We start from the raw sequence: 72,089 nt of genomic DNA, 5'->3' as shown, positions 1-72,089 counted from the left end.
CTCACTTAACTAGCAATCCTTGCTGTACACATGCATGCATGCATACATACATACATATGAACCAATATAAATGTGTCGCCTTAACCAAAATATCTAAGCTTTGATACTCTAAAATTAACTGAATAATTATGCAAAAAAAATTGGTTTTCAATCCCTCAACTTGCAATCCTTACTGTCTCTGGCAATGAACAGAAACACAAATTTTTGTCCGACCACAAACATATATAACGTGCATATGAGTATCTAAAAGACGGTAATGGATACAAGAATTTTAGGACATTGATCCAGTAGAACGAAGAAGCTTATGATCGTCAAGTTATTAGTTTGACATTTAAGTATAATCCCATTACATTCATATATATATATATAAATATATATATTGGAACAAATTTAATGCAAACCTAAAATTGAATCACAGATTTAACACCTCTTTACCAAATAAAGATTGAACATTCAAACACTTCAGATCTGTGTTATGCATTATACAACAAAAGCTGCAATATTTTGTGAAAAAAAAAACCCAACTAAGGTATAGAATCTAGTCTTGAGAAGAAATACCAATCAGCAATCCATCATACTGAATTCAAATCGACAAATATTCACATAAAAAACAATGAGAAAAGGTGTTATCAATATTTTCTTAATTCAATACTTAACTTTGCCATGGCCAGTCCCAAATCTGGATGAATAAAAAGAAAGGTCTCCGTATTTAAACAATTGATAACCAACGGTTGAATTTTTGTCAGTACTAAATGAATACAAGCGAACCACAAATAGTTGGGACTATCAGTTTCTTGTTGTCAAGCAAGAAGTTTCATTTCCCACAGTAAAGACACACTGAAGATACTTTTATTTCTAGCTAAGGTTTAAAATAAAATATCACAACAAGAACCTTAAACAGTCCACAGATACAACCAACTTACCAAAAAACAAAACCTCAAAATACAACATAAGTCTCAAGAAGATCAACAACCATTGGCAATCTGTCACAAAGAATTCAAATCCACAAACTTCTGCCACATCTAATCCAATAACCCGCATAGTTAAAACATAATTTCAATCAAATGTTTGGATCGAAAGAATTCCGAGGAAAGGAATCCTTCAACAAAAGAGTTCAGACGAAACACACTCTAGATACTCATATCTCTAGCTCAAGTTTAAATTAAATATAACACCAAGAACCATTAAATATTCGACAAATACAACCAATTGACAATGAAAACAAAACCAGAACAGCAAAACAAATCCTTCATTATTTCATATGACCACTAAACCAGAGTTCCTTAAAACCAAGCAATCTTGGTTCAAGAGTAGACAAATCACTCTAATTTATTCATCATTGATCAAATTCTGCACATATATATATATATATATACTTCAATCGAGTTCCATTCTGAAAGGAAGAGGACGATGATAAAAGATAAATGTACCTCAATTCCATTGCATGTAGGAAGCCTAAGTCCATCCTCTCATTCAGACAGCTTCACTTTGATCTGTGAAACTGTGAATGAGAAAACCAGGCACACCATTCCCAGTACCCTAATCAGTGTGAGCAGATAGAGAGAGAACTCTGCTTCAGCATCAAAGCCTACCAATTTGTTCTTGAGAGAAGAAAATCTCAAGCAGTGCCGACCATGTCCCAGAGACTGCAAACACAATGCCAATGACTACAATGGCGATGTCCGATGTAATACCAATCCATCCCATCTGCTCACCGAACACCTTGAGATGGAATGCAGCAGGGAGCACAAATCCAAGCACACAGCACACACTGCTGCCGACGAGCGATAGGAAGTCAGCGAAGTTGGGGACGAAGAGCGCCACCAGGCATACAACAAGAACAAGAACCCAGCGTGCCCACAAGCAGTAGTTTTTACCGAATGCTCTCCTCTCCACAACCTCAAAGACGGGATTCATCATGATTGGGAAGGTGAAGAAGAGATTAATGCAAAGCCCGAGCTGAACGATCTCGGAGATGAGACCCCCGCCCAAGTTGGTAGTGATGATGTCTCTCGTCTGGTCACCGAACGCGAAGTAGCCGAAGGCTCCGAAGAGGGCATACATGATGGAGATCAACCCCATGGAAAGGCCGAGGGTACGGCCAAACTTGGGCTTATCGGCAGCCTCGGATTCGAGAGGGAGGACCATGCCGATCCCTTCGAAGGCATAAACGGCGACACCGAGGCCGTAGAGAACGACGGAGATGCCGCCATTGAAGGCGACGAGATCAGGACGATCGTGGAAGTAGGTGAGTAGATCTTCGACGATAACCACGCCCATGGCGCCGATATCGACGACGTCGGCAAAGATGCTGAGCGGGGCGAGCAGCGTTAGGGTTTTGATAGAATTGAGGCCGAGCTGGAAAGGAAGCATGGACAAGATGGAGACGACCTTGGGTTTGAGAACGCCGAGGATCGGCGAGAAGGGGTAGAGATGGGCGAGGGTGTTGGCGATGAAGATGAGGTAACCGACGCAAAACCCAGCTTGGCTGAGCACGATCATAGAATCAACAGCGAGGCGGCCGGCGGGGCCGGCAACGGCGAGGCCGAGATCACCAAATGAGGCGATTTTGGAGAAGCCACGGTCGAGATCAAGGCGGCGGCGGGTGTGGACGATGAGCATCATGCAGTGGTAGGTGAGAGCGCCAATGATGATGAGCATGAGAGCGCCGGCAAGGTATCCAGTGCGCATGAAGGTGTAAGGAAGGCCGAGGACGCCGGCGCCGACGATGGCGATGAAGACGTTGGCGAAGGTCTTGGGTTGGGAGGAGAGAGGAGGGAGGGAGGAAGGGTGAGGGGCGAGGAGAGGGCCGGTGGAGGGCTCGTCGGCGGGGAGGGAAGGGAGGCCATAGGAGGAGGAGCTCGCTTCCTTCTCGAATCCCATGATCGATGATGCGTTGATCGATCTGAAGCTCGCGCGAATTGGGAATTTCAAGAAGATGATGATGATGACGTGTGAAAGGGTGGTAATATTGTAATTATTATATAAAAGTAAGGGTTGGTGTTTAATTAGTAATGACTAATGACTAATGAGGAGGGATTCCGGATTTAGGTCAAATAATAAGATCCGAAACTTGGTTTGATGGTGGTGTGCATGGCATCCATTTAAACTTTAAGCATGAATGTTCTCATGTTTTGTTCTTACTATCATTATTATAATAAATACTTTTTAGCATTTTGTGATTTAGAATGATACCCACTTGCAGCACGTTTTGTTTTGTTTTGTTAATATATTATTATTATTATTATTGACAAAATGGACAATCAGCGAATTCATAAATCTCTAGGTGATGGTTAAATCACCGAAACTAGTGTATTAATATCACTGTGTGCCTGATTATTTATTGATATCTTAACTCACTTATGGTCTGATTATACTCTTTGCAAGGAATTTTGTATTAATAGATAAAAAAAACCGTATACTTTAATAGTAAATCAAAAGATCATATCATCTTTGTATAGAACCATGTGTTAATACACCAAAAAAAAAATTATTGGCATGGTATAATAGTTTATTTGTTTAATAGTAAATTATTTATTTTTGGTGAATTGATAAGGTATTAATTTTTATTTTAAACTAATATGAAAATATTTAAAAACAAAATTATGGCATTGGCAGAGTAGTTGGCTTGTTTGATAGATTGTTTTAATTTTTATATTTGAGTATCAATTAATAGTTGCGTGTGTGCCTAAATTTCATCAATATATTAAACATCAGAATCTTTAATGTGTGTGCGCGTCGATTTTTTTTTTTTTTTTAATTCTTTGGCCTAAAGTATTTATTTTATAAAATAATTTATTTTATAAAATAATTTTTTTCATAAATCAATAATTGCGCCAAAATAAAAGACACTATGGAGTGAATATCTATATATATATAAATCATAAAATAACTTAAGCACTTATCTTTTAAGCATATTTAAATAAAACATTTTTTTAATTAACTATTTAAATCTCATTTTATTATTTAACAGGACAACAAACACAAGAAAAAAATAGATATAAAAATTACATTATATAATCCAATGAATCCAAAGAAAAAGACAAGATAAACATAAAATACAATCTTGAAAACTAATTTTCTCAAAAAAATTTTTATTACATGCAAAATGCTTAATTTGATTTCAATTTGTAATTACTTATTATGTGTAAAAATAAAATAAAATTGACATTTAAAATTGGTAGAACATCACTTTCTCATGAACAAACATAGAAGGTGATGCATTTGTCCAAGCATAAAAGTTCATTATTATTCTCTCAACTAGGTCAAAATTTCCCTGATGGTACACTAATATGCTCATTTTATTATATTTTTTTTATGATATTTCAATTGAATTAAAAAATAAAATAATTATTTAAACAGATAAATTATAAAGTGATATTTTTAATGCACTTCATATGCCAAAGTAATATATTGTTTTTTTCTTATCAAAAGAATATTTGGGTCTAGTTCGTTTGTGATGCCATAGTTGATAGCTTATAAATCAGAAGTTATAGCCAAATCAAATTTGATAGCTTAACAAGAGACAACATGAATTTTTATTTTTATATATAGAAATGATTTTTGAATTGAATAAGATGATATGACTTGAAAGAAAGATAAAGACAGGGGCAGTGTTCATTGAATTTAGGCAAGGAAAAGGAAGACAAAAAGAGATTTGCTTTAAAATTTATGGCAGGATTGATATTTATACAACAAACAGGGTTTTTTTAAAAAAAAAAAAAAAGAAAAAGAAAAGTTGAACAAGGGGTCTTGCTTGCACTTCAACAGATAAGATTGAAGTTTTATAATTATGTTTGTATGGTTGTTATCTTATTCTTTTCATGGATGAAAAAACTCATAATAATAATTTTTTTAACATAAAAATAACAAAGACACACACAAATACACTAGTTATTATGACTTACATATGTCCTAAAGATAAAACATGCTAAAAACTATTAAGCTGTGCACTGATTTATTACCTTCTTCCTATTTTTTTATATATATATATATATATATATATATATATATATATATATATATATAAATAGTAAAAACCAACATTAGCTAATTTATTTGATGAATTATTATAGGTTAAATTATAAATAAGATCCCTTCTATTTTATGTTTTTCATTTTTTAATTCTTTTAATATAAAATTCATTTTTTTCTTTGTATTTACACATTTTTTATCTTTTACCTGACATATCCGCTATTTTAATCTTCATTTTTCCGAAAAAATCAAAAAAAAGATGAAAATTTACAAATATAATGGCTAAAAAAAGGTATCTTGTCATCTAAAGAACGAAAAATATATATATATATAAAATAAAGTTTATATTAGAGAAACTAAAAAACAAAAAAAAATAAAAAATAAAGGGATTATGATATAAATAAACAGAAGGATATTGGATACACAGAGAGCTCTCATGGGGCACCACAAAATGGTCATCCACAAAGAGGAAGTTATCTGGAGCCATCTAGACTAGACAGCACTTTATTAGCTTTTGTCTTTATATGCATTATCATAAGAACAAAACTCATGTTGTCCTTTAAAAATAAAATAAAATGATAAAAAGATTTACATGACTGTATAACCTGGACCACCACTGCCTTCTGGCACAGTCCACTCAATGTTTATGTTTTGGATCCTTTATGTCACATGCCTACAAAACCAACATCAAAGAAATAAGAATAATAATAATGAAAAAATAATTGGTTCAGTAAATGGCCCTTCACTGTGAATGAATGGTAAATAAGTTAAAAAGAATGGCAGCGCATGCACAATTTCATTGTTAAATTTAAAATAGTCCAGTTTACTGAAATTGTGAAGCAATTTGACATGCCTGAGTGGAGCATGTATTGAAAATTTTCAGGTATATTAAACATATAAATATGATACCTTGCAGTGAAGGCAATTTTGAGCATTTATCTGAAGCTTGGGACCATGCTTTTCATCAGATATATACCTGAATTAAAACAGATGATGTTGTTTAATATCATATAACTTGTAAGTAAATGATTTGTTGCATTAGATATACACAAATTGCAAAGCAATGTAAGCATAATGAATCAGATCACTCACTCGTACACTCGAGCAGGGCAATAGCGTGACTCCGGGCCGGCGTATAGAGGCAAGTTAACCAGTTCAGGTATCGCAGGATCCCTTAAACGGAGATGTGCTGGCTGATCATGTTCGTGATTTGTATTGCTCCTGTGTATAAGAATACAAAAGCTCAAATGAAGCTTATAAAATTACAGTAGATGTCCACAACTACATTCTAAGCAACCTTCGACGTAAGCTTATGACCGAATGTGCACTAGTGGAACATGGACTTTCACTAAATTTAGTCTAATGTTCATCATGAACCTACAAGTATTACCAATTTCAGCCCTTGCATGATCATAAAAATTTTGTTACAAGCATGTGTATGCAGTCATGAATGAAAAGATATGAGCATAGAGTTTGTGGTTTTAACGCGAACCTATACAGAGAGGTTGGCACATCAAAGGACACACTTCCATCAGGTTTTGGATACTGAATTGGATCATGAAGACTAGCAAACTGTAACAGCAGAAATTTTCCCTCAATTTTTGTAGGAGTCAACTGAAAAAATGTCCATCTTAAGATTAGGAAAAATGTAATCCATCGGGCGTCTATTTTCAACCCACCTCTGTAGCTTCATGATCAGGCTTTCCATGCTTCAATGTTATTGGCAGTCTTCCTCTAAAAATATACCTGGAACAAACAAAACCACCATAAGCCGGAGGTGAAAAATGATGCAATAATTAAACTCATGAGAGATCAATGTACTCTAAAGAAAAAGTCAAGCTCACCGTTCCAATGCAGAAATTGCCAAACCAGGAAGAAGACCAAATTTAAATGCCTACCAGAAAGAGACGAGAATTAAGTACAATTTGCATTGCAAAGAAAACTCATACAATAAAATTAAGTATGACTGGAAACTTGGAAAAAAGATGGGAAATAGAGTGCTTCACTAACCGGCCGATAATTACGAGCTTTATGTAGTTCCTCCCAAACCCAGGACTTCTTCAGACTATCCCAATATGATTCCATGGGGACTCCTTCAGCCAACTTCCTGAATGTAGCTTCTGCTGCCAGCATACCTGCAGGATCACAAGCTCTGCTCAGTCAAAAATTGCCATTTACACCCATGGGACATGATTTTCAAAAACAATACACATCTGTAACTTTGAAAGTGCACTAAATAGAACGAATTAAAATTCGAGTTGAAGCATAACCTGATTTCATGGCAGTATGTGAACCCTTGATTTTAGGCACATTAAGGTAACCAGCGGAGCATCCAATAACAGCACCTCCAGGAAAAACAGGAAATGGAATTGACTGTAATAGCCATGGTATTTGTATGAGTAAATGCGAATTGATATAGGGAAATGGTAACCATCAACCATGCAAAGAGAAGCCTGGTCTGTGCATCCATTGGCCAAAGGATTAGTCCATAACATTAGAACAGTTCTTCCTGTTCAGAAAATGCAAACATTTTCCAAGACAATATCCAATGAAGATGGTGCTTGAATTATGCTTACATAAAGATGTGCAATTATGCAGCTTGAGAAGGCCAGGTACATGGTCATCACTAGTTTATAGTGGAGCCGATCAAAAAGATCAGAAAGTAAACAAATTTCATTGGCTAAACTGAGGATCAGATTTAAAATTACCTGGAAGCCACCTTCATTCAGAGTGCGGGCACCATATTCAAGAACATTCCCACCTTCCAACAGTGGCTTGATAGAAGGATGATGCTTGAGTTTCTAAAAATATGGAAATACAATAACAATTAATCAGATAGTATACTAAATTGTAAAACTTCAAGGATATATAAATGGATGTGCATGCATATGGTGCAGTTATAAACCATTTTCCTTCATGTCTACACAAGAATTGGCCAAATAAATGAACTTTAATTAATAATTTAAAGCGATCACATATCACTGATAGTTGATTGATAAAATTGCCCATATCTAAAATTCAAAGCACTAGAAGTGATTGGATTCAAATAGAACTAACAGAAAGTATGGGAAATCAAACATCAACTATAAACTTCTCCTGCATCAAATAAGTATCATCTTAGTTTGCGTCATATAAAACATTCTGGTTTCAAGTATACAGTTCATCACAGATCACATATAACAGGTGCTAATATTCATTAATTAATCATGTATCAAGTTTGATGTGTTGGAATCGATGATTCCAGACAGAAAACTAAAAAAATTGAATAATGCAAGGGTATGTCAATGAAAAAAATCAATACAACAATGTCATCTACGGCATAGCAAGATCACCAAAGAACAAAATAGCTTACATAAAATAACAAGTTGCAGTTTAATTTGCAATAGCAGTAGACCTATCAGAAATTGGCATTATGAAGACCAGGCATGAAATACAAATTATAGTAAGAGATAAAATGTGTAGATTTTCAGTAATTCAATCAAATTTCAGCATACGGAGTAAGTTACCTGGAATTCATCGAAAAGGACTTAAATAAGGATTATGATAATCCAAAGCAACAACCAAACCAAGTGCTATCTGCAAACCAAACACAGAGTATTTACTGGCCATAGCTTCAAAATAATTGGGTACACCAAATTATAGAGCTTAGTCAAATGGGAACATAAGAAAAATATGGGGCTGTTCTGAATGTTGGAAATCTAAATTAATAACCCCATGTGGTCTTCATCAGAATATCAACTTTTCTGCAAAGCTTTAGTACAGTATCGACAAATGATGATGGCATATTGAGTGCAATCAAAAGAGGAAAAGGAAAGAAAAATACATAGCAACCAGTATAATTACCGATACAGGATAAGACAACTAACTTCTACAGTACCTCAACTCTTTACAAAGATAATCTCACTCTAATTTAAGGTTTTGATATCTTGTTGTTGGAACCCTTTACTGCTCAGTGTTAGCATTATATGGGACCACAAGAAGGCAGTCATGCCTCGAAATTCAGAAAACACACAGCATCTAAACTAACCATTAAATGCTAACTAAATCATTCCTGTTCTGTTATTCAACTAAAATTGCTGTAACTAAGCTCATTCTAAAATATCAAACTCGAAAAAGAAAAAATACGGGAAGTCCTCTTATATGAAAAGAAAAAATTAATTAATTAATCATCTACCAAATTTAATTAGGCCCTTCCACTGGCAGTATGTATCTACGCCTAAAATCTATTATAAACTTTGATGCCAAACCACATTTTGTTCCTCTAAAAAAAGATAATGATGGTAACAAACACAAACAGCCCAGCAGTGAAAATCAGCCATCACCAAACAAGGGAGGCAGAGAATAGAAATTGTCAAATACACAGTTTATGGTATATATATTGTAAACAACCATGCTCAAGACATGGGATCCTATGAGTACATCAATAATCATGCATCACAAAACCAAGAGATAGCAAGGGCATAAATAATCCCAAATACATTGTTCAAACAATTTATGCTGTGCAAAATAACCAATTGCAACTTATGCTAAGCCAAATAATAGAAGCAAATCCGAAACTACAACCGCATGACCAAGCACACAGCAAATATTATTTCAACAGTACCACAAAAATTCAAGTACAAGAGGAAGAGTGAAAAATTAGCAATTCACACATCTATTGAAAGCTTGTTATTTTCTTAAATATACAAAAGAAACAGAGAGGCAGATTACCTGCCTATCTTTCATGTGGTACAAAAAGGATCCTCCATAAGTACTGTTATCCAATGGCCACCCCACTGTATGAAGTACAGAACCTGGTTTATGTTTTCCTTCCTCAATTTCCCATACCTGAAGAAACATATTAAAAGTAGTTGAAAGTAGCAGAACTAATTAACTTATAAAGATTCAGGACAGGATAGTAGAAGTAGATCCACCGGTAAATTACACAGTAATATGGATGATTCAGAAAAACAAAACTTTTCACAGTTCTATATCTCCATTCTTCCCAGTAACTAATCAAACACGAGCAAATCACCAAAATTAACCAAAGCCAGACTCAAATATTTGCATTCAATATGCACACGTGACCTAATGGCCAAACTATTTAATGCATTCCATTCCCAAGACAAGTTACATTTTAATGAACGCACTTGACCTGTGGGAGACTTGCATAGGTACAAGATGAGAGTTAAAAAGATAATACAAAATGGCCATATCTCAGTGGGAATGGTTGGAACCAATGTGAAGATATAATATTGAGATAATCACCTCTTTAATACCTATAGCATAAGTTTGATGTTGGCCTTGCCCTTTATCCCGTAGTTTGTGATCTCTTATGATTTTCTATGAACAAGAAACAAAGATGATTAGGTGAGTTCAGCATGTGAAAGCAACCTGTAAAGGTCAGAAGACAAATTCCCCATAAAAATTTGGTAGAGCATCAACAGAGAAAGTATATTTATTTCAAACCTCTGATAATGAACCTCTACATCCTTCAGCCAGTAGAGTAACACGCCCTGCATTATTGATATCCCAATTTGTCTTCTCAACAAGGCAGATCATTAATTCAAAATACACATGTAAAATTCAATGTAAAATTGTACCAGAAGATGATATATATGTGAAGAAACTAAGAAATACTTATAGCTGCAAATTCAAATTACTCATTTAGTTATCTATTTGTAGAGGAGAGAGGGAAAGAAAGAGAATTCTTGCAACAAAACTTTCTACTCACTGGTCACAAATCACAATACCTAAATCATTCATAACATGGTATGGTTTTGACAATCAATTCATAGACAAGATACAACAAGGTTAAAGTGTGAACCACACCAGCCATATAATTAAATTGCAAAGAAGTAAAACTACATTTTACAAAAAAATTTACCATGCAAAAACATAGAATTTTCCCACCATCTCAAACTTGATTCACATAATGTAAAAAATTGAAATGCATAAAGCACATAGTAGATTGAACTGATAGGTCACGAAGATAGAAATATAGAAACTCCTTGCACACATACAACCTGAGGTAATCTTGTATAAAATCCTACTGAATTTGAGAAAAGAAGCAGAAACAGAGAGAATTAGAAAAAAGACAAGTTAAGAATACCTGCCTTTCACTTCTACACCAGGTTGAAATGTTTCTCGCTTTGAACCATCTTTGGCAACACCCATATCATTAGTCGCAACCCCAACAACCTTTTGATCTTTATCATATAAAATCTGACGGACAATCAAACTTAAAAAATAAAAAATAAAAAAAAACTATGGTCCAACTTTAAATCGCTCCAAGCCATAGATGCAGTACCTCACAAGCAGCAAAACCTGGATAAATTTCCACACCCATTTCTTCAGCTTTGGATGCCATCCAACGAACTAGCTGACTCAAGCTGCAGAGATGACCATCAGTGAAAGGAATACCTTTTAAGTTTTAAGTAATATAAATTATTCCTATCAAATATTTAAAACTACTAAATTTGAAAACATAGCAGCTTGCTGAAGCTATTCACACGTTACAAACTTAAAATAAGGTCATAGCTAAGCTGCCAAAAACAAGCTGATGATGAACAGAAGCAAGATCACACATCATACATGAGAGATATAAAACACCAGTCAGAATGCCAAAGGACTAGATCTCTTTGAACTGTTCACATAATTTTATAATACTTTCAAGATGTTGCCATTTGCAAGAAGATTTGGTTATTTTTGAATGAATATTGACAAAAATTTTGTGCCAAACCATAAAAGTGAAACAGGAGTATGGATTTAAATATAATTTGGAAGATGGTCCGTAAAATTATGAAAAAGTTAGGTGTTCTTAGTATGCAATCTTACAGTAGATTATTCATGCATATTTGAGAGGATGACTTATATAGGCCTTATATGTAGTGCTCTACACCTGGATTGATTTTGAATAGAAGATCAACAATATATCATGAACTATTACCCAAATGAAACTAATTATGGTCATCAGAAAATTATATGGTAAAACTAAATTTAAAAAATGAATTAATAAAAGCTACTCAGATTTTCTGCCTTCAACAATAATCAAATTTCTACAACAATCACATAAATGTGATAAATAAGAGGTGAAGCATGAGCTGTGATTTGAAAAATTTTATTTCAGTACAGGCAAAATACAACATGAAAACCATCATAAATAAAGGAAAAGAACAATTTAGGATCCAATTATTTATTAAAAGCATTATGAAAATCTCAATTGGTTGCATACCTTATGACATAATTTCCCTTATTATCAAATGGAGATGGAAGTGGCAATGCCCGATCCTTCATGAGCAGCAAAAATCTGTCAGATGAGACTCGGACTTCAACTGGGGCCTACAGCACAAATAGAGAGAACAGGAATAAATAAAACATTATCATAATGGATGCCAAAATTATGTTGAACCATTTCAAAATTTTCAATTCTAAAATTTGGAAGAACTCATTTGTAGCACATAAATCAAATAAATGATTGGTTTTTAATTTAAACCAAGTGGTATAAAATATTAAATTATGACATAAGTATTATTTACACACCTCTAAGAAAACAAGGAAAATAATCTGCAACATATAGTTGAGAAACATTTGTATCTTTAAGTTAAGCAACATGCATCCTGCAACATTTGAGGGCTACCTGGAACAATCATATTTTACTTCCCAGATGTGTTGTACTAACAAATACAGTTAGGAAAGCTTATACATAGACACTTAATGTCTTCATTCAATGAACAACGCAATGAACCTAAACTTAATATTATATAACCACCAAAAATATTCTGTAGTGTATCTTGCATCATACAAACTAACAGAAAAACTTAAGGCACCAATGGTCAAGAAATCACTATTCATATTCAGAAACCATGCATGATATACATTTTCTCAAAATTCACAAAAAGAAGGCAAGCTTCACAGACACGTAATGTCTCAAGCAGCACAAACTAAGAATTTTAAATGTTTTCTTATGAAATACAGTTTCAAAGAGCATACCCCTTCATCTTTCCAATTTGGGATAAGTTCATCCAATGCACGGGGCTCAAAAACATTTCCTGAAATGATATGTGCTCCTGAAAAAGCGAAGCATATAAAGTACAAAACAATTTAAATAAATATTGTGAAACATAAGCAATATTTAAATGAAAACCTAAGCACATAAAATCATTTCAAGTATCAGAAAACTCCATAAGTGGCTCATAAAAATTTTTTTCCTTTTGACATAGATGTATTCCCTCAATAAAGAGGTAGAGTGTGTTGCCTCCAAGTCAGTCATTTATTACTAATCATAGCTCATACTTGCTATCCACAGGATGAAAAAGGCACCCGGCATGTGGCAATTTGCGACCCGACCAATTTTACACTACACTTATGCAATCAGATTTACACATGTTTAGGACATTCAAACCATATATGCAACATGCCCTAGTACAATATGACGAAATTATTCGGACATTATACAAGATAAAACCAACAACACCACTAATCCAATGGTTGAATTGAGATCATCCATAAGGGACTGTACCCAGTCAATTGCCACTAGTTGATTTTTAGCTTTCTTATGATACATTCTATAACAATTCATTGGCACCAGAAAAACCCTCATCTGAGAGCTGATCATATTTGATCCAATGTACACATGTAACCTATTATATCAACAACCCAATGATTTATTTGTAACAAAACATGGTATAAAAGATCAAGCATTAACCGCAGTTAAAGATAAATAATCACATTGGCCATACAATCAACTGCAGCAAACCCCACTGCAACCAAATACCTCACTAAATTTAGTTTGACTCTTATTTCTTATACAACACCAATTGCTTTGCTAATAAATACTACAAGAAACTTGCTAAAGTAAATAGAAATCTTGTTGGTATCACCAATCTAAACGCTGAGCATTCTAGTGAAAAAATATTATCCAAAGTAACAAGCTTTCTTTTTTATTGAAAATTATTTTAGGAAAATAATAAAAAAAAATTCCCCTAAACGAGTTCACTATCAAATTCAAGAACCAAAAAAAAATTCACACACTTGATTTCACACTTTCAAAGTGAACCATCAACAACGTCTTACCAACTTCAGAGCCTTTCTCCAGGACGCAGACCGAAAGATCGGCACTCCTTTCACGGCACAACTGCTTTAATCTTATCGCAGCCGATAACCCCGCCGGTCCAGCACCGACGATGACAACATCGTACTGGAGAGACTCCCGGCCGCCTGATTCGCCACTAAAACCCCTCCATCCTTTGATCGGAGTGCACAGCGATGAAGAACGGCACAAGAGTGAGGACGAGGGATTAGGGATTGATGAGAAGAAGGAATTTCGGCAGGTTTTCGCTCTGGAGGCGACGGTGGAGAGAAATCTATGCATGGTGTACCAAGATTGCTTCTTGGGAGTTCTTGTGAGTTGGAACGAAAGCAAGAAGAAGAGCCCCGACGTTTTTAAAAAGTGGTAATAATAAAATAATAATAATAATATTAAATTAATAAAAATTCACTATATATATATATATATAGACCGGGGCTACTGACTACTGTGAGAAATTCATCTCGCCTAACTCCAGAATTAGGTTATTCTCTAGTTCTCTCTTATTATGATCTGATACATATTCCCAACCATAATATAAAAAAAATAATAACATACATGTCAAGATGATATGATAGGAGATGATCAAGAAATACCATGCTTCTGCAATGAGACAAGATCAACATAATAATGAGGTGAAGTCATTTCATCCGGTTCCAGAACAAGTTATTCTCTGATCTTTCTATCACAGTACCTCAACCACAGTATAAAAAAATAATAGTATATATGTCAGGATGTGATAGGGGAATATCAGGATATAACCTAGTTTTGAAAACCATATGAGATGATTGTGTCGTACACAAAAAAACACTGAGATTGTACTAGAAATTTGCTCCCATACCAAGAATAATAAAAATGTGCGTTGTGCGCCCTCACCTAAAAACATTTGAAATGGATTGTTACTCCACTCCCACATGGATCCTTTATAGCATTGTGTGGCCGATGACACACCGACCACACAAAAATATAATTATAATAACTATATATATACTTATTTTCTATATTTTCAAATGTTTAAATAATATTAAGCTAAAACACATTAAAAAAATTATAAAACAAATACATTAGAAAATTTACATAGAGGCGTGAGGTGATATTATTTGTTTTTGATTTATTGTTTAAAAAAATTATAAAAAAAATAAATTTTAGTAATATATAATTCAAGGATAAGATTCAAAAAGTCTACTCAAATCCAATCCATTCCGTCATATTTATATGCAAAATGTATTTGTTCTTTTCATGCAGAATTAAAATGAAATATGCCAAACATGCTTTTTTAAAGAAAAATAAAAAAGAAAACCATGGCAGCCAAATGATAACAATGGTCTCTAAATAATGAAATAATATAATATTTAAATTGATTTTCTATATTTCTAAATTCTAAATAACATGAAATTGTAAGACATAGAGAAAAGATTATAATCACATAAGTTATTATTATTATTATTATTATTATTATTATTATTATTATTGGCAAGCTTGAATATTAATTCAAACAGAGCGCAATTAAAAAATTGAGTTTTTAACTCAACAAATCCTAATTTGAATTGTTGGCTTTTATTTTTATTTCAAGGTGAATGGTATCAAGTTTTTTTTATTATTATTTTATTTTTTTGACAAATAACAACAAGCGCCCCCTTCGTAAAGAGTGTCAAAAAGATATGCTAACGCAGAGATATATTAGTTGCATTGACTTTTATAACCGGTTAAAAATTTATCATATGAGATGAACTAATAAGTTAAGCAATGTGGAGTTACTATGTACTCCCAAGATGATATATTAAAGACCATAACTCTACAATAATAAATCCTCAACTATATAACTCTGGAGAAGTGGAGAATACGACTCTTTTCATAAGAGACCCATACGGGGACCAATGAGTGAATGAACAAGGTATAATACATGAAGTGGTCCCTCTACTTTTCTCTCTCTTCCCTTTTGGTCCCTCCACTCAGAAATGCTCCCAAGTAGTCCTTATACTCTTGAAAATGGTTCTACTTAGTCTCTTCTACTGTAAAATAGGCCAATTATTGGTTGTATTTTTCAAGAGTAGAGAGACTAGATGAGAAGATATTAAGGGTAGAGGGACTAAATTGGGTCATTTTTAAGAGTAAAAAGATTAGTGGAGCGCATTTGTGAGTAGAGGGACCAAAAGGGAAGAGAGAGAAAAGTAGAAAGACGAATTCAGGTATTATACCAATGAACAACATACTCTACATTATCTAGTTCTAGTCCCACTAAACAGTAAATGACAAAACCGCACATGTCCACTTGTTGCCCTAGGTATCGAGTTTTAAGGTTTTGAAATAAATCAAGTCAAACCAAACTCAAATTAGCCCATTCTTATCAGGCTCGGCCCATTTATAGCTTAACATAGCCCAAACATAGCTTATACTATGCCATTCTTCTAAAATCAAGATAAACTTCTAAAAATTAGACCAAAAGAATATTTTTTATATACAGTATTATAAATGTTAAAATAAATGCGGGTCAACATAGTAGTACTTAAAATGAACTAAAGTTGACCAGTTTGCTTCCAAGAGACATGACAAACACACACAAAAATAAAAATTAAGTGAATTTGTACATCTTCACCAAACAAACATAGATTCCACATGAAATCATCTCATAAAAAAAAACTTATGTTCACTTAATTTTTCATTAATGTCGGTGAGTAATAAATTATTCTAATTTTTAATGATTTCATAATCATTTACTAACTTGAAACTTTAGGCTCTAATGATGTTAAGGAAACAAAGTTAGATGGTGTTATTTTAGTACGAAACTAGACTAATCATATCAATAAGGTTACTAATTAAATTAAAGATAATTAAATTACTATTTTTTTAGTTATTTAAAGAATTTATTTTTAAAAATAATTCAATAACAGTATGGAATTGTATTAATTAATTCATAAAATAAGACACTTTATGTATAATTTTGAAACCAAACATCTTATGAACATCTTATAATTAAAAAAAAAATCAAGAGAATATTTTTTAATAGCTCAAGGTTAAATGCTTTATGTTTTTTGTACTTTCGCATAATAGTTAAGTTTCATGTCTAGATTTAACATCACTTAATTTTATTAAACAAAAAATAAATAATAATAATTTTTATTAGTCTAATCTTGATATATGAATGTATTAAACCACTCCACCAACTTGAGCTCCATCCAAGAGCTTTCTTTCCCACCATACTTTATTTCTCAATGCCTAACACTTGATTAGCACCAATTATATATCATTCAACATAATCTTCAATGTTTTCAATCCTTTGACTATAAAATCAAGAATATATGCCCCATGTCTACCTAAAACTTATATAACAAATAAAATAAAAAATAATCATCTTATGAACCTTCATTGGAATTTCATGTTCACTTGATGTGCATGAACATAATAGAAACAAAAGTGGATCAATGTATTTGGAAGATTGATTAACTTGTTTGTTTAATATTAAGACAAGAAGCATGTTTCATTTGGTTGGGATGTCATCTTCTCTTAGACATGAACACTTGGCCAAAAACAAAAAAGATAAAGCTCTTTCTCCTACTCCATATCATTCATAAATTAAATTTAATTAATGTGTTTTAGTGATGTGTGAGAAGGAGACATGCCATCCAACCATAATTATATACATACACTTTCTCATTTCTTTTAATTCACATGTTTTACTAATGTCTTTGTTTGCATTGCCATTCATATTAAGTTATCATAATTCTCAGTGAAAGATACTTTGATCTAACATATAGTTCTTTGTTCTCTTACACACACACACACACACACACACACACATTCACTTTAGATATATAGTTTTCTTACTAAAACCATATGTGAACTTATAGTTAACATAACTCAAAAAATCCTTGTTCTGTTTAATATAACAACCCATAATTTCTAAAATTATCATGGAAATGGTCATGTACTCACTTATGAGTGATGAGTTGATGACTCATAACTCCTGCAATACATACATCAATCATACATGATGCTATTTAATTTAGAATAGGGTCAAGATCATGAGACATAAGAGTATTAACTTTAGTGGTTGAAAGGTCACTAAATCAAATGCTTAATTCCTTCACTCAAGAGTCACATAAAATTAGTTAGTTGATTGCTAATTAGGCCACGTTGTTTTATCTTTTATGCAAAGGTGATTTAATTATAATTTCTCTATTTATCTTCTAAAATATAGATTATGATTATTGAAGTAATATGGTCGCAATAGCTAAGCGATTAAAACACTTGACTCTCATGTAAGAGGTAAAAATTCGACTTCTTTTTTATTCAAAATGTATTTTAATTATTTATAATAACTAAAATTAAAAAATTATAAGTACTATATATATCTTAACTCTGTAATATCTCTCATGCAAGTAGCTAGTTTTAATTTCAAATTTCACATTTCTAAAATACTATTAGTAATATATACACACAGCATGCAACAGATTAAGATTAAGAGAGAGAGATTATATATCACTAACAACGGCAACATGTAATGCAGATTTTGTTTAACTAGTTATTTGTTTCTTTTCTAAGACAAAATTATTTTTATATTTGGATGCATTCTTTATATAATAAAATTTAAAAACATATTATAAATCCACTTTTATTTGGCCTAATTGTTTTCACTTCATTGCAAGAGAGAGTGTATACACCAATTTTATAATTTTATGAATTTTATAATAAAAAATTTGCTTAAAATGAAAAGGACCATAAAGTCCTTCTCAAATTGCAACATGCATATGCCTATTAATCTTTGGATGTTTTCAATACCCATAAATTCCTAGATTTCAAAATTATTTTTCAATTAATTTTTTAAATTAAATTAAATTTATCTAATATTATTATTTTACGTTTATATAACATTTCTTTCACCTTCCCCTGAGCAATATGATATTGCCTACTCTATCTGGGTCAAATTCTTCCACATGTTTTTGCCACATAACTCTTACGTCAAAGATAGGGTGACATCGTCTTTACAGCTTTTAGTGATCTCGCGTGATGCTCTAAATTTAAATAAACTTATTTTAAGATAAAGGTAAGAAGCTAACAGAATAGAGTTCTCTAGACTCACAACAGTTATTTCAGCCATTAGAATCTTGCATATGACATAGCGAGTTATGACAAATTTATTGGGATAAACAACTTTTTTGATCACAATAAATTTATATGAGAAGATAAAAATAGAAAAATAAAATAGAATAGTATTTTTTTTTTATTTTTATTTTTTTTTTGGGAATAAAGAGGTCTAAGGTCTGAGTAATAAAATAAATAAATTATTATTATTGCTATTGTTATTTAAAAAAATTGTGTGGACTTGGAAAGACTGTCAAACATAACAAGGACTCCAAGTCATTTTAAGAGAAAAAAAAAGTATGTGCTGTTGATTTTATTTAACTAGCTATTTATTTCTTTTCTAAGACAGATTACTTTTATATTTGGATGTATTATTTAATACATAATAAAACTTAAGTATATATTATAAGCCTACTTGCTTTCAATTCGTTGCAAGAGAGTTAAAAGTCTACATCAATTTTAAAATTTCATAATAAAAAATGTGCTTAAAAGGAAAAGAACCATAAAGTCCTTCTCGAATTGCAACATGCCTATTAATCTTTGGATGTTTTCAATACCCATAAGTTCATAGATTTCAAAATTATTTTCATTTAATTTTTTTATTTAATTAAATTGATGTAATATTATTAATTTACGTTTATATAACATTTTCTTCACATTTTCCTAAACAATATAATATTTGCATATTCTTTTAGTGCAAATTTTTTCATTTTTGCCACATAACTCTTAAGTCAAAAATAAGGTGACCTCGTATTTACAGCTTTTACTGATCTCGCGTGATACCCAAGTTTAAATAAGTTTATTTTAAAGTCAATAGAAACTAACATAATAGAGTTTTTCAGACTCACAAGAATTCTTTCAGCTGTTAGAATCTTGCACATCACTAAGCGAGCTATGACAAATTTATTGGGATTAATAATTTTTTTGACCATGATAAGTTTAATTTTATGAGATAAAAATAGAAAAAAATAGTAATTTTTTCAATAAAGAGGTCTGAAGTCTGAGTAATATATATATATATATTATTGAAAATTTGATAGGACTTGGATAGGCTCTTCAAACTTAGCAAGAAGTCCAAATCATTTTAAAAGAAAAAAAAAATTACATAACAAAAAAATGTAATGTTGATTTTGTTTAACTAGTAATTTGTTTCTTTTCTAAGACAAATTACCTTTATATTTGGATGTATTATGTATATAATAAAACTGAAGAATATATTATTAATCCACTTTTACTTATCCTAAGTGCTTTCACTTCATTGCAAGAGAATTAAGTGTCTACATTAATTTTATAATTTTAAATAAAAATGTACTTAAAAGGAAAAGGACCAAAAAGTCTTTGTCATATTACATCATAGCCCATTACTTTTTGGATGTTTCCAATACCCATAAGTTCCTAGATTTCAAAATTATTTCCATTTATTTTTTAAATTTAATTAAATTTATCTAATATCATTATTTTGCGTTTATATAACATTTCCTTCATCTTTCCCTTAGCAATATAATATTGTCTTGCAACATAACTCTTACATCAAAGATAAAGTAACTTCACCTTTATATATTTCGCGTAATGTCAAAATCTAGATAAGCTTTGTTTAAAGTCAACGGAAACTGACAGAATAGAGTTCTCCAGACTCACAAGAGTTCTTTCCGTTATAAGAATTTTGTATATGACTTAGCGAGTTCTGATAAATTTGTTGGAATAAACAATTTTTTTGACCACAATAAATTTAATTTTATGAGATAAAGTAGAAAATAAAAAATAAAATAATAATTTTTTCAATAAAGAGGGTTGAAATTTGAGTAATAAAATAAATAAGTTAATAAATTATTATTATTATTATTATTATTATTATTATTATTATTATTAATAAAAAATTGTAGGGACTTGTCACTCGCAAAGGCTTGTCAAACTTAGCAAGGACTCCAAATCATTCTAAAAAAAAAATACATAACATAAAAAGTATGTGATGTTGATTTTGTTTAACTAATAATTTGTTTCTTTTCTAAGACAGATTACTTTCATATTTGGATGTATTATTTACATAACAAAACTTATGAATATATTATAAATCCACTTTTATTTAGCCTAATTGTTTTCACTTCATTGTAAGAGAGTTAAGTGGCTACATCCATTTTATAATTTTATAATAAAAAATATGTTTAAAAGGAAAAGGACCATAAAGTCCTTCTCAAATTCCACCATGCTCCATTAATCTTTGGATGTTTTCAATACCCATAAAGTTCCTAGATTTCAAAATTATTTCCATTTAAATTTTTAATAATTTAATTAAATTTATCTAATATTATTATTTTACATTTATATTGCATTTTTTTCACTTTCCCCTGAGTAATATAATATTGTTTATTTTATTTGGGGTAAATTCTTTCACTTGTTTTTTGCAACATCTATCTCTTATGTTAATGATGTGATGACCTCACCTTTACAGCTTTTAGTGATCTCGCGTGATGCCCAAATTTAGATAAGCTTATTTTAAAGTCAACAGAAAACTGACGGAATATAGTTATCCAGACTCAAGAGCTTTTTCAACATTTAAGATCTTGTATATGACTTGACAAGTCCTGACAAATTTTTTAGGATAAACTACCTTTCTAGCCACGATAAGTTTATTTCTGAAGATAAAAGTAAAAAACAAAAATAAAATAGTAAATTTTTCTTCAATGAAAAAAGTCTAAGGTATGACAAAAATAAATAATAACAACAACAATAATAATAAGTATTGAAAAAATTGTAAGGACTTGTACAGACTTGCCAAACTTAACAAGGGCTCCAAATCAATTTAAAAGAAAAATTACATAACAAAAAAGTAATTATCATTGTGTCTGGGTCGAAGTTAGGAAACTGACAATAAATCATGTCTAGTTTTGACAAGCGGTTGGCCCCCATCAAAGTGCAAACAAGGACTTGAGTGATAAAAAGATGGCTCTCCAATCTCCACTCCATTTTCAACACTCCCTTTGAAAGTTAGACACACATCATACTTTATGGACCATGCTCTACATCTCTGATTCCATAAAGTAAATGCCCATGATCCATTAATATTTATATATATATATATATATATATTTTCAAAATTAGAAAATAAATTACTGATATAAATATTATGAAATAGAAAATATATAACACTAACAACAACAATGATCATCCAAACTCACTTTCCCAATTGCAATTTTTTAATTAATTTACACATCAATAATATTCCAATTTACATAAACCCAACCAAATCCAATCAAAACAATAAAAAAGGTATTAGTAATCACTAATCACTACTAATCATGTGGTCCATTCCTCCCTTTGATTATTCTAATCACATTATTGTTATTATTATTATTACTAATTAATTTTTTTATTTTAAATTTTAATATATTTTTTTTCCATTAATAGCAAAAATTCAGTCTATAAATTCCCAAATAACCAAACCCTTCTCTTGTTCTCGATCACCTTCTCATCATCATCATCGTCTTCGTATATAAACCCTAGCGCTTCCCGGGAACCAGCGAGCAATGGCGCTTGCCCTAGCGATCGCCCTTGCCTCCGCCGCGGCGCTCATCCTCATCTCCGGCGCTCTCGCCTCCATCGTCTACTTCCGCCGCGGCTGCTTCCTCCGGGGCGGTGATCACCAGCCTGCCGATCTCGAACGGGGAACCTCAACCTCCAGAGTCGCCGACGGCCCGGATCCGTCGATCGGCACCAAGGACTCCCCCCGCCGCTTCCACTGGTCGGAGATCGAAACCCTCACTCGAAATTTCACCTCGCCGGTGATCGGTGAGGGCGGGTTCAGCACCGTCTACCTCTCCGCCCATTCCTCCGCCGTCAAAGTCCTCCTCAGCAGCGAGCGTCTTCACCGCGCCTTCCGCCTCGAGCTCGACGTCCTCCTCCGTCTCCACCACCCCCACATCGTCCGCCTCCTCGGCTTCTGCGACGATCGAGGTATGTTCAATCGATCAAACCGAATCCTAATCATCTCGAATTGAAACCCTAGAAATTATCTCTGATTTGGGATTTCTTCACAGATGGAGAAAGAGGCGCTCTCGTCTTTGAGTACATCCCCAATGGAAGCCTCCACGAGAAGCTTCACGAAACCCTAACCCCTCTCTCTTGGTCTCAGCGCGTCTCCATCGCGTACAAGCTCGCAACCGCCATGGATTACCTCCACGACGGATGCGATCTCCAGATCGTCCACGGTGACATCAAGGCCTCCAACGTGCTTCTCGGCGAGCAACTAGAGCCCAAGCTCTGTGACTTCGGCTCCGCTCGCATGGGCTTCTCCGCCGCCGTCCAGCCCCGTGACGCCGCCCACATGGTGGGCTCTCCCGGGTACGTAGATCCTCACTATCTCCGCACCGGCATCGTCTCCAAGAAGAGCGATGTCTATAGCTTCGGCGTGCTTTTGCTGGAGCTTATCACCGGCGGCGAGGCCTTCTGCTCGGAAAAGGAGCAGTTGCTGACGGCGAGGATGGCGCCGCTGTTGCAAAACACGGCAAGGACATTACCGGAGATAATGGATCCAAAGCTTGGTATGGAGTATGACGCTGGTGAGGCGGCGGCGATGGCCGCCATGGCCGCGCTTTGCGTCGGCGCGCAGCCCAGTCTCCGGCCATCCATGGCTGACGTGCTTCGTTTGATGAAAGAGAAGGTTGTTTCCGCATCTCTTTCTGATTCAATCTCAGCCGTTGATCTCGAGAAATCTAAATTGTAAATAACTGTGAATATAGATGCTTGATTTTGATTTTTGTCTGAAATTTTTTTTTGTTAATTTCGTAAATATGTTTGTATTTTATGGTAATCATGGATTATATACAGCCGATAAAAAAAATTTCATGTATTTCAATTTATTATCGATAATATATATATAATAATGTAATTTATTATAAATAAATAGGAATTAATGACAAGCATATCAAACTTTAAAAAGAATAAATGTTTAATTATTGTAATATAATTAGAAAGTAGTGATACCCCAACAACTGATGCGATTTGATGTAGCTGGTGACATCCCAACGGAAGTTGAAAAAGTATTATTATTATTATTATTATTATTTATTTGTTGGTTTTTTTATTATATATATATATATTTTTTAGTTTATTGTTTTTCAAGGTGACATGGATTCGTCGGTGAAATGAAACTGACCACTCACCCGTACGAAATTCACTGATTTTTTTTTTGAAATAAAAAATTAAAAAAATATATATATATATATATATATTTGGGTATATTTATTGTTTTGCTTCTCTTTAGTTGTTGTGGACCTGATTCTTTGTCCAAAAATGTTCTACTCCATCAATTCAGAATTCCAAGTTTTATCACTTTATTTTATTTATTTTTTTGTACTTTATTTATGTTCATCATGGCTTTACTTTATGCTCTGTTTGTAATGAAAGTTGATATTTTGAGTTAAGCATTCAGTGTATATATATTATATAAGAAGGTCAAGTTTCATTGATAAAGTTTTGAATAACATAAATTGTCCATTATTAATATAAAGAACTAATCACTACTTTTTTTCTTTTTTGCCTTTTAGGTCATAGACCCACTTTCATTTAGCCTTCTTCAACAAGGCATAAAAATATTTTTATTTTAATATAAATTTTGTCAACTCTAAAAATTATTTATTAAAATTGAAAATATACTAAAAAGATGGTAAAACTACTAAAGATAAACTCATAAATTTACTCACTTTGACTAGTACTTTAGCTTTAGGTAAGATGAACTCATGATAACATATTTTTAACACATCAACAACAACATCAATCACTTTAAAGAAAGAAAGCGCATAAATAAGAATAATCACCCCCACTTTAATTAATACTACCTTAAGACCAAGTTACTTTCAAGTTAAAAACAATGCATCAAAGTAAAAGAAGTAAAGAGAATGAAGGAGTAGGGGTAGATGGGAAAATGGAAGGTGAAGGGACAAAGGCACAAGAGCATTGAATCAAAGAAGATGGAATTAATGCATTGATTTCTTTGACTGCACCTTCATATTCATATATGCATGCACTTCCATATTGACAACTGTGTGGTCACTTAATTAATTGAAGCTACTACTACTACTACTACTACTACTCTTTCTTTTCTACCACACATTAATTCAATCATTAATTAAAACCCTTTATTAATTTCTTTTCTTCATCTTCATGCACATTATTAATTGAGTCAGCACAACATAACTGATAACACACAAAAGGAATGCCATGTGAGCACATGTTCTTTTTCTTCCTTGATTGCATAAAAGCCACTTGGAAAAGATATAAGCCAAGCAACTCCTCACATTCTTCTCTACTTTGTTATTTATTTATTTGGAAACCAGGTTGGGATACTTATTAATTAGGATTACCATAATATATATATATATATATAGCATTTTAATTGGTATTGTTTACAAATTAAAGATGGTTTCCATGTTTAATGGCATTAATATTATAGAAAAATTTTATATTCAATTAGATAATAAAATGATCAAGTGTGAATTATTTTGATGATTTAGCGGTAAAAAAAAATTAAGTACTTCGATATGTTTTAGCAATAATTTTTAATAACCATTTTATGTTTATTTTTTAATTATTTTTAATGTTAGTATGTTTTACAAAAACTTTGTCATTTTTTTTATATTTGATACATTATGTACGATTTATTAAATTTTTTTTAAAATACTGTTAATGTTTATAAGAAATAATCTATACCATCAAAATTTAACAAATTTTCACATTAAAACTCAAAAACTAGCATAAAAACCTCACTTTTTATTTATTTTTTCTTTAAAAAAACAAAAGGAAAAATCATAATACACCAACTAACCTCGGACCAAGTGGCAATTAATTAATTTTTAAGGTCATTACCTTCATTCAAAGGCATGTGACATATTTATATATATATATATATATATATAATGTAGGGTATACCCTGGCTTGAAGGTCACAAAAGTAGGTGTTGGATCTCTCTAGTTTGTTCATAAGCTTTATAAACTTTACAGCTTTCAAGAAAGAGATCACCATCTCATCATTCATTCATTCATTCATTCATTCATTCTGTCATTCATGCCTTGTATAATAAAACCTTATCGCTTCTAATGTTTCCTAAATAATGGACTTTAATTGCCACCTTGTTGCTTCTAAGTTCTTACAAACACTCACATGTTCCTGCCTTAATCTCTACTCTTATACATTAACACTTTCTTTTCGTTAAACTTTTTCCTAATTTTATTCTTTTTTATTAATTTTTTTTTCTAAATTGTATTATAGTTTTAATAATTGTATCCAAATTAGCATTTAAGTTTGATGTGTGTATATCATTTAATTTAACAGTAAAACATCTATGACATTTTTTTTTTGTTTTATATAATTTTTAAATAATAAGTAAACCGCAATTAATTAAAATAAAACAAATACATGGCCCATGGAGAGAAAAAAATATATGAGTAATTATATATAAAGTTTATTAAAAGCGGAGACACATTAGTAACACCCGGAGACAAACAAAAACATTGATCACGAAAAAAAAAGTAAATAATTATAGAGCCTACTAAAATTAAAGTTGGAGATATATTAGTAACACCCGGAGACAAAATGAAGAAATAATTAAAAGTCAATAACATAAAAGTGATGGCCAATCAAGGAAAACAGTTGTCACATTTTTATTTTCTACAACTCAACATCATGATGCTATTTCCATTATTCTCTTATGAAAAATAGCTATATATATTGACTATGTTAAAACTATCAATTGCACATATTTCTTAATCTCAACTACTTTCGTTTAGCTTTTGTCTTCTGCTTTCTTTTAAATATAATCATTTTCATAAAACTGATTAAGATTTAAAACCAAAGTCAGATGTCTCATTCAATATTAGTTATGATTAATGATTAGTTTAGTTAATTATATTTTATTAGAACGCTATAATTTGAAATCAAATAATCTCACTCATTGTAAATCTCACTATCTCGGCCACACTTTTATAATTTAATTAAAAATAATTTTATTTTTAAATTTTTTTTATTAAATAAACAAATAATTAAACATTATTTCTTTCAAGTCATCCTATATACATATCATTTAAAAACATATCTTTACCATTTAATCATTTATAAGGGTCCATGAATATTATGACACATGTATCATTGTTAATCTAACAACTCACCCTATTTTATCTATACATCATTATTTAAACATATATTTTTACTATCTTAATAGTTAGAAGTACAATGACCGATATGTCATACCATCTTAATAGTTTAAGAATAATTTTATTTTCTTATGGTTTTTCATTAAATAAAAATAATTAAACATTATTTCTTTCAAGTCATCTTATTTACATATCATTTTAATTATAATTATTTATAAGTGTCCCTAAATATTATGACTTTAACAACTCATCGGAAAGATAATCATACCATCTTAATTGTTTAAAAATGCCATCATTGTTAGTTTAACAACTACTCGCAAAACTAGAAAAGGTTCAGGCCCATAGGATTAATATAAGGGCCAATACAAAAGCCCATCTATTTAACTTTCTAAAGTAAGAAATTAAGCATTCATATTTGACTATCCATTTAAATACATTAAAAACTACAATAACTTCTAATTAAAATTATGGCCTATCCAGGTCTTGAACCCAGGCCTTTATCACACTCAGATAACGCTCTAGCCAGTTGAGCTAATAGGCCCTTAATTTTAATCCAAAAATCTAAAGAAATTAATTATGTGTGTGTGTGTACACCATGACTAACATATGTTGCAATGATGCCAATAGTGAACAAGGAAACATATATTTAGGTTTTCATAGGTACCAATATACCATTAAAAGTGTTTTTCTTATGATTTTGAGATTGCTGATAAAAAAAATAATATATAATTTAAATTATAATAATTGTCAAATACTAGCTTCAATTGGATAAAACTCAAACCTTTAAGTTCATGACAAAATTGAATACATACTACAACTTTATTTTATTTTATTTTATTTTAAAAAATGCAAAAAAAATCTTTTTATATATTAAAGCCGTACACATGAACTGAGAATTGATCTTTTCAACCCTCACACAAAATTTAGACAGCAAATTCACACCCATAATCAGGGACCCGTTACTACTACTACTACGTTTAGTGAGACTTAAACTCAAAACTTTTTAAATGTCTCATTCACTTTTCACAATGGGACCAATACTGTTAGACTATGAGCCTTTCAGTACATACTACAATATTCAAAAAATAATTTTATATCCCCCACATCAATTTGCATTTCTAATTTTTTTATATTAATCTTCAATCATTAACTGATTGATAATAACACACATCTCTAATCACCAGAGAATAAGAAAATTGTTTTGCCCAGTCATATCATTCCAACTTTTTTTTTCCCTTAGGCTTGATACATTGGCCAATCAATTCCCATGCTACCAAATGTTTTAACATATATAAACTTTAAAAATTAAATGTATTGTTTGAGGATTTAAAAATTTACAACATTTTTTTTCTTTATGTAGATCTTTGTCATTTTTATTTTTCTTGCAATTCTAGTATATTCTTTTACAATGTGCATCAATAGTTTTGATAATCAAATATATACTCACAAAAATTATAAAAAATTAGGTATGCATCACATGGTCAAAAGAGTAACAAGTCAAAAAAATAAATAAATAAAATAAAATTAGATTGAATTAAATATAACAAGTCATCATCAGATGTCAAATTAACTCAAGCCAAAATTTTCAAAGTTTCCAATGTCTTGACCATTGACTGCATGAAGCTTCCCATGCATGTTAAACGCAAATATTTGTTTATTTTTCTTCTCAATATTCTTCTAGAAATAAGAGTTTTCTTGTTTACAATTCAAAAAAAAATTATAAATATATAGACTTACAAAATTATATAACCACACCTTGTGTAATCATTTAAAAAATTGAGAATTTGAATCCTACTTAACAGTTCCCTTATTTTTTTAAAAAAATATGTGAAAATAATAATTAAAAAAATTTAAAGAAAATATTGCAACAAAAAATTGACCTCATTACCACCTTAAACTATGATAGTTAACATTTAATTTTGTTGTAAACTCACATATTTAGGGTTCAATTTGGTAGCTTCTTCATATTTATCAGGGAAAAACGAACCTATTGCTTTTATTTATTTAAAAACAATCTAATTTAGAATGATAACACTGCTTATATTATACCTAGTAAAAGTGTAATAAATACTAAACATTGCTTTTGGTTTTTTTTTTTAACGAAGTTTGACAAAAAATGCTTATGTTCTCGGGAGTGTAGCAACTATTTGTCGATTCTCTTATTAGAATAATAATTATGATTACATATCACATGAATATTTATATAAAACTCTATCCGGTGCAATTTATCAAAAAACCTTTGTATTATACCACCGGGCATTGCCCCCGTTTATCCTTGTATATGAGCTATATACAACAAAGTGTCATTACTTTATAATAATTTATAAATAAACAAACTTGTGCCAAATCTTACTAACAAAATCACTCAAAACTATTCCTTATTATACATACAACATGGCACAACGTTAAACATGATTAAACACAAACCTACTAGTCACTTTTCCTCATTTCTCTTCCTCTCGCATGCAAGCACAAGAACATGCATTAGCAACGGGGGGAATAATGCGAGCACGCAAAGGATGTTTCATAACAACAGTAAACTGAGGTTTCTCAGTAAAATCAACCTCTTCTCCCTCCACTTCTCTCCATTCAAACTCTTTAATCAAATTGGGCACAAAATACTCCAAATGCAACACGGCCAATCCCCCAACCGGGACAAATCCTCCTCCCGACACCAAAAGGCATCATCTTGATCTCCCTGCTCCCAGTAACATCCACTCCTTGCGACAAAAACCTCTCCGGTCTAAACTCCATCGGCTTCTCCCAAACTTTCTCATCCCATCCCATCTCCGCCACTCCAAAATTGATCAATGCACCCTTTGGAATCACATACCCTTCAACTGTAAACTCCTCCGTCGATGTATGGCTAAGCACCAAATGCGCCGGAGGGTGTCTTCGTAACCCCTCCATCACTACTGCCTTCACATACGGCATCTTTTGCAAATCCTCCTCCTTGATCAACTCCCCACTCTTTACTCCTACCACACTCTCAATCTCCTCCATCACCTTCTTTTGCACTTCCGGGTACTTCACCACATTCGCCATTATCCATTGCAATGCGGTCGAAGTAGTATCCGTCCCCGCATTCAAAAACTCCGAACATAACACCACAAGTTCATCGTCACTCAATTCCCTGTGATAGATATAAACCAAACATATTATTTGAACTCAATTCAATTCAATTCAATTCATCGCGCGCGCAAAATTATAGATGCAAATCAAACATATTATATTTGAACTCAGTTCAATTCATCGTGCAAAATTATTATAAATACAAATCAAACATATTATCTGAACTCAATTCAATTCATCGAGCAAAAAAAAAAAAATTATTTATGCAATTAGATCATACCTTCCACCATCTTCTTGAAGCTTGATATCAAGTAGTGAATCTACATAAGAGTAAACAAATCTCTCTTGATCATTATCATCATCTTGATCGCCATGACGACCGAGGTTCTTGATCTTGTGCTCTTTCCTTGCTCTGATCAATGGAGTAAAAATCTCTTTTTGCCGGCGCCTCTTCTCAAGAGCTTTACTCCATCGATGGCGAAACAAATACTTAGTCAAACCAGGAGCAATAGAGAAGACACTGAGCTTGGAAGTGTAGAGAAGAAGATCACGCTGAGCAAACCCTATTTCCTTGATAGCTTTCTCATCAAGCTTCTCACCAAAGCACATGAGCACAAGCAAGCAAAACATGGCGAAACTGAAGCTATCCATGGCGGTGACGACGCCGGAGCTAGGGCTGGATTCGGATTCGAGCTTAAGCTTTGTAATTAGGAGGCGGAGCACCCAATCGCGGCCGTGGGAGAAGAGCTTGACCCGATTGGGATGGAGGATTTCAGAGATGAGGTTGCGGCGGAGAAGACGCCAGAGAGGGCCGTATGAGGAGCTGGAGATGTTGTGCTGGTTCATGCTGAGGAAGCGGGTGGCGAGAGGTGGGTTTGGGCGGTCGGAGAAGATGGAGCCGTGCTCGATTAGGAGTTTGTGGGTGAGGGATCGGTCGAAGACGAAGATGAAAGGGCGAGATCCGATGTGAATGGTGAAGATGGGGCCGTGTTTGGAGTGGAGATCGCGGAGGACGGGTTCGATGTCGGCTACGGTTCGCCGGAGCCAGATAAGGCTTCCGATGACTGGGATCCGGAGAGGGCCAGGTGGGAGCTTCTTCTTGATTTCATGGTTGTTAATGGTGATTGAGGGTTTGAAGAGGAGGAGGATGAGAGTGAGGATGAAGGAGATGGTGATGAGAATGAAGACCCAGAGCTCCATTGTTGCTTCTTCTTCTTCTTCTTCTTCTTCTTCTTTTTGTTGCTATGGGACTCTAGTGAGACATCATCACTCTTAAGTGTTTTATAGGACTTTTGAAAAAAATATATGTAATTTTATTTATTTATTTATTTTTAAATATTAAACATATTATTGAACTTTATTTATTTATTTTCTTTTTTTTAGTTTATTTCTATAAAAAATAATCGTTACTGGCTTGCTTGTCATTTGGGAGTGATGGAAAGTTTTGACTTTGCCCCATTTATTTATTACGAAAAAAACATTAGATAAATTAGTATTTACATTATTTATTATCATTTAGGAAAGATTTAACTACGCAACGTCTCTCTAAACTTGTCTAAGGGCATGAAGGCTTGCTCAAAAATTATGAGGGTTTGGGCAAATATATAATATAAGGTTGAGTATGGGATAAAAACAAGGAGCCTATTTTAAAAACGGGCAGAATTTGATTTTTATCGTTAAAAACCAAAGCTTGGTTCGATCCGGTCTAAGTTATAAAATATATTTATTAATTAATTTTGTATATAACTATATAAATATAATATTTGAATTGTCATGGATTATAATGATTTAAATTTTAGCTGTTGTAATTGAATAAAGATGTGCACTTGGTATTTTAATTTTACACTATTTTGTAGAATAATATTTGATCATGTTTACAGATTAATATTATTATTAAATTTTTTATATATTATATATTATTTGATAAACAACCTATTTGGGTGGACTTGGATAGGCCTTAGTTAAAAATCATCAAATTTCGGCAGCCTCTGATAAGCCCATATTTTCAAATCAAATCAGGCTTAGGTAAACTTGAATTTTAGCCAACCCCACCCGACAAATAAATAGGTCTATCTCTCACAAAGGAGCGCATGTGCTTTAGTGTTGAGCTCCATTGCTTTGACCACATCTTTTTAAAAATGATTATTATATTATTTTATATTTTTTAATTAATGTGTTTGTTTTTACAAACAGGTGACAAGCATCCCATTTAAAAGAAATTAAAGACATACACATGTGTGAAATTAATACCTTAATACAAATGTGCCCTCATCTTACATAAATTTTGGGGTTTAATTTTGAGTCCTATTCGAAATGAACACGCCATGTAAGAGGTAATTGTCATTAGTGTGCAATTAAATATGGAGATAATGATGTAACCTATCAAATTTATTAAGATAACTTTAGTAAATTATAAAAATAATTACACATTAGATTGTGTAGGAATGACAAGAACAATACATGACTATATTGAATATTTTAAATGTATACATAAGAAAATTACAAATATTATACTCAATTATTAATTTTGACTTTTTAGACCTTAACAATATAGATATATTAATTTTGGGTTAGACCAAACATATTACCATTGGTTTAAAAATTGCATAAATGTGTTTTAAAATAATACATACATATATATATATATATATAATATTTGAGAATTTTTAAATATTTTATTTGTTAAAGTCCACAAAGGCGGGCGGCGTGCTGCCTCCAGCATCATGAGAAAAAGTAGTTTAGCAATAAACATTATGATGAGTGTGATTGATTATTATTCACATGTTTCAACGCCCAATTTCCTTTGCTTCTAGGCTTATTTGTGTGACCCTTTAAATGTTAATTAGAAAATAATGACTAAAAGTTCTAATACTCATTAATTGGGTTCACATCTTAGAGGCTGTTTGGTTACCTGCAACTAGTTGTAAGTAGCTGTAATGTAACTGGTTTTCATAGTAAAAAAGCATTTGGTTTCTTTATTAAATCGGTTTTACGTATAAGCAGTTTTGCGATTTTAGTGTCTTTTTAGTTGCGTTTTCATTTACAGTAAATTTTGTTGTAAGTTGAAATGCTGATAACATTTGAAAATTTAAAATCACGATTCTTCACTCTCCAAATTATGTATTAAAAAAACATTGAAAAACTTACATGTAATCAATTGTTAATATAATTAAACTTATACTTATTTATATTTTTATTAAATTTATTTATTTTTATTTTAAAATAAACTAATTTGTATTTAATTTTTAATTAAAAACAATATTTTTTTATATAAAATTAAAGAATTTTTATATTTTTTTAATTTAATAAAATTATTATTAAGTTAATTAATTAATTAATTTACATTAGTGTTAAGAGTAGATGGGGAGAGTTAAATTAATTATTTAGAGTTAGTGTTTAATTATTTAAGTTTCTTATTATTATTTGAGCTTAGTTATTTGAGTTTCGATTATTATTTTTTTAAATGTAATAAATACTTTTATTAAATCATTTAATTAATTTAAAAAAATTAAATTAAATTAAATTAATTATTTTAGTTTAAATTATTTTTAAAATGCGTTAAATAATTAATAATAATACTGATATATTGAGAATCTCTACCTCTACTTCTACATGGTGACTAATATCTTCGAACTTACATCAAACCAAACAAATTAAAAGTAATGCAGCATTTTCAGTTACAGTAAACCAAACAACAATGATGTAAATAGAAATGCAGCATTTTCACTTACACTGTAATTTCACTTACAATGGAGAATATTTCGTGTCGTGTGATAATGGTCACTCTTTCTTAGTTGAGGAATTTTGTAAATTGTTTTAATTTTTTATTTACATAATGTTAAAATTTTGTATTATCATTGTTTTGTGAGTTTGATGAAACGAAAAGGAAGACAAAAAAATAAACTAAGCAGGGTTAGATGAAGTTATAAAAAACAATTTACATTTATTTATTTGTTGACAATGTGAATGAATTACATTAAATAAAATTTCGTTCTCTCATATAGAAAGTAAAATATCTTAATCAAGTTATTTGCCCTATGGCCTCATTTTAAAATTTATTTAGCTTATTTTATTTAAAAATTTAGATAATCATTGATTTTACTTAAAAAATTATAAATCATATCACAACATCAAATAGATAAAAACAAATAGCAGTAAAAAAGTGGTATTTCATTTATTTTCCAGATGCAAAGTAAGTCAAATCCCGGATCCCGCCCAACTCAATCGTTGATGATTAGTGACATGTCCATATTTATCATTAAAAAAACATAATAAGTAAGAGCACAAGTCTGGCAAACCTAGTAAAAAATTTGGCTACCGTCAAGTCTTGCTTGAACATGATCCAAATATTTAGCCAGCCTCACCAATGAATTTTATCTGCAATAGTAACTGCAACAAATTGTATGAGAGTAACATCCATTATGTTCTACGTTAGACAATCCAACATTATATGCAAGGAATTTACTTTACATTTCAAGGAAAGTTTTTTATGTCACAGATGCATTACATAGTCACTAGATGATGATAACACAACACTTACTACTGAACCATGTACATCTACATATATATATATATATATATAATAGATAACAATACTGTGACTATGATATCTAGCCTTACATCACCACAATCAAGATACCTTGCAAATTTCGTTGGCAATTCAAGTAACATTCACCAAAACCGAGGAAAAAAAACACAACAGAAATGCATACATTTTGATGAACTCCTTGCATAATTTTTCATCCCTACTATAAGTTCATGGCTTTTAGATTCGCATCCTTATTACTTTCAGGGGTAAAATCAGAGCCTCTAAGAGTATTAAGCAAAGCATCACGACCTGTTAGCACAATCTTGAAAAATGTATTCACTTGTTTTGATAGAAGATCTAAACCTCTGTCAAGCTCCTCGGCACTTTTAATTAATTTTGAAACAGTTTCCTGCAATCCTTGTTCTTCTTGATTTTTGTTACTTACTGGTGCTAGTGCTACCTCATTGCAATTGACATGATTTGAGATGGTAAACTTCTCCACTGCTAATCTAACAGCTTCTACCTCTCTAGGTGATGCAACCTTTCCAGATGGGAATAGGTTCATGATTTCATTATTCACATAAGCTTGCAAATCAGTGAATGCTACAGACCACGTAAACTTACGAGGAACATCCAAATCGAGCAGCAAAGGTTTTGAGTGACCAGAGAATGCCGCTACAAGCAGACTGCATATAAATACTGTCACAACCTTCAACCCATACAAAGCTCTCCCCAGTATTTCCCCTTTGCCTGAATCCTTAACCTTTCCAAAATATAGATTTCCCCCGAGGACCTGAAGGGTAGCAGGGCAGCTTTCCAGCTTTGGACTACTTGACCTGATTTTTTGCATCCAGTCTTGAAGACAGGTATGAGCTTTTTTCGCTTTTTCAGGGGGATATTTGTTGGCAGGATCCAAGAGATGCACGCTATACCGCAGCCAGAGTTGACACTGATCCAATCTGGATACCTCTGAGATTAGTGCAATGCAAATATCAAGTAATTTTACACTATCCTCCAAATACATATTTATCCACTTATTATCCCAGTCAGAAGAAGGAAACTTGAGATCAGTTATTAGAGTTTTGAGGCTATCATGGATAGTGCACAAGGTGTCCATGGCAACCCTCATCCATGACAAACTAAGGACATCTTTGTTATCCACAGCCATCAGCTTTCTTAAGCTCTCTGCCAAGCTTTGCTCAAAAACATGCAACAAGGAGAGAAGCTCAGGGGATAGGTAAGGTTTCTTTGAGAAAAAACCCCGGAGAGGATTCCCAAACTGACGAAACGTCCACTGCCCATGATGTGTTTGACTCATGATTATTATTCACTATTATAAATGAAAAGAGAAACAAATATTCAGTACCAAATATGGATGGAATGCAAAAGGTATCAAACATAAAAAAAAATGAAAGGGTAAAGGATATATATATATATATATTCGAACATGTGGTAACAGCGCATGAAATGCCAATATGATTCAAAGCATAACCACATATATGGTTAAAAACAGCATATAATAAACACTTGATCAATAATATTTCAAAAAAAAAAACATGTTTTACTCTTATGCTGGCTTAAACTAAGGTATACCTCCATATATCTTCAAGTTCAATAGTTGTGAACATCTATGATGAGACTACCACTTTTTTAACTATGTTAATTGGGTCATTGAAACAAGAAAACCAATATACATGTTCCATTTGTACCATCGTAATCTATCAACTTAATAGACAGCTGATGAAGTCCTACAAAATATGTGTCATCCTTTTATACTACTCTATATAGGGAAAGGTCCCATAATCATCTCATAAGAATTGAATAGTGGGTTTCACCTCTATGGACATGCAAAAATAGATAAATAATAAGATGCACCGCAATCCCTGAGGATCACTCACTTCGAGACTCTTTGTTATTGAGTAAGTTGGTGTATTGCAAGTTTATTAACATGTAAACAGCCTTTTTATGTGGTTTTGGTAGCAAAAAAGCCATTTTATTTACAAGTACTTGAGTAAAAGTTGTTAATTTTTAAAAAACCAAACAAAGTTACCATCACCTCACCGCTACTTAATGTGCAAGTTTTCAAAAATTGGGTTTTTACATATATATTATTTACATCATACTAGAAAAAAATAAATCATTAAATGTCATAAATCCCTTACATAATATCAAACATCAAACAATCTATGATGCCAAAAAAAAAAAATATTGGTCCCCGTTAAAACTCCCTTAACAAGTGGTGATAGTTCAAATTACGGGTGAGGGCATATTTTGGGGTGTAAATAATGATTGTGTGGGTAGTCCTAGCACCCACGTTTTCACAACCTCATTTCCACCTCCTCCACTGAGGCCTGAGGCTTGTGCATACCCACCTTTCTTAGCGATCTAGCCGCTCATCTTAACACAAAAAAATAAAAATAAAAATAACAAAATCACCTATATATACGCAATCATAACTATTTTTCACTTGCTCCTAGCCAAACAAGCCCTTAATTTGCCAAAAATAAAATAAAATAGAATAAAATGAAAGATCAACCTCCTAAACTATGTGATGCATCATACTTCTCTTCTATCCCAAGTGGCATAAACCAAATCCATATCAAGCAACTCCATCCTCTAATTTATCCAGCAAAATACTCATAGAAACAAATTCCCATAGTATTAATACCATTTTAAGTTTATTTTCTTAAGAAACTTCACAAAAACATGACTTTGAATCACCACCAACATATCTCACCGATCTAACAAAATTCATCCAAAACATCATGAAAATCCCTAAATTTAATTATAAATGAACTGAATATTATGAAAATCTCTCATCTCAACAACAATTAAACAGATCCATCATCACTTCAAGCAAAAAATAACAATCAAAGCCGAAAATCATACAAATAAAACTAGAAAAACAAAAAAAAGATCAAAATCAAATAGATCCACAAAGTCCAATACCCCAAATCAAGATATAACTCAATGAGTACTCCGATGAAAGATCTCTCCCGATCGATTCAAACGGGGGCGTAAAGAAAACACGCATAGATCTGAGACTATAAACAAGAGAATCAAAGAAGAAGTCTTCGATTCATACCTCGCGAATTGCTTCGAAATTTCCCAAATCGCTTGTTTTTCTTGCGTTCTGGATGGAACTTTGTAGACGATGCTTTCCGGACTTGAAATTTTTTATTTCTTAATTAATTTTTATGTAGAAATCCGTCTAGGGTCCGCTACCGAGTCGTTGTCACTTGTCGTTTAGTGCCGATTTCTTTTTTTATTAATATTTATAAATATAAATAAATATATATAGTCTTGTTTGGTTTTTATTTTATTTTATTTTATTTTAAATTAATTATATTATTGGGTGGATTTTTGTCAAAGTTGTTGGGTATCCGATGGAACAACTGGGGCCGGCAATTTAATGTTAAATTAATCTAATTGTTTAAAGTTTAAACAAACAATTTGCAATATTTTAAAAAAAAATTAAGACCATTTACTTTAACGAATTTTCAATTTGGAAGTCTTTTTCTATTAAACAAAATACATTGATGGAATTATACAGCAACCACCATCAATTATTGTAAAATAAAGCACATTATGAGTCTATGACCTTGGAATTATAAAAATATTTGTAAAATTATAAAAATATAATGTTAAAGTCTTTTTTCTTTTTGGAGCCTAGTTATCACACTTTTTTCCATAAAGATGCCTTGTGACAAATACCGTCCACCGTCCCACAATGGATTGTAAAAAGATAAACAATGGATTGTAATAAGATAATGCAATAATTAAAATTTTTAATTATTTAAAAATATCTTATAAGTTTAAAATCATTTTTACACTAAACTAATTTCAGTGTTTAGTTTAATATTTTTTTTTCAAAATATCCAATATCGCTAAAATCGAATTTAAAAGCTCTTTCAATCCCTTGTTCTTTCAATCACTGCAATCAAGACCTCTAAGACTGTTCTAATCATAAAAATAATTAATATTTAAAATAATTTATTAATTAATATACACAATTCAAAAAAAAAAATATTTTTTATATGATTCCTAGAATATAAGAGTAATAAAAATTAATAATTAGTATGTTCAAAGTGTATATAAAGGACTTAATTGTACTCATTCAAAAAATAAAAGAATTAAAAAAAACTTAAATTAAAATAAGAGGACTAAAAAGACAAAGTAAAAAGAGTGTAAAGAATAATATGATTAATGCTATATAGCCCGAAGTTATTTCACGAATTTATCACACAACTAACGTGGCATCTGAATTTCTCTCTCCTAATCAGCATATAACAAAAAAACATAAATTCATGATTTCAAGGTTGACCGCCGCCCGTCAATCGACACAGGTTCAATGCTATCGTTGCTTGTCGCCAACCACCATCAATAACACATCCAGCACTCCTTTCCAATCACCCGCCAAAAAACGTCGGTCGATCGTCAACCAACGATCGTCGACCATCAACCACTGCTCATCACCATCCTTGTCTTTGCACCATCATCAAGCTAGTTGCTTCATCTTCAAGTCCCATGTATGCCACTGGCCGCCTATCACCCATCAAAAGATGTTGTAGCTCCAATAGCAGCATCACCAACTGCATTTACATCAAATAACTAAATATACTTCCTCATTAATTTCCATATTCATCCCAATCCTATTCAGACAAAAAATGAAATACTTCCTCATTAATTTCCATATTCATCCCAATCCTATTCAGACAAAAAATTCATTTTTAATGACAGGATCTCAATTCAAAAGCTAACAATCACCAAATAACTAAAAGGTTTCGCAATCATGAAAATTTCAATTCAGTCTTTGCCTACTGAATTAAGTATAAAAACATGATTTATAAGGTAAAAATGGGGTCTATTAAGAGAATGAGGATGATGAGGACAAAGACGATGAAAGAGGAGGAACTTAAGGTAATGTTGAAGAGGGAAGAGGAACTGAAGGTAGTATTGAAGAGGATGGGACCGTAGTTGGCGATGACGACGGAGTAATAGGAGACGTCAACGAAAACGAGGATAAGCAGGATCATCACGACAAAGCCGAGACCCCGCAAAGCCATATAGAACAACGATACCAGAAGAGTGACAATAGGTGGGGAAAAAAAATTAGGAGAAATGAGTGTGAAATCAAAGAATTCATTTTTTTTTTTATTATATACTGATTAGGAGAAAGAAACTCATATGCCATGTTAACTGTGGGATGAATTCGTGATATAACTTCATAACATTATTCGACTAATATGGGTATTCTTAAAAAAGAAAGTAACAACCATTCAAATAAGCAAACCAACTCCTCACGTTTTTTATTATTTTCAAACCTTACTAAAACCACAACCCTCATCTTACATATATATATTATTTTTACAATTTTATAACCCCACATAATTTACATCATTTTATTCTATAAATACATCCCTTAATTACATTAGTTACGTATAATAGCCATAATAATTATACACCATTCAAGCTGCGCACGTGCGGCACGTGCAAGAGCCTCCACACTTGCAAGAGCCTCTCCCAGTTCCCACGCTCACAGAAGACCTTCCGCACGTGCAAGGGTTGCAGCTACAGTGCTCTCCGCACGAGCACGTCACGTGCCGAACGGCAGTGGTCCCCACCGGCGCTGTTGACCCCACTAACGGGGCATCCGCCGTGACACACCTGTCCTCATAAATAATATCACTAATTATTATTTAAATTAATGTTAAAAAAACTACCACTAATTTTGTTAATATTTATTAAACTTTAATGAGAACAATTTAATCTAAATTATTTTACTAAATCAGGGAAAAAAACTTCAAAAATACTAAGTTTTAATTAAAATTATTGATAAATCCACTTTTATCTTTTTTCCATACTGTAATTTTAAATTCAAAGGAATATATTTGCAATTTTGAAAATTTCAAGATTTTAAATATATATACACACACACATTAGGATCCTGCAGTAAATAATTAATTAAAAAATTATTAAATACTAGTAAAAGTATGAGCCGTTAGATAAATGGTTTGGAATGAATTGGACGGCTGGGATTTGATGAACCTGCAACGGTGTCCGCCGGGACAGGGTACGTCGCAGCCGCAAGCTTCGTCGCACTTCCTCATCTCATCTCGGCTGGCCATCCCGAAGCAAGAGATCTTTAGATCGTGTGGCAACGCAGCTGGGTTGGAGGGTTTAAATAGTGTTCTTGAGGTACAGTATACCGACAGGTGGTCTTGCATGCAGTGACGTGGCAGAAGATGTTTTTCCATTAAATGCCACGTATCCTTTTGAAAGAAACGTGGCGTTTGTATATATTTATATATATATTTCATTATGATGTTTTTTTATTCTAATAAAAGAAATTGAGTTGTTTTACTTATACACCGCTATTTATATAGATAAATAAATATATTTACTGCTTCGCAAGTTTAATAAATTTAAATATTATAATATTTGTTTAATTTAGTTGCGTGTGGACACTGGGAATTTAACATGTATTTTTATTTAGTAAAATAAGATCTGAATGGGTGTATTTGTTTAATTTAATGACGTGTGAATACACCGAGAATTTAACATATATTTTTATCTGGTAGTGTTACCAAATTTAGATTGTAAATTGAAATTCACAATCAAAATCCATTATTATTATTATTATTATTATTATTATTATTATCAATTGAATTTAAACTCGAAATTTTTGAATATTTTATATTAATAATTTTCGTAGTAAGACAAATGTTTTTGCATAAATTGTTTGGCTATTTGTTTAATTTTAAATAAGAATATTTTTTAAAGAAAAAATAAAATAAAAACGATAGATTTATTTGATAAGAAATGAAACCGGATGGGGTTTCCGGGTTTAAAAAGACAATGTGTAGTGTAACTAGTGTTTCTAATTATGACTTCTTAAAAGTATAAGTTTTAAATGTTGTATTATTCATATATGAGCAAATATATTCTGTTAGAGAGATATTAAAGAAGAGAGATAGGGAGACATAGATAGTACTCAACAGTTTCGGCCCAACAGATTGGTATAGTATTGTTGAGATTGAAACAGTTCATCACTGTTTGATTAAAATTCAACGATTCAGATGAACGTCCGTTGATTTGAGTCTGTAGGAAACTTATCCTCTTCATATATTTGTAATTTTTAATATAAAAAATTATCAAAATTAAAAATCTATCTTTTAAAAAAAATAACAAATCCAAATTCACCCAGTTTCTGCAAATGAAGAATAATAAAAAATAAAGATCATAGCATGAATATTCATATCATCGTCAAAATATCAAAATAGTTTCTCTATTTTGTGTTTTTTATTATTTTAGTTCATCTAATATAAAATCTGCAATTTTAGTTCTCATATTTACATATTTTCGTATTTTTGGTCCCTCTAATTGACAAACGGAATGATAAAAAAGGACATAAATATGTAAATATGAGGATCAAAAAGATGAATCAATTAACTGGAAGGATCAAAAAGACAAAAATGTACAAATATGATGACCATTTAAGGGGCATTTGGATGTCAAGATTGGAGTGAGAGAGAGGAGGGATTGGATGTAACCCCTTGTTTAGGTATACATCAATGGGAGTGAGGGGGGATTATGGAGGGAGTGAGTCTCACTCACCACACAATTGGGAGGATTGTAGGGGGATTTGGCAACTTGAATATGAAAATGACTAATATGCCCATATATATATATATACATATATATATATATATCATATTTTACAAGATGTTTTTAATTGTTTTGATTTTTTTTATTACATTGATGTTCTTGTGCAAAAGAAATAATTATTATAGTTAACTTCTTTTATTGGAATTATTTTTAATTTAATTTGTAATTAATATCATTAGTTAATAGCTAATTAATGATATTATTACTTAAATTTAAAAAATTAGAATGAAATTGTAGTATCATAAAGTTAAATAATTATTTTTAATAATTAATTATTTATATTTTTTTTAATATTTTTAAAAAATATAATTAAAAATAACTCATTATTATATATACAGTAGTATTTATTTTGCATAAAAGACATAAGTGTTATTTTTTCATATTTATTTTCTTTACTTTTTCCATTTCCAATAAATTACACTTTTCGAACCTTACCAACCAAACACATTCAACCAAACGCTCCTTTAATATTTTGACCTATCATTGTTCCTCAAGTGAAAGTGAAGAAAACTGATCAACATTTAAAAAAAATTAACGCCAAACACATTCAACCAAACACTCCTTTAATATTTTGACCTATCATTGTTCCTCAAGTGAAAGTGAAGAAAAATATCAACATTTAAAAAAAATTAACACGTATAATAAACAAAACAAAAAAATATAACTTTCCATTATTGAGCTGTGATACAAGGCCGAATGAATAACAAATATGTTTCACAAGGTTTCTGAACAGCATGTACACTCTAATTCTACACTCATGCACACATCTTTGATCTTTGTTTTCAGAGATTGAATTTGGAAGCATCAATGCAGCATTGATTAAGGAAGAGGAAGAAAGAAGAAGAAAACATTATCTATCTCAACACACAACTAACAAAACATTTCACACACAAACTCATCTATCAACTCAGCTACAATCACCATCTCCATTTCTCTTCCCATGGAGTCAATGTCATCATGAGATAAACTGGACCAGGGAGTCATCTTCAAGTCCCTGATCATCATGCTATCTAGAGACTGTGATTCTTCGTCAACCGGTGAATTCGAAAACATCTTAATCTGATGTGATAGACAATCTAAGAGTTTTTTCCCTCTAGACACAGTTGGTGGTCCAGCAAGCCATCTCTTGAATGAGGAACCAGGCATTTGGATTGCTAATACCTGCGGCAATGCCTCGTTTAGAAGATCAAATAGCATTTTGTGACCTATGTGAGTTTCTGCACAGCAACACTTGAGAGTTTCGTCTTTCTCATTTTTACCGTATGTTTCCTCAACTTCATCAAACACCCATTTAGGAATTGGCTTTGTGAGTGCATCATATCTTAGAAAAGTTCGGTTGAAGGCCTCACCCTCGTAAAGTCCAGCTGCAAGAAGGATGTCTTTTATATATGATTCTATGTGGTCTTCTACCTCGGCTGTTCCCTCAAATGTTTCATCCTCATTCAGCTTTTCTACAATGTCAAGATCCACAGGTCCACTGCGCTCAGCTTGCTCTGATAGAGTTGTCAGCTCTGTTCGAGACGGAAAAATCAGCAGCAATGCAGTATGAATCAAATGTTTATTGGTGATGAATGTATCACATCATGATACTAGTGATCTCACAGGAAGAAAACATTTACATGCCAATACAGTTACGTGGCAAGTATCTGTGCTTCAAAACTAGATATACATTGAACATTGGTTTCATTTTCCACAGAAACAGCATTTCCCTCCAAGTTGTCCAATGTAGTTTTTTGTGAGAAATACATGTTCATGTGACGCTAAAGAGAGAAATACCAAAATTGATTTAATTGATATGACCAAGTCTACAGATCGATGATTCCTTCATGCTATAACATGAATTGAAATGAAGTTTTTTTTTTATCAAGAGAAATCCAAGTTACATGACTCCTAACTTATACACATGTATATTGAATGGCATTACAAGCATACAAACATGAATTGATGACATAACAAAGTTTCTTACCAGGAAATTCTAAGCTAAATTCAGCAGAGGCATGGCATGAATGTGGGTCTTCAATAAATGGAGCCTCCAATGGTGACACGGGACTTGGATGACCTGGCCTAAAGAATTCATCATGAGGGCTGCTAGACAATGATGCCGGGCTTGGTGGTACCTCAGTGTAATTGTCCTGAGGCCAAATAAAACGAATGTCAAAAATTAACTAAAAAACAAAGGAAGAAGAGATGCATATCTGATCATAACACTCGCCTGCACAAATCCAAGATTCATCACAACCGTTGGACCAGTAATAATATGCTTCAAAGGTTCAAATTCACTAGCATCTGATTTGTCAACCAACTGTGCTTTCTTCCCAAACAACTTCCCTTTAAGGCTGAGATTCTGTTTCAAATTTGATACTTTGCCTTTAAGATTGAAACTATCTTTCTTGTTTTTCCTCACATCAGGTGAACTTTGTTCAGATGCTTCATGCTTCCTGCGTATGTGAGCTCCAGTAATTATATGCTGGTCCTCTAGGAGAAGTTTGCCGAATGCTGTTCCAGTCACTGGAGCAGAAAAGGATCGGATGAGGTTCCTTGGCGACAATGATTCCTTATCAAATCTCGTGTCAATCACCTGTGCACGTCTAAAAGAGTGAGAGTGAGTTTTTGATTCCGCAACAGATTTTTTCTCTTCCCAGTAGCTCTCCTTTTTCCCTGACTTTGAGAATTCAGTCATCTGTCGTGTTCTCAACCCTTCGGACATAGCGAGCGTGGTCCCTGACTGTCTTTTGCGACTCATTGGATTCTGAATATCAACTTCATTTTTAAGTACATTCTTCAGTCTCTCTGACAAGATCCTTCGTGTGTCTCTCTTGATAAATTCTGGAGAGTCCGGTCCATCAAACTGAATTTCACTTCTGTTAGACCTTGTTGACTCTGATCGCTGCAATGTTGTTCCCAAGTCCCTAGTAACATTCTCTCTAATTTGTTTCACAATATGACGGGCGACATGCTTTGTGTCCATTGGCCTCTCATTGAAGGAAATCTTGGTGGGATTTCCTCTGGCAGTACTGGTGCTCCTCACCTTTCCTTGAATTTCTTGCCTGAGCCTTTCCCTTACCTCTTGAAGAAAGTCCTCCATACTGTCCTCCTTTTCTGTCATCCTTGATGCACCAAACCAAGACTCTTCAATTTCATCACTCTCAGAAGTGGGTCTCAAAACCACTATCCTTGTAGGAGAAGAAGTTCTGTCCCATTTCTCTTCAAATTTGGACAAAGGAAAGTGTTCAACACTATAAGTTTTTCTCCTGCTCCGGAACTGCTGGTCATCCTTCATATTCGATCGAAGTGGTTTAACTGCATGTGCCTCATGATAATATCCAGAACCTTGGCGTACATGAAATTTGGATCTATTCATTGACAAATGATCGATGGATATCTCATCCACAGAAGATTTCTTAGCACCGATGTATATGGCTACTTTTTCTCTTGCGAGATTTTCTTGTGCAATAATTACATTCTCCTTACTTTGACGATTATTGTCCAGATCAAGGATGCGAGAACGCTCTTGTGACTTAGATGCTTGCCATGCCTCAAAATCCTTCTTAAATTTCTGAAGTAGCTCTTCTTGGGGATGTTCACATGACCATGGTTTTGTCATCCTTGAGTCCTGGGTTGATAATTGGCTAGCCTCTGGCTTGGTATCAAAAGGAACACACTCTCTCTTATTTTGCTGGCAAGATGTTGAGCTGATAGAAGTGTGATGATTTGATGAAACCTTAGACGATTCAGTCTTTGTCATCATGTTTCTCGGTTGCACACTGTCTGATTCTACAAAAGGTAGACTCGTAGTCTCTGATGGCAATGCGTCCATGCCCATCAATCGGGCAACAACACTGGGAGTGTTGTTTTTTGCCTTTGTTTTGTTTGACATCTCGTCATCAATTAACTTTTTCATAGGAGCTGTATTTGGACAAGGGCTCATCTTGGAGGCGGATGGCTGCTTCACCTGACAAGAGTACTTCATTCAAAAGCACAGAAGGCTGTAGTCAGTGCCATTTAATGGTAAACATCAAGATCCTCAAACCAGAATCACAGGAGAATGTATAATAGTTAAAAATGAGACAATGCAGCATAAACGAACTGTGTTGTGATAGAATTTATGGCACTGTATTCACAAATTCCCCTACAGCTTTTTAAGGAAATGGATGACAATGGCATCACAACTCAATTACCAGATATTTTTGGAGTATCTCATGAAAGAAAAAAATGAAATTTGTGCAATATGGCTTACACAAACTGGAATGTGATGCTATCATTTAATGGTAGAAAACCAAAAATCAGAAGTAGATATTTGAGTTTATTAAAAAATAATTAAAAAAGGAAAGACAAAACAGAGTAGTAATGGCTTATTCAGGTCAAGACGTGGAACCTCCATAAATATAATTCAAGTAAATACTTGAGGATTTCATCATGTCTGATGATTCTGATCTTCAAATCTTTTATTGTTGTAATTAGAAAGGAACAAGAAAAGAAACAATAGTAGTCTTGAGGCAAATCAATAAGCCAAAATCAGTATACAATTGTTGATTAAATTTTTTTTTTCCCAGCAGAGCAAAAGGGAGAAAATTCAACTGAAAAGAAGATGACAAAGTTCACTTTTCAACTAATTCTTAAGATTCTAGAAAAATTAAATTAAAATGAAATAATTTGCTCACCGGAACATCTTCATGAATGATTTGATAACTCTGAGATGCCTCCATGGGAAACTCCAAACTATTCCTAGGAGCTTCAAGACCTATCGAGAAGAGCCAAAGGCAACATAACAATATTTCAATTTGTCTAACTAAAGACCGGATAACAAGCAGAGATGATTCATTCTCACCATCATTGTGTTTTTTGTGCACAAATAACTTCCTGGAAGTGCTTGCATGATTGAAGTCCAAAAATTGTAATATGCCTGCCATAGATTTTGGAACTGCTTCTCCAAAGACAAGAATTGCACAATACTATTCTTTACCCCATGGAAAATAGATCAAACTCTTCGGCAACAATGTCTTTCCTGCGAAATCCACAGCAGAGTTCTCTGATAAGAAAAATTCAATCTCCAAACACAAACATTAGGTTATCTATGCATTGCAAGTGACGATCCTGTTTTCGGTTGAAGAAAATGAAACCATGACGCCAAAGATAATGCATTGATACATTTCTTCCCTTCTCTTCACAAATTATTGAGACAAACAACCAGATAAGGCCATAATCAATTAAAACCCTAATCCTAGGCAGAGTACATACATGATAAATAAGTCCCTGATCTAAAAGCAAACAAACAAATGGAGGTCAATGCTACAAGATAAGGATCAAATAGCAAAGTTGACCTTTTTTCCTCTGAAGATCAGAACAACCAATAATCAAACAGACAACCAAGGCAAGCTCACCAGATCCCAGAATCACATCAACAAGAAAGATCACAAACCACCCACAAGTTCCCAACTTTTCCACTCAAACCACCAATCAAACACACCACCAATCAGAACAACAACCAAACACCCAAAAAAAACAAAGAAAACAGTACAAAACACAGATAAATCATCACCATTCTCAAATTCAACAGCAATGGCACAGCTCCCCCCACCAAAACAAGGAGTGTGGAAATGGTGAAAAGGAGGAGCTTTTAGTAGGCTGAGAAAGGGCAATAGCTAATTTTTTACTGGATTGGGGATAGGGGGAGTGAATTCAAAGGGGAATTTGTTGTTTTATGAAAGGAATAATTAGGGTTAGGGTTTGGAATTACAGGAAAAGGGCGAAGAGGAGGTTGGTTTGGTAGTTACTTTTCAGCACGTCGAGCTTCCATTTGGCGCGCTTTAGTGAGACGTGCACTGGAATTCGCTACTTCTCTTTGTTCGTTGCCGCGCGGTATCTTGTGCACGCGGTGAACTTTAGCATGCCTTAAACTGTGACCGAGCTGTTTGGGTTTAGTGAGATCCAAGAAGAAAAATAATTTAGTGAACTCAATTCGTGGTAACTGTCACAGAATCAAGACGTACATCATTTTTAAACTAAATCCGTAAAAATTACTAAATTGAGATAATTCAATGAGTGAGAATGAACTACATCTGATTCCATTATAATTACACAAAACTGAATTCGTGAGATCATTTCTCTTAAAATTTTTTTTTATGTAATTATATGTTTATTTATTTTATTTATTTAATTGTTTAATAATTTGGTATTGTTTGAATATCTTTTTGAGTTTTGACTTGAGACGTGAGAATGCAGAAAATAATAATTATTAATTAAGATAAATGACCTTATGTAATTATGTGTTTATTTTATTTTTTTAATTTTTATTTAATTGTTTAATAACTTTGGTATTGTTTCAATATCTTTTGAGTTTTGACTTGATACATGAGAATACAGAAAATAATAATAATTATTATTATTAATTAAGATAAATGAGAAGTAGGTGTGTTGGTTTGTTTATATAGAAGGTTTGTTTAATTGGAAAAAATAAATTTTAATTGGCATTGAATAGATGAGAAAAAAAATTAAAATAATAAAAATAAATTCTTACATATAATTTGTATTTGATATGAAACTATTTCATTCATTTTCTAGATTATCTCAAAAAATGATTGAAATTTTAAGTTTATTACAAATTCAGTCAAAAACAACTTAAGTGTTTAACATAATAGATTAATAAAACTCATAAACAAGAAAGTACCAACTTTGTTTATTTTAAACATTAGACAAAGAGTGAAAAATATCAAATAAGAAAAGGTGATTTAAATTAACTTATTTTTGTTATCATTCCGCACTACATGCTTGAGTGTTATAATAATAATAATAATAATAACTCTGCATGAACTTGAACTTAATAAAACTAAGTAAAAGGGATTGAAAAGCATTGATGTAACATCATCTTATTAGTAATAGAAAAGAATCTCAAGGTGTATGCCACTAGTGCAATCACATGGTAGGGACTATATTGGAAACTCAAATTCACATACCATTCTAAATGAACCAAGCCCTTCCAAGAGAAAGTGCCCAAACATGTTTTACATCTTTCATTTCTTCTTATAAACTTCCAAAATATGAGCACTCAATGTGTTCTTGAATCATTCATTATTGCTTCATAATTTTTTTTTTCTTTTTATTTGTTTGGGTATAAGTGTCTATATTTGTGTATACATATTTATATCAACATCGTCGACAACTTTGTTTGTTTATGTAGATATTTTTGTTTGATTTGTGAGTCGGAAAATTGAGATTTAGATAAAACATGGATTTTTGATGTTGATAGGATCGAAAATACATATATGTGTATTTAGTTTAATACTCATCGATTATATTTGATACCCACCTTTTTTAATGAAATGTGTTTCTTTTTAATTAATTATTTTTTTTATCGACATTATATTTAAAAAATTATAAAGCAAATATAAAATAGACAAGAATAACAAAAAGTGATAAGAAAAAGTTGATGACTAAGATCATGTAGTAACATGTGTGACACATTTAATATGAATCACAAATCTAATACATTAAAATTTTATGCTAAGACAAGAACCTAAGATGCCTAACAATATCTTGATTCTTGATTCAAAGACAAAATTATGACAAGGGAGGCATATTAATGTTTAATTGTAAAGAATGGTAGAGGAGAAGACACACCCAACTTAGCATTAAAAACAGCATAAGAACTACTTTTAATTCACTATCTTTTATTTTAATTGGTTTAAAAAGCTTTCAACCAATAATATTTATGACAAGTGTCAATCTTTTTAATGGTATGCCTTTATAAAATGGTCCCTAAAATTTAAAGTGTTTTTCTTATGTGGTCCAAAAAGTGATGGTCTTTACAAGTGATAACTATCCTGTCTCTGTATATCTGTTTATTTATTATTATTTTTAATTTTTATCTCTCTGAAAAATCTATGGCCAACTCTCTAATGATCAAAGCACGTTGAGGCATACCTGTCTTTTAATTAACTAGCAATGTTGCTAACAAGATAAGTGGGTTCTATCATAGGCTCTATCTTTGTGTTCCATTTTGTAGCCACAAAGTTAATAAAGAGCTCACTAAATTATCATCATCATTATTATTACTATTGCTAGATTTTCAATCCAAAAACGTTTACCTTATAAAAAGAAGAAATATTAAATGGTGTAAAACATGTAATAATTTAAGTAAATCCAATAGCACTATAATAAGTTTTTCATACATCCAAACAAACTATATAGAAAACTTATTAGGGTTTATCGTTACTCTGCCACTAGATTTATTAGGATTTTTCTAGTGGTATATTATCCAACCAACAACCAAGTGATTTATTAATATTCGAATTCCTGTTTGAACCTTTCACAAGTGGTGAAAGTTTAAATCACAAGTCAAAACGTATTTTTAGGAGTGTGAGTAGTGTTTATGTACATATAAACCCAACACCCATATGTGCACATGACCCACCAAGACTTGTGCACACCCCTATTTTCTTGAAACGGTCTGACCGCTCATCTTAGCTATATATATATATATATATATATATATATATATATATATATGCATGCAAATACCCTAGTAAGTAAAAACGAATTTTCAAAGATATACAACCAAATTACCAATATTTACAAAGGTGTATGTGCAAAATGTCAAAGCAATTCAATAAACCAAGCACCAAAACCAAAAACATAAGCCACATCATATTATTTGTATAACAAAGCATTATAATATCAGAGAGATAAAGAGAACATTTTCATAAAACATGAAGATGGGTGAGATGGAACATCAAGGTTTGGGCAGCAAGTTTACCAGCTGGGTATATATATTTTCCCTCATTGCATCTCTGTTTCCAGTGTTTAGAGTGAATACTGAAGCTCCTGGATGATTTCTTAGCCTGGCAACTGTAAAGCAAAACCACATTTTTACTCATAATAATTCAAGATATTATATTCATGGAATCACACCAAATTAAAAAAAATTAATCTATAAACTGATCACACATGCAAACATGCTTGTTTCAATGTATTCTATTCACTTTAAAGTATAAAGTATGTTCACTGAGAGTACTGGATTTTTGAGGTAATATTCTTCTTTATATATCTATGAGACAAATAGAACTTTTGGTTATCAGGATTTTCAACAAATAGTCAATCATGCATTTATTAATGGAAAATTGACAGCCGAGGAGCTGAAGAACATCGATGTAAGTTTTCATTGTAAAATCCAAATGGATTTCACTAGGTAACGCATTCAGCAAACAAGTGTAAGAAGCAATGAATTTGAACACATGTATTGTCTTCTGTAATGCTGTGATTCGAATCTGAGTCTTTAATATGTTACCTCCAGGAATATCGCGTCCAAACTTCGGTATGGGTATGGAGGCTAATATTGGAATGTTGGACTCCAGGACATTCAGAACAGCCTGGAAAAATAATGGACTGTATAACTCCATTTTCCCCACTTCATCGATAATGAAAAGATCTGTACCTTGTTTAACCTAATAGCAGATAATTATTTAGGACTTGCATGAGCTTCTTTCGGAAGTAATATCCAATGTGTACATGACAAATTTCAACACATTACTAACCTGTAACTCCGGCAACGCCAGTGACTCAAATGAGGCTACATCCACTTTGTATTTCCCTACACTAGGCCATCTGAGAGCTTCCTGGCTACAATTAATGAATCCAACTTTAAACTGGTTTTAAAAAAAAAATTATAACTCACAATATTTCTTGGCAGTGCTAGAATGCCAAGTGAAAAGAAGCTTTGGATTTGCAATCAAATTGCATTCATTAAGGAAACCCTTGTCAACTTATACATCAGAATATCTACAGTGAGGATATCAAAATACAAAGATATAAAGAAAGAACAAAATTGATTGAATAAAAAACCAGGACCGTATCCTGAACAGACATATGGTCGAGAGAAGCACAAAAACTTTTAAGTAGGGCGCTCTAATTAGCATGAATCAGTGTGATTTTTGCAATCAAAGCAAATTACTTTTCTATAAATTGATGAACCTGTAGCCTCAGTAAATGGAGAAGTAAAGCACAATGAGCCACAAAAATAAATTTAAATAGTTACAGCATTTCAAGACCATTAATTTCAATCACAATGGACACCAAGTTCATGTCAAAATCCAGTATTTCTAGAGTTAAAATTGATAGGAAAAAGAGCGTGTCCACAAAAAAAATTATATTTTACACTAAAGAAAACAAGTTGAGGGTAAGAACAATTTATAAATGTCAATCAGTAAAGAACATTAATGCAGTTGGGACTCGAGTATAAACAAACATGTCACACATGAGACTCAAACACCAATGCCACATCCACAACAACACATGGATCACCAACCCTGACATGGATCTTTAACTCTATGATATTAATGTGACAACACATACAAGGAAATCAAATTTATCAGGTGTAAACCATACATAATAAATGGGCCCAATTCAATCCACAAGCTTCAGTTTAAACTAATATGATGAGAGACCCAGACTTACCTATTGAAACCCATATTTATCAAATTAACTGATGAGGGACTATTAGTTAGTCTAGCAAAATCCACCACCCCGCATGGCAACTCCTAGTTGAGGTGTGTCTGTGATACATAAATGAATATATGCCACAGGTAACGTGATAAGTCATATAATACACAATTGTGTTGATAATACACTCCTAGTTGAGGTGTGTCTATATTACACAATTGTGTTGATTCCAAACACATGCATACAGTTTTCCTAGACCCATCAAAGATAAAACTAAGTCAAACACTGTTTCCTTTATCCATCAAAGTAAGAAATAAGTCCTAAACTAAGTGACGTGATAAGTCATATGCTCAAGGGAACACCGAATGTAACTGAAAGGGAAAGAAATAAAAAAAAAAAAAAAATATATGTGAATCTTATCTTTGTCATTTTGAAAAATCAAGAAACTGCTCTCATATGATTGCCTTTAGATGTCAAAAGCTCCAGGACCTTTAACACTACTCCTTCAGTTGTTTAGAAAGTTAAACACGTTGAAATATCTATTTCCTTGACCCTAAACAGTTCATCCCATGACATCCGTGAAAACAATGAAACGAGTCAACCAAGTTTGAGTTCCCTTTTTGCAGCCCCAAAATACTACTGGCAAAAAAAGGGGGCTGTACTGAAAATATAAGTCTACTGGCAGAACACATGTGGCAAAGGTATAAAGAGGAGATGAATATGATTGTCAATTTATCATTACAACACCACCTTCTTGTTGTACAAAAGAAACAAACTTGAATGGATTTTTCCAAACAACAAAAATAATAGTTGGAAGAATATTAAAATGTTATGGAACCTCAACTTGTCCTAGTCTAAAGTGCAAAACAATTTCATCAACAATAACTCCAAAAAGAATATGACTAAATAAAATAAAATAAAAAGAAAAGATCCTCATAAAAATCAGTACAAACGCTACTGAAAGTAGGACTCCTGAGATAGCATGAATGTGATCTATATTATAACAACATTTCTCAAGAAATGAGCAACAATTGTTCCCTATTTTCACAAGTTGAAATCCAAAAGTACAAAGTAGAGATATAAAAATAACATTCATTAGAACCTCAAAGTAGTCACCTTCCTTATGACACTTCCATACAAATGACTGCGCTTTAAAATGAACGCAGAGCGAGCATAACACTCTTAGAAGATAAATGAAATGAAAATTTGGCTTACGCTGACACAAAAGGCTTCATAATCAGTCTGGAATTAATAATTATAGTTATAGTTATTAAACACTAACAATAGTTATTTAAAATAAAAAGTTGGTTTAATCCAACGTAAGACAAGACTACAAAAGTTCAAAAATAGCAAGCTTTCCACTGCCAAATGCTTTATCCCAAACAGAAGAGAACGACGAGATAGTGAGAGAAAAAAAAAAAGGACCTGGAAACCTTGGTGGAAGCGAGTGGCCCTTGCCTACCATCGAGGGTGACAACTTCAAATCCCACCCTATCAAAGCCTTCTCTAATCTCCCCTGACAACAAGGAAAAACCAACAATTATGTGCTCCAGTGTTCATGACCGAAAGGTGTTCGATAAAATGCGTCAAAGAAAATGAGGACGCACGAGTATAGAAGCCACAGATGTTGAGGCTGGGGTGAGAGACTCGTAGCCTCTCGAGCACTCGCATCACCAGAGTGGTCTTTCCTACTCCCTGCGCAATGCTCATTCTGACAGTTAGACGCAATTGAAGAAGAAGAAGAAGAAGAAGAAGAAGACGAGGTGGAAAAGGAATCATTTGATAGATTGCTTACGGAAGCGCCAGTGACAAGCAAGCATTTGCTCGGAGTGGCCGCCATCTACGCGCGCGAGCAACACGCTTCGGGTTCTACCAGAAAAGAGCCTTAAGAGCTATGTGCATATATATATATATATATAGAGAGAGAGAGAGAGAGAGAGAGAGAGAAAGAGAGAGTAAGGCAGTAAGGCTTAGGAAGTGGTTGACGCGGCAATCCGTTGGAAACTTGGGAAGATCTAGTTATGAATCATCTTTTTATTTACTTTTTCTTTTACTAATCAATCTTTCAATTTGACAGAAAAATAAAATACTAACCCCCTATTATTGGATTGTTATATGATTAAAGGACAAAGATAATATACATATGGTCCTCAAAAACTGACAAGACACAGGTCTTTCCCGCGACACGGTTGCGATTCACATCATACCGTATGAATTAACTTTTTTTTAGTAACGCACTAGAACCCAGTGAGCATATAAGGAGTTGGTTGGTCATAAGTTACATCAGAAAGATGTAAAATCTCAGGAGGAAATAAGTTTTAGGGTTGTGCACTTGAATGCACGAACAAACAATTGGCGCGGAACAAACCAACCTATGAAACTCGTATTACCAGTTTAAAGAGTCGAACAACAACAGGCTGATAAACTCAGGAAAACTAGTTTTTGCAATGCAACAGTTTTTTAAGAAAAAAAACACTTCCTTGCTCCTTAGAACATCAGCTTGCTTATATTAACAAAGAACAGTCATATAATTCAGAACTAAAGAAACATAAATATCAGAATTCAATTGTTACAATCAAACATCAAGCTAAAATTCATAAGCATACCACAATAACAAGCACACAAAGTTCAATCATATCCATAAAAATCTAGCATCAACACCCCTCCCAATGATTAAATCTATTAAAAGAAATGACGCCACACTTAATTTGATCACTTCCAAGTGAAGAAAACCACTGAAAAACTGCCAACCCCGGCAGTTGACCAACTGTTCTTCATATCACAACAATAACAAGGCCAAACCGAAAAAGCATACCATCCATCCCTCTGTAAGGATAAATACTCAACCGAATCAAACGAGATGTCAACATTCAAGCAACATCAGATTTAACTGACCAACACCGCCATTTCACTTCCAAAACTAAAATCAAAGCAAAATAGACCAAGACCAAACTCTACGAACAGCATTTAAAGCAACACCTTTAATAAGAAAATGGAAATATATCTCATATAAACAAGCCACAAATCATCCATAACGTAAACAGATACCAAATATAAAGATTAACGAAAATGAAACCAGCTAGGCAACTAGCCAACGCATGCACTACAGAGGACAAGAAATAACATACTACAAACAAAGCTTGGAATGAAAGCCCTGAGAAGCCAACCATGCAGAACAGGTAAGCAAGTAAACCACAAAATAAATAAGAGAGCCATAGGAAGCAAACACAAATATATACACACCAACAACAATGAAAGCCAAACCCCCAAGTAGAATTAGTCAGAAGGATAGATTTTTAAGTACAAATGAAGCCATATAGGCCCTATAAAAGCATCTTCCCACCTCCTTCCAAAACATATTCCCCTTAAGAGATAGACCGTCATGCAACAAGAGAGAAGGGACATATACTTTTTTCCCAACAAAAGATGAAAACATCAAGGAAAAAAAAGCAAAGATTCGAATTCTACTTTCTAACTAATTCTACTATTCTTTCTTTTCATGAAACCTAAGAATAAGCACAGCAAGTAGTGAAACAACCCATTCTTGGCTTGCTCCTCACTCTTCATCATCATCCTCCTGACAAATTGGAAAAACAACAAATTTTAAATAAATTCGCATTAAGAAGTTGTTGAATTCCAATTTACTCATGAAATAAATAAATAAACTTGAAAATTAATTCACCTCGCCACTCTCATCATCCTCATCATCGTTAATCTCAGACTTGGACTTATCAGAGGTCTCCTCTTCCTCGTCCGCAGCGTTGTTACCACTCTCAGCCTGATTAGTAGAAATCAATCAAATTAATTAGGGATTTGTCACAATTAATCGGAATTTGGATATGAATAATAGATATTAACAATGTTCAGCATGCCTGTTTATTGTAAGCATCCATCTTTTTTCCATATTCGGACTTCAGTTTGGCAGCCCTAGCCTCATAAGGTGCTTTCTCCTGTAAATTTCAACAATTTTTTTCATAAATAGTTATAAATATGATTGATTTTCGTATATACGATGATTATCTGGTTTATATCAAAGAAAAGGAAAAGGGGGAGAAACACACAGCAGTAGACAAGGATTTCCACTTCTCGCCACCAGCTTTCCCGATCTAGTTCGAATCAATGGATGAATATTAGCTCCGATTAAAACAGAAAATATTTGGGGAAAAAAGGAATGAATTGGAGATCTGGATGGAATAACAGAGACATACAACAGCGACTTTGTTGACATGAGGGTTCTTCTCCTTGTACGTCTTCCTGAACTCCTCCCTAGAAAATCAAAACCATATGATTATATATATATATATAAAAACAAAGATGAAAACAAAAAATTATCGCTAGGGCATACATGAAAACAAAGAAAGCACTTGGAGGCCTCTTGGGCTTGTTAGGGTCCTTCCCGGCCTTCTCCTTCTTCACTGGCTTCGCCTTCGGCTTAACCTCCTTCTTCTTAACCGACAACCTAAGATCAAAAAATAAAAAATAAAAAATAAAAAAAAATAAAAAACCAAAACCAAACCCTCAGATCACCAATACCCAGATCAAAACAACACCGATCTACCAAACCCCAAACAGATCAATCAAAAACTCACTTGCTATCAGCCTTCTTGGCCTCAGCCTTGGATTTCCCACCTTTCATCGCGAAAACTGAAAACAAAACCATCAGATCCATCAGAAATCGCCAGAAATCATCAAAAAAAACCTAAAAAACCATCACCAGATGAGGCTTCTGACCTTAGGGTTAGGGTTAGCAGCCACCAAAAGGAAAGCAAGGAGAAGAGGATGGTGTCGTGTGAGCGAGAGAGAGAGGGTGCGGGGTTGGGGGGGATAAGAAGGAGAAGCGATGGGGCGTGGAAGTGGGAAATCAAAACCCGATCATTTGATCGAAGGGAGATAAACGAATTCAAGAAGGGGTTCGGGCGCGGATTTGAAATTTAGGGTGACACGTCAGCGATCCGGGAACTCTATCCTCATTGGCTCTCACTTCTCTCTATCTTCAATCATAGAGAACTAGTTCTCTTGGTTGTGTTTCTTGGAGTCCTTCTCTATTGTCTAAAGCCGCCTAATGATCCTTCTCTAGAAATTAAGTCCGATGGATGAGCGACACGTGGACAAGATATTTTTGCTGTGGACCTTTGGATGTTTGACATGTGGATGTTTGGCCCTTTGGTAGCCTTGTTAATTTAGGAAATCACGGTTGTGTCCTGTTTTAGTTTGTGGAGCGGTGTGGTGTCCCGCGGAGCAGCGTGAGTACGGGGTTCGACCAATGGGAACTGGCTGGAATCGTTGCCGTGGTGGGCCCTTGTTTGATGCCGGAATCACTGGCCTGTGTTTAATTTAATGGAATTATTTAATATAAAAAATTAATTTTTTTTGTGATTTAATTTAATTTATTTTATAAAAAGATTTATATTTGTATATATGTATTTTTAATTTAGGTTGGTTGAGGAACACCAACAATTATTATTTATTGAATATTATTTATTCCCATTGGCAAAAAGAGAATTTGATTTTTGGAATAATTTCTTTCATTTTAAGTGTTCAATTTTATAAAAAGATTAAAGTACAAATAAAAGTTTAAAATATTTTGAAAATATAAAGTTATTCCCAAATTATCCGGTGTTATCGATCAAATTGAATAATTTACATAGAATATTTTATTAAAATGTAATAAACAAAATTATATCAATTTTTAGTTAATTTACATCAGAGTGTTTCCTTATATTGGTCTTAGGTCAAACTCAATATTTTTTAGTTTAAAAATAAAATAAAAAAATTGTGTATATAAAACAAAAATTATTCTAAAAGTCATAATTTTATCGATATTGATTCAAAAAAATTCGAGATTAAATTGCAAAACACATAAAATGAAGATCAAGATATTTATTAAATTTACGATCTTGTTCCATATCTCTACACATTCCTAAACTTCTTTAAATAAGAGGCATTTGTCATTTATTTGTAAAAAAAATATATCTTTTTTATCAACATAATAATAGTAAAAAAAAAAAAAAAAATTATTTTTAAAGAGACCATATATATGAACAAAAAGATGTAACAAAGAAATTAATTAAATCATCCATTTTAAAATGAGTAAACTACAGAATAATGCACAATAAATATATAATTTAAATTACACTTAATAAGTTTGTAGCTTACCATATAATAACTTGCTAACGATACACGCGTTACACTGAAAACCATATTGTTTTGAATATAAACGTGAGTGATCAGCAATCAATTGATTTCCCAAAGACAAAAAAAAAGGAACCTATAATTGCTCCTTTGAAACATACTTCTTTTGTTTTGTATACTTTTACATGTATTTGGGAAAATAAAAAAATGAAAATTAAATATATAATCCTAAAATAAAGTTATGTTGTTACCATTAAAACATATTAATAATGAAATATTTTTCCAACTAGTAATCAGTGATTATGTTAGTTTTTTTAAATGTGAGATGTGAAAAGAACAAATAAAAAATGCTCACTACCTCCACATTAGAATAATGGTAATATTGAACAACAAATTAAATTAGTGATCCAAGCCAATCTAAAATTATTCGAGGACAAACAAGTCAACTATTAAAAATTTTATTATTTTAAAGAAATCAAATTTCACAAGAAAAGGTGAAAAAAATATTTTTTAAAAAATTTCAGCTAACATTTTAAATGTTGATCTTTTATATATTTCAAATAAATTCTTCAATTTTGTATATATTTATCGAGAATTAAAATTCTCGGTCACTTAATTATCATACAAAAATAATTAATCTCGTAATGGAAGTTCAAAACATCTATTCTAGTTAGCCACATTATTCAAAAAAAAATTATAATTTATAATTTACTATTTATAAAAAAAAAACATTTTGCTAGTTAATTATTTTAGGGTAACTTTAATTGTTAAGAATTTGATGCCTTGCCACCTCATCAATCTATTAAACTCATCCTCATTAAATTATTTCACATAATAGTTATTTTAAAAAATAAGACCCACAATCATTTCATTCAAGTTTTTTATTATTTACATTATATATTTCATTAAAATATATTTATTTAATAAATTTTTGTGAGAAAAAAATTGTGAGGTAGGATAATTTTGTGAATTTTAAGTATAATTTTGAAAATTTTACATATTTAGCATAAAGAAAGAATATGAACAATTTGAAAATTATTTGAAAATTTTGAAGCTTGAGAAGATGGAGTATTTTTATCCATAATATAATTGGAAATTGAAAGATGAAGAAGTGAAGAATAATATAGTTTTGTTTGTGGATGTATATGTATTTATAGAGCTAAAATAAAATTTTAAAATAATAAGAGATTAGCGGTTGCATCCTAACAATTTTAGATTTGCTTTAAAAATAATAATGGGCTCCACGGGTTGAGCGCTTGCCGCTCATAATGGCCATTCAAAGGCTTAGCACTTATTAATCCCTAGTTTGGTTGGGTGTTTTTTTGGAAGAGTGAAGAGGAGTTGGGAAGTGTGACCTGTGTTTAATTAAGGGAGTCAGGAGGAGAAGGATGAGTTTGGAGGGGTACTTCAACCCCTCCAAACCCCTCTCATTCCGCCTCTCCAAATTGGGGTCTTTTGGAGTGGTGGTATTATTTTAAAAAAAAAATTTGTTTAAACTTTTATGAAAAGACCAAATTGCCTTTTATTAATTTGAGAAATTACTATAATATCTTTTTAAAATCTAATTTTATCACTCAAATTAATTTTTTTATCTTATTTTTTTAATTGTGTCAATTGAAGATTAATAATATTATATTTTAAAATTATAATAACTATATTAAAAATGATAAACACATATAAAAAATCAAGTAATTATAGTATTAGTTTAAAAATATTATTATTATTTGTATAATAATAATTATAATAATGTTGTTATAATATTATTAAACAAATAATATTATTACTTACATTGATATTAATATTAACAAAGTTTGTACAAAATAATGTTAGATATGTATAAAAAATTATTATGATCAATTTTATATAAAAGGGCAAATTGGTAAAATACACATTATATTTATCCTCACTCTTTTTTACTCCTCCTAACCAAACAAAAAAATAAAAAATAAAAATAAAAAAAATAATAATAATAGATTATCCCTCCATACTCCTCAATTGAATCAAACATAAAAATTTTTCAAACCCTCCATTCTCCTTCCCTTCTTACTCCCCTTCACTCCCCTTTTCCCCTGTGAACCAAACAAAGGATAAGTGCATGTTTTTATGCCATTAGAGATGCTCTCAAAGTATAGAGTATAGGGCAAAAAAAATAATAAATAAAAAATAAAAAATTATGACATATAAACACAATAACCATAAAAAAATTTCAAAAAAAAATGTAATATATAAATTACGTATACAAAGAAGATATGTCTATGTGCAGTTGTTCGCATTTGCATTGTTCATTAGAAATGTTTATTATAACAATTACATTATTATCTAATGACTATTTGTGGGGTCCTTTATTCTTACACAGCCTTTAATTATGATTGACCAGTTAAAAATGATGGAATCACAAATCAAATTTTGGTCATTTTCATATTTCAGATAATTGCATGTTCATGACTTTCATTAGGGGCAAGACCCTAAAATTAATTACCTCAAACTCTGTTGTGGGAACCTCCAATTAAGAAATAAATGTGAATGAGAAATGATTAACAAATATAAATTTAATTTTATATTGACTTCAAAGAGCATACGAGTATATAATCATGAGCGGCAATACAAAACTATTAAGAGAACTATTTATTTTATCATGGTCTTCAAACTTTTTTTTTTATTTGCATGACTTTGCTGATGCTTTTGACTAACTTGCAAAAATCATATTGGAATACCCTTTTTTAACTCGGTGACTGTGGCCTTCTTCGAATTTTTTTTTAATGTGAATTTACATCTTGACACATCGCATAACTCTCAGTTGTGGCCACTCTACATTTATAAGTTGCCTACTTGATCATCTTTGGTTTCTATTTATTACTGAAGTCTTCAGATGTTTGTGCTTGTGAAATCTTCAATTCTCTAACTTGTGGAACTTCTTAGGTCTTTGACCTCTTCACGTCTTGAGACTTCAAAGTTACATTTGTTAGGTCTGGACTCTTCCATGCTTTTGAGCCTTGACCATCATATCATCAAGTTGTAACCTCTCATATGATCAAGTCATTAACTTTACTATTTTGACTTGCTTTTAGAATAAATCTCAGGCTGTAATTATAACCTTGATTTCCATTGACTAAGTCATCAAAAGATTTCTCCAGTTCATCCCCATAAATGTCTAATATCTGACTTCATAAAAAAATTCCATAAATCTTTATCAAAAGTTCTCATCACCCTTGGGAGGGTACAAACATAGGACCTTAAAATGGGTTTGATGAGAAAACTTTGGGTGGTTTTCATCATCCCTGTGAGGATTGAGCATTGGATCTCACAATAGGTTTGAAAAAAATCACTTCAAAAATTTTCATTACTCTCGTGAGTGTCGAACATGAGACCTCACAATGAGTAACCCCATGAGTGTCAAGACTACATGATAGGCTTTAAAGAAATTTTTATAAATTTTTTTCTACCCCCATGAGTGTCAAGACCCCATGGTAGGCTTCAAAGAAATTTTCATGAATTTTTTATCACCCTCATGAGTGTCAAGATCCCATCATAGGTTAAAAAAAAAAATTTGTAATTTTTTTCCTCCACTCCCATGAGTGTCAATATCTCATGGTAGGCTTCAAAGAAAAATTTCATATTTTTTCTCATCTCCTATTCATCCTCAAGAGTGTCAAGACTTTATGGTAGGCTTTGAAGGAAAATTTTCATAAATTATTTCTCATCTCCTATTCACCCCCAAGAGTGTAAAGACCTCATGGTAGACTTAAAAGGAAATTTTCATAATTTTTATGGGTAGATTTTTTTCTAGGTCACTAAACTTTAACTCATTTTCGCTTTGATCACGAAACTTCAATTTATATCAATTTGGTCACTCAATTTTTTAATTTGATTTCACCTGGCAATAAATCAAGGATTTTAACCTTTAATTGATTACATGGTTGTCTCAAAATTTGAGACAATCCTCCCATGACACATTATTAAGACTATTAAAAGTGTTCATGTCATTGAAAAAGAGCTACATCATTCATTTGGGGGCTAAAATCCCTTGATTGATTACCTAATAAAATCAAATTAAAGTTGAGTGAATAAATTTATGCAAATTGAAGTTCGATTATTAAAGTGAAAATGAGCCAAAGTTTAGTGACTTACTAAAAAATTTACCATAATTTTTCTTATCTCCTATTCACCCCAAGATAGTCAAGACCTCATTGTAGGCTTCAGAAGAAATTTTCATAATTTTTCTTATCTCCTATTCACTCCTAAGAGTGTCAAGATCGCATGGTAGGTTTTAAAATATATTTTTATTATTATGTTTTTTACTTCTTCACCCCCATGAGTGTATGGTACATTTCCAAGGAGATTTCATAAAATTTTATCTATACCACCCAGAGTGTTAAGACCTCATGATAGGTTTTAAGAAATTTTATAAAATTTTCTCTCTAACCCCAATGAGTGTTAAGCCGTTATGGTAGGTTATAATAAATTTTTCATAAATTTGCCTCTATCCCATATTCACCCTTATGAGTGTCAAGACCTCATGATAAATTTCAAGGAGGTGCTCATAAAAATTTCTAAGAGGAGGTCATGCAGAAATTACAAAAAAAATACCCTCATGCAAATAAACTTATCCTTCATCAATTTCTTTTTTTTCATCAAAGAAAAAATGCTACATTTACCATCCAATCATTTTTATCATATCATCAACTTCAAAATCTTATTACTAATTTTCCATTTGCCCATTTATTTATTTTTTATTTTTTTCTATTTCAATGACCACTAGCAGTCACTAGCATGCCCATTTTCAACACCAAGTCCATGAAAAAACCCCGTATACCTGTCATCTTTACTAAAATTCCATTTTTCTCCCTTCCTTTCTATTTCTTTTCTTTTTATTCTGCACCTTATCCCATCCAATGTTCTTTTTGCATATCATGCCCTATATTCTCATTTCTCATAAGTTATGTAACCAAATCTTGGAAATTTCTATTTTTGATAAATTTCCACAAATTTTGCAAATAACTCCAAAATTTTCCATTTTTTTAGAAATTTTACATATGTATCCTCAAATATTTCATTTTTTGCCTTCTCCATAAATTTCGCCAATATACCCACATCTTTTGCATTTTTATATTCTTTTAGCAAATTTAGCAAATGTATCCTCGAATTTTTACCAATTCACATTTTTCACATAGTGTTGCAATCATGTCCTCACACATTTTCTTTTGGTAGAATACCACTATTAGTCCCTATACTCTTTTCACTTTGTCCTTTTAGTCCTCTGATTTCAATTTTAACCTTTTTAATCCCTCTACTCTTTGAATGAGTGCAATCAAATCCCTCATATACACTTTGAATATACTAATTACTAATTTTTATTGCTCAAATATTCTATGAATCATATAAAAAATAAAGAATTTATATTATTTCCCTGAATTGTGTATATTACAATGATTATTATGGGATGAATTGTGTAATATATTAATTATTTTTATGATTAGAATAGTCTTAGGGGACTTGATTGCACTCATTCAATAGTAGAGGGATTGAAAAAGCTTAAATTGAAGTAGGAGGACTAAAAGGGCAAAATGAAATAAGTACAGGGACTAACATGTGTATTCTAAATCACAAATATCGGGATTACATAACACATTTTCTTTTCATTTTGACATGGATTCTATATGGCATAAATAAAATTTTCTACCTTTTTACACTAATGAATTTGACAAATCACGAAAATCAGAGAGATTTGATCACATGACACATCTTGATTTTACTAGCAAATGTCAAATTTTACATGTAGCTAGACAGAGGAAAGCTAGGATATATTGATAGCGCATATATTCATATAACTTTTAAACAACAAAGTAGGAAAAAACAAAACCTTAATTTTCTTGGTGGCAGTGAACTGTATATCTTGTAGTCCTTTTTTTTTTCTCCTTCAAGCGCATTCTTTGTTTTCTTTCTTTTTTTCCTTCTTTTTTTTATCCTTAGCCTTTATTCTCTAATCATGTACTTTTTTTTCTCTTTTCAATCAATTTTCTTTCTTAGTTTTTTTAAGGCTTCCATTTCTGCGTAGGTTTTCTTACAGATGGTTATCCTTCTCTTCTCTCTAGTTTCTTTCTTAGCTTTCTTCCTATCTTTCTCTTCTCTTTTAGTTTTTTCATTTTTGCTCTCTCTTGAGTTTTCTAGTTTTGTAATCAGAGAAAATACAAGATAGCCCTTCCTCTGATTTCCCCTCTTCTTTAATGTTTTTTTTCTTCACATGTTCTCTCCCATCCCCCAAAACTAATCAAGAATCTCCCATTATTTTTTATTTTTTCTTTTTTCTATTTTAGTCCAATATTGTTGTGCATGAATCTTCACTCCCGGGAGGTCGGGGATTTTTTTAAAATTTTTTTGTAATTTTTTTTAAAATTGATTTTTTTAATATAAATGTATTTTTTTTTATTTTTTAATAAAAATTTGCATAAACACTATTATTTATATAATCATTGTAAAGTGTTACTTTGTGTGACTTTGTTTTGTACTACTTAATATAATATATAAATAGATTATAATTATTAAATATAAATTCAACTACTACTACAATTAAGGGGCGTTTGGTTGGATGTAGTTGAAAATGCAGTGAATTTGTATTTGGAAATCCTTAGATTTGTAAATTCAGGAGAGTTAAATTTAGTGTTTGGTTGGATGTATTTGTAATACTGGATCACAGAATTTTGTGTTTGGTTGGAGGGATTTGTAAATTTGGATTTGAAAACCATGTGTTTGGTTTGTTGTATTTTTGCTTGAATTACATGTTATGGTCACCCATGGTATGGTTACCCCCACCCTAATATTATAAATAATTAATATATACGTAATTTATTATAATAAAAATATAATATATTAATTATTTATTAAAATGATGGATATAATAATTATATAAATTTTATATTATATTAATAGATAAGGCTGTTAAAAAAATTTTAAAGATAAAATCTCACTATATAAAATTTTTCAAATATGTTTTAAATTTTTTAAATAATTATAGTTATTTATTTTGAAATTTAATTATTTAAATAAATCAATTATGATATAGTTAAAAATATTTAATTGTGATAAAGTTAATGTTGGAGATAGTGGGTTAGTTATTTTAAACAAAAATTTCTATAGTTATTACGAACAAAGATTATTTGTTAATATACTATTAAAGTTAATATACGATTTTTTGTTAAATTATTCATGAATCAAGAGGGTGAGCTTCAACTTTGACGCACTGGCACAACACAATTACAAAAGGGTGAGCTTCAACTTTGAAAATCACTACCTGTTTTCCCAGTGAGAATCAAGAGATAAATTTAATAATTCAAACTCTGCCATCTTCCTTCACAACTTTCTACAAATCATGCAACAAAAGAGAAACTAAGTAACCATGTAACATCATCTTTACAAAAATTGCATATGAAAGACACCAAACTTAATCAAGTCAATAAAATTCACAAAAACTGGAAATAAAAACATAAGATTCCACATAGAACTCCAAACAAAGATAGCATTCCAAATAGAAAACACATTAAACTCCAAATATAACCCCACAAAAAGTTTCACATCCACCACATCCTGCACACAAATATAAGAAGAAAAAATCAGAGCCCATAAAAAATAAAAATAAAAAGCAACATTTGAAGAATTTATATAAAATACGTCAATAATGAAAAATTATACCACACTCACATACTAGATCATTCAATTGTCTGAATTAAAGAATTTATCCACCCAAGCCATGCGAAGTTCTTCACGCATTCCAAAGAACATGCGAGCTCGTGCATCGTCACTTATCAAGTGCTCATGTACCATAAGAATTTGATTTATGGAATACCCATGTTCTGTTAGCTTCATACATTCATTTTCAAGATCTTTTGCAAAGCTCACTGAACGGCTAGATTGAACTTTATCAAATGCTTTTTCAATACTTGTGGCCAAACGATCTATTGCAGCATCACTAACGGTTGCTTTGCGTTTGCTTTGCGTTTGCCTTTCTCTTTCCTTCTTTGTATTGGGCTTGTTGTTGACGCCGGTTCAGAATTGTAGGGTTGAGTAAACGGCGAGGCATTCCCAATCCCATCTGTTTCCATGAAAGGCACATCATCATAATTTTGAGTTGATGGGAATGCATCTGCCTCGGAGTTGTAATCCATTTGTGTGCCAATACGAGTTCCCGAGGTGACAGCACGATGTCCAGTAGCTTGATCATTCCCACAAATAGTCTCGAGAAGGTCATAATCCTCAATAGGCTTGTTTAAATAGGGTTCGTCGTCCTTGTGGATCTGTAATTTAACAAATAAATATTCAAATGATTCAATTGAAATTATAATATACAAATAAAAAATAATAATGTTTAAGTAACAAGTACCTTGATGTATTCTATATATTCAGCCTCGCCCATGATAATAATTTTGAGGTTATCATCCCAACCCATGCCACTCATATCTTTTAATTTTTTTATCCTCGCTCATCTTCTCTTTAACATTTTGAGATAATTACTTACATTGGCCTCTGTCACTCCAAATGTATCTTTCAAGGATCGAATAGTAGCTTGTATTGTTTGTGGTTTGAAGCCTTTATCCACCTTAAAACCTTGTTCAACTTGGCTTGCCATAAATCTTATAAAATAACGACTTTCCGAGGATGTCCATCTCTTATTTCCTGTAGTTCTTGCAGTAGTATTCATAATTGATGATGCCTGGCTGCCTTGAGATGAATTATATCCCTCCATCTACATTATAATAAGATAAGACAAAGCTTATGATAATTTAAATCATGCATAATATGATAAACATACAAATGGAAGAAAATAGATACTGCATGGATTCTATTTAAGCATACATTCAAGATATTCAATCATACATAACTTGATAATGGAAGATAGAAAGATGTATCAAAAAGTGGCCATTCAACAATGATACAAAATTTAACATACGAACATGTCAATATAACTACTTGTTTGCCCACATCTCAGTTGCAATTTGATCACGACGAGCAACCCACTTTTGTGCTTCTTCTCTTTGGTCCCGAGCAGTGGTTTGTGAAACACGTTGTGGTACCCAATCTTCCTCCGCGGGAATAAATTCATCATGACCACCGGTGAGGATGTAGTTGTGTAAAGTATGAATATGTGTCCCATCTAAGGACAGAAGCATCCTACTAAAATACTATATGTTAGAATTCATCCTACTAAAATACAATTGTTTGAAGTCTAACATAACAATACCTTGAAATAAGGATACAATGTTCTCCTTGTTGCTATATAAGGTGGGGTTTGAGAACTTGGTGCCGGCACATATTCATGCTGCATTTCACCAATTGCGAACAACATGTGATTGAAATATCTACTAACAGTTTCACCGGACCTTACAAAATTATGTGCAATAACACGATTGCGCTGGTTGTGTCCTATGGTGTGCAAGAACATTAGTAATTGCTCCTCAACGCTCATGTGCAATGTATCCCGTACAAGTCCTTTTCCATGTAATATTGAGCATAGGTTAAAAAATGTAGATTTGTTCATCCGCACCATGTTAATACTAGTATCATCATTCCCATCTATCAATCTAGACAAATATTTCGTCCGTATTTCTAATCTTTCACGTGATGGTTCTCTAGGAATTCTATGTCTTTTGTTCCGAATCCATGATAACGCGGTGTAGGCGGCCACCAATACTGTTAGTTGCATGAGGTATAGTTCATCATCTTTGTTCTTGAAATTTTCCATCTAATATGTAATTAGTAACTAACATAATGATAAAACATTAACAAATGTTTATATTTAAAACATTCAAAATGGTCACAAAACATTTTTCTAACTTATTAAAAAAACTTATTCTATTCCTAATTATTCATAGAATCATTCATATCTTCAAACCTTTTAAAAGTAAAAATCAGCCCAAAAAAACATAATAAGCATAAAATATGATAAAATTTTTGTTTACTGTCATTTCCATTTTCTAGTTGAAAGTTAGAATTCTAAAAAGTTATGCTGTTTCTATTTTAGTTTCCTCTTAGCGTTAGTTTTGCAGGGCAGTTTGGTTTATATTACAATCATGCTATGGGAACATTTGATTCCCAATTGCTTGTAGAAATAATGTTGTACTTTCTTTTAAGCCAGTTGATGCTCTGCTTGGTTTAGGTGTACAAAAGGCATGAGGTTTTTGGTAATTCCATAAGGATCTTCATCTATTCATCTGCAGAAAATGAGCTCCAACAGGATTAAAGTAATGAAGTAATATGATTTTTCTGATCTATCATGACATATCTATTCAAAAAACAGCTGCAATGATCATGTAATGAGTTAATTAATTTGTTAAAAACAGAGTGTATTGAAACTGGAAATAATATTGATATCACGATGTACACCCGAATCATTTTCTTTTTCGATTTACAGCAACTTGTAGCAAAAATGAATCTAGCGGTGATGTCTTAGCCCCTTCCTGAAGTAATGTACATAAAGTAAACAATCATTTGACTAGCTAGATTAAAGATGAACATATCACAAGGTGCAGTCCAAGACAATACATACATGATCAGTTAATCCATTTACAAGAGCATAACAAACTAGATGCGCAAAAACCATGATTCTATTATTTCAAATATGATCTTCAAATAGACAAGCAGTTCATCACTTATAAATCCGGAGAGAAAAAGACAACTGTGCCACTAGAACATCCTGCGTAAAAGACAACCATGATTCTATTACAAGAGCATAACTATCACATTCACAGAAACTTTAGCACAGTTGTATGTACTAAGAATATAGTATGTACTAAGAATCACATATGTAGTATGTACTAAGAATTACATGGGAAGTGAAGAAAACCAACTCTCTCACTTTGAAATCAGCTTCAGATGTAAAAGAAAGGATCCTGAAAGGATCACGTCAAAATAAAAGTCAAGTTCCGATGGTTACCAAGACATCAAAGTCAAGAAAATTTGACCAAAACAAAGGTGCAAGCCTATCAAAATCGACATCTAACAATAAATATCTATCTCGCCAGTCATTTAATCATGTATTGAAACAAGCATAACTATCACATTCACAGAAACTTTAGCAACAAACATAAGTATCATGTATTGAAACAAACACCGTAGATACTCGAAGACATCAATAGCAACAAGATTCTTCATGCAAGAAAAAAATTATCCAAATCCAACGCCTCTGGATCTACAGGCCAAACAATGCCATCAAAGACAAGCATGAAACTCAAATCAAACCTTAGAACAACACTTTCTTCAGATCAACAACATGAGATAATCAAACCGAATAGCATCAAACAACACTAGATCGGACAGCATAACAATCCTTTTCCAATAACCAAAATCAAAGACGAAATCACATCAAACATAGAGAACCAAAGCAAAAAAAGAATAGGAATTCGAGACTTGGATAGAATCAGAGTGAGGAGTTCGCTTACCCTTCGGAAACAAGGACTTGAAAAATAAAAAAATTGAAAAATATCCTTAAAAAATTGGAAAATATAAAAAAAAATTGAAAAAAAAACAGCCAAAAAAATAAGAGAAAAAGAAGATGAGAAGTAGACGAGCAAGAAGAATGTTAGATTTCTCACCTTTGCTCCTCGAGTGCGCCAGCAAGACCGCACTCTTCGTCAACTCGTTCAAAAAAATATCACCCAAAACCTAAAATTAAGATAAAAAAACCCAAAACACCAACCCACAAAAAAATGGAGAAGAAGATGGAGGAAAAGAAGACGAACAATCAAGTCTGCTAGTTGTTGCTTTCGACCAACGATGCGCGATCGGAGGAGAAAATGTTTCGGATGAGAAAGGCCAGCGATGAGAAGAAGGGGAAGGACCGTGGATGGAGGACGAGCACAAATCCCGTGAATCCCTCACGTGAGTCTCATGTGAGGGATTCTTTTCTCATGGATTTTGGAATTCGGCCATATTGGCCGAATTCCAAAATCTCTCATTTCTGGGATCTGAAAATACAAGGACTTCTGAAATCTTTTCAAACAAACAGGGGATTTTTAAAATTCAGAGATTTCTACATCCAAGTATTTTCAAATCCTACAAAACAAACAGACCCTAAATGTCTTTAGATTTAAAAAACTAGAAACCATGTTGTCATATATATATATATATATATATATAAAAAGAGTATATGAGGTTATATATATAATTTCATGGACATCGAAGGGTATTTATGGGAAATACCTTTTAAATTTTCATAAAGACAAATAATAAGACAAATCCAGTTGGCTCGCAAACTTGCCGGTCTTGATTTCGGGAGCGCTGTTCTTTGTTCTCAGCCGTTTCTCTTCGCCGGAGAAGCCATGTACGGTTCCAAGGGGTAATCTCGCAAACCCTAACCCTATCAATCACTCTCATGAACTTGATTTCTTCTCTTTAATCGTCTTTTTTCATCCGTATATTTCATTCTGTCATCGATTTGGGGATTTGTTGGATTTGTTCTGCTTTTTGTTGTGATTGCAAAACCCTAGTTTTTTTTTGGATGCTTGAGTTGTTTCTCTTGCGGTGCTGGGTCTAGGGTTTGGTGAAGGGTGAAAATTTAGGTGTTTGATTTAGGGTTTTGACCACTTTTGTGTTTGAGGACAAGTATGCTTGATCTGTGAAATGGAAACCATTAAAGATGGGAATAATCGGATGTTCAACCGGGAAAAAAAGTTAACTTTTAAAAAATTAATGCATTTAATTTAGACTGATTACTGTAGATATTATGTATGCACTAATAAAGGACTGATTTTGCCAAGTTGTGTATGTTCCATCATCAGACGGGTCAGAAACTTTTCTGAATCCGACTCAATCAATCCCAATTATGTTTAGATATGTTGAAGATGTTGTTGAATAGAATGGCATAACTCTGTTAATTCCCCAGTAGGACCTAATTCAGCACAATCAATGGGCTAATCAACATCTCAAATAATAGTTAGACATGATATTAATCTAACTCACGTTGATTTATAACTAAATCAGATATAAATTATATTCATAA

At 32.2% G+C, this 72,089-nt stretch overlaps 7 protein-coding genes and 1 pseudogene across 11 annotated transcripts in view; 2 read left to right on the top strand and 6 right to left on the bottom strand.

Moving 5' to 3' along the window:
• Positions 1-984: 984 nt before the first annotated feature.
• LOC120275905 (amino acid transporter AVT3C) lies at positions 985-2,934 on the bottom strand. Its single transcript, XM_039282634.1, has one exon. The coding sequence runs from the start codon at positions 2,881-2,883 to the stop codon at positions 1,582-1,584; it is 1,302 nt and encodes a 433-aa protein (XP_039138568.1). The 5' UTR covers positions 2,884-2,934; the 3' UTR covers positions 985-1,581.
• A 2,528-nt stretch (positions 2,935-5,462) lies between these two features.
• Positions 5,463-14,399, bottom strand: LOC120276426 (electron transfer flavoprotein-ubiquinone oxidoreductase, mitochondrial). The gene is given in 20 exon segments (XM_039283167.1): positions 5,463-5,619; positions 5,621-5,647; positions 5,884-5,950; positions 6,067-6,195; positions 6,467-6,546; positions 6,654-6,720; positions 6,819-6,868; positions 6,985-7,109; positions 7,245-7,347; positions 7,683-7,775; positions 8,481-8,495; positions 8,497-8,550; positions 9,685-9,801; positions 10,222-10,296; positions 10,423-10,469; positions 11,070-11,178; positions 11,264-11,345; positions 12,188-12,294; positions 12,946-13,022; positions 14,029-14,399. Coding segments are annotated over 20 exon segments (1,779 nt in total). The 5' UTR covers positions 14,327-14,399; the 3' UTR covers positions 5,463-5,562.
• An 8,161-nt stretch (positions 14,400-22,560) lies between these two features.
• On the top strand, positions 22,561-23,946 carry LOC120275218 (salt tolerance receptor-like cytoplasmic kinase 1). Its single transcript, XM_039281742.1, has 2 exons — positions 22,561-23,074; positions 23,158-23,946. The coding sequence occupies exons 1-2, from the start codon at positions 22,648-22,650 to the stop codon at positions 23,841-23,843; spliced, it is 1,113 nt and encodes a 370-aa protein (XP_039137676.1). The 5' UTR covers positions 22,561-22,647; the 3' UTR covers positions 23,844-23,946.
• A 5,610-nt stretch (positions 23,947-29,556) lies between these two features.
• Positions 29,557-31,583, bottom strand: LOC120276432 (annotated as a pseudogene).
• Positions 31,584-34,738: 3,155 nt separating this feature from the next.
• LOC120275656 (UPF0496 protein 4-like) lies at positions 34,739-38,034 on the bottom strand. Of its 2 annotated transcripts, none has more exons than XM_039282300.1 (2): positions 37,953-38,034; positions 34,739-36,197 (listed from the first exon to the last, which is right to left on the bottom strand). In XM_039282300.1, exon 2 carries the CDS (start codon positions 36,183-36,185, stop codon positions 35,088-35,090), a length of 1,098 nt encoding a protein of 365 aa, XP_039138234.1. In that variant the 5' UTR covers positions 36,186-36,197; positions 37,953-38,034; the 3' UTR covers positions 34,739-35,087. The 2 variants fall into 2 exon arrangements, with proteins under 2 accessions (XP_039138234.1, XP_039138235.1); XM_039282301.1 differs by having other exon boundaries at positions 37,817-37,954.
• Positions 38,035-43,177: 5,143 nt separating this feature from the next.
• LOC120276225 lies at positions 43,178-55,390 on the bottom strand. The gene is made up of 13 exons (XM_039282947.1): positions 54,765-55,390; positions 54,577-54,664; positions 54,395-54,485; positions 52,066-52,150; positions 51,819-51,975; positions 51,270-51,379; positions 48,310-48,503; positions 48,061-48,160; positions 47,364-47,487; positions 47,197-47,276; positions 44,748-46,499; positions 44,502-44,667; positions 43,178-44,046 (listed from the first exon to the last, which is right to left on the bottom strand). Exons 1-13 carry the CDS (start codon positions 54,807-54,809, stop codon positions 43,406-43,408), a joined length of 3,633 nt encoding a protein of 1,210 aa, XP_039138881.1. The 5' UTR covers positions 54,810-55,390; the 3' UTR covers positions 43,178-43,405.
• An 813-nt stretch (positions 55,391-56,203) lies between these two features.
• On the bottom strand, positions 56,204-57,860 carry LOC120276458 (HMG1/2-like protein). The gene is made up of 8 exons (XM_039283211.1): positions 57,701-57,860; positions 57,559-57,613; positions 57,315-57,428; positions 57,178-57,235; positions 57,031-57,075; positions 56,842-56,919; positions 56,652-56,747; positions 56,204-56,546 (listed from the first exon to the last, which is right to left on the bottom strand). The coding sequence occupies exons 2-8, from the start codon at positions 57,603-57,605 to the stop codon at positions 56,526-56,528; spliced, it is 459 nt and encodes a 152-aa protein (XP_039139145.1). The 5' UTR covers positions 57,606-57,613; positions 57,701-57,860; the 3' UTR covers positions 56,204-56,525.
• Positions 57,861-71,321: 13,461 nt separating this feature from the next.
• LOC120275605 (heterogeneous nuclear ribonucleoprotein H2-like) overlaps positions 71,322-72,089 on the top strand; it is a 4,500-nt gene continuing 3,732 nt past the window's right edge. For 3 of the 4 annotated variants that reach the window (XM_039282234.1, XM_039282230.1, XM_039282229.1), the window contains exon 1: positions 71,322-71,426. Coding sequence is in view for 1 of the 4 variants with exons in the window: in XM_039282230.1 (XP_039138164.1) it covers positions 71,410-71,426 (17 nt within the window). In the remaining 3 variants the exon portion in view is untranslated. The remainder of the gene's footprint in view (positions 71,427-72,089) is intronic. The other variant, XM_039282233.1, reaches the window with a different exon arrangement.

Source organism: Dioscorea cayenensis, chromosome 14 (assembly GCF_009730915.1).
Source record: "Dioscorea cayenensis subsp. rotundata cultivar TDr96_F1 chromosome 14, TDr96_F1_v2_PseudoChromosome.rev07_lg8_w22 25.fasta, whole genome shotgun sequence".
NCBI lineage: Eukaryota > Viridiplantae > Streptophyta > Magnoliopsida > Dioscoreales > Dioscoreaceae > Dioscorea > Dioscorea cayenensis.
This window is presented reverse-complemented; position numbering and strand designations above follow the sequence as displayed.

Bases quoted from the DNA above. Each gene is read 5' to 3' on its own strand.
- LOC120275905 (XM_039282634.1), bottom strand. From the start codon at position 2,883: ATGGGATTCGAGAAGGAAGCGAGCTCCTCCTCCTATGGCCTCCCTTCC.
- LOC120275218 (XM_039281742.1), top strand. From the start codon at position 22,648: ATGGCGCTTGCCCTAGCGATCGCCCTTGCCTCCGCCGCGGCGCTCATC. The intron at 23,075-23,157 runs GTATGTTCAATC...ATTTCTTCACAG, and splicing joins CGGCTTCTGCGACGATCGAG to ATGGAGAAAGAGGCGCTCTC.
- LOC120275656 (XM_039282300.1), bottom strand. From the start codon at position 36,185: ATGAGTCAAACACATCATGGGCAGTGGACGTTTCGTCAGTTTGGGAAT.
- LOC120276225 (XM_039282947.1), bottom strand. From the start codon at position 54,809: ATGGCGGCCACTCCGAGCAAATGCTTGCTTGTCACTGGCGCTTCC. The intron at 47,488-48,060 runs GTGTTTTGTACT...GGTAAAGAATAG, and splicing joins AGAATGGTGATGATTTATCT to TATTGTGCAATTCTTGTCTT. The intron at 44,047-44,501 runs GTAAGAAACTTT...CGTCTCGAACAG, and splicing joins ATTTAGCTTAGAATTTCCTG to AGCTGACAACTCTATCAGAG.
- LOC120276458 (XM_039283211.1), bottom strand. From the start codon at position 57,605: ATGAAAGGTGGGAAATCCAAGGCTGAGGCCAAGAAGGCTGATAGCAA. The intron at 57,076-57,177 runs GTATGTCTCTGT...GATTCGAACTAG, and splicing joins ATGTCAACAAAGTCGCTGTT to ATCGGGAAAGCTGGTGGCGA. The intron at 56,748-56,841 runs GCATGCTGAACA...TCTACTAATCAG, and splicing joins TGGATGCTTACAATAAACAG to GCTGAGAGTGGTAACAACGC.